Genomic DNA, 72,089 nt, shown 5'->3' with positions numbered 1-72,089 from the left:
ATACTGGTTCGCGTCCGGCTGCGGCGGTTCCTGTGGTTGCCCCCTGAATTCGCTACAATATATACAAAACAAAAAAATATATAATGAAAAAAATATAACAACCCAGATATCTACTGAGTGTCATATAAAGGAAAATGAAAAATGTAATTAGGAATGCTTAGAGATAAATAATACTTAGACAGTTAACACGACTCTATGCCGTCAGTCCTGTGTACTTCTTGAACTGTGTAATGTTTGTACTTAGTTTGAGTTCCATGCTCAGACTGTTCCACAGTTTTACCCCACAGACTGAAATGCCCATGCTCTTCAAAGTTGTTCAAACACAATTTCTTGAAGTTAATTTCCCTCTCAAATCATATTCCCCTTCTCTATCTGAGAGTTACTCGGTAGCAGAGTGCTTCTTGCTTTGGACATTATTTGTGCTGTGCTAAATTCTACTACATCCTTGAACTTCAAGGCACTTGACTTTAAAAATAGCTTGCTGGTGTGTTCACAATATCCTACATTGTTAACTAGCCTTATGACTTTTTTTTGTAGTATAAATAATGGTTGCATGTTGGTTTTATAGGCGTTACCCCATACCTCCACACAGTAGATCAGATATGGTAAAATAAATGAACAGTACAGAGTGAGCAATGATTTATGATCCAGAATGTGACTTGCCTTTCTCATGACTGCAGTGCTCCTGTCCAGCTTGGCTCACACATGTTATGTGAGGTTAAAATCAAACAGCACTCTCCGGGTCGTCTCATGCGGTGTATGGGACATGGGAGTTGCGAATAAGAGATCTCTGGCTCTCCATTCTTCCATGCCAGCTCGCCACATAGGTGTCAGAAATGGGATTTAGCAAGAGAATGGAGAGGGAGATCCAGAGACTGTAGTGGGACATCGAGCAGACCCTTTGGTGCTTGGAAAACCTGATGTGGCAAAAAACGGAGCCCGCCAGAGATGGAGGTTTTCCAGACCAACCTGATGGCTCCAGTGTGCTATGGCTCCACCGCCCCCTAGAGGCCGGGAGGACCAATGTGGGACAGCAGCATTCCACCACCGCTGATCGCCCCCTAAAGGCGCGGAGGATCAGTGCTGGAGAACGCACGCTGCCTGCCGCCACCGATCCCCCCCTACTGAGCAGCAGAGATACAGCTGCTGCCCAAGTACAATGTGATGACGCTGCTAGCGCCATACCTCTCGCAAGTGCAATTGGTGGCATGGCATAATGGGTGGACTAATGAGGAGACTGTCATCCACCTGGCTCTGACACTGGAGGTAAATGCCTTGCAGGCACTCTTCAATCTAGCCCCAGTGGAGCAGCAAGACCTGCAAGCACCGACCGTGGCACTGGAGAGGAGATTCAGGCGACGACCCTTCACTGACCAGAGCAGGGAGCAGCTAGCCAGCCGCTGCCACCAAGAGGGAGACAGCTTGTGTGCCTTTGCCATAGACGTTCAGCTATATGCCCGGCACAGTTACCCACAGTTTGAGGCAGCTGTCAAAGAGGAGCTGGCCCTGCGCGCTTTCCTGCGGGGGCTCACGCTGGAACATCTGCGCCAACATGTTAGCCTTGCCATGCCTCAATCCCTCAGTGGCGCTCTCTGTGAAGCTGAATGGGCCGAGGTAGTAGTGTCCACACAAGCTCCCCAGCAGATGAATCCTGCCTTCCAACCGCATGTCAGGGGGGGTGAGGACGAAGAAGACGAGGTCTACCAGGTCCGGCTTTCACCACAGCAGTCTTGGCAATGGCCTCCAACATGCAGGCGACATCCACCCCGGCTGACTGACCGCTGCTACCGGTGTGATGAGCCTGGTCACATAGTCCGCGACCGCCAAGCACCAGCACCAAAGGCCAGAGCCACCCAGCCAACAGGAAACGATGACAGAGTGGTCTAGTGATGGGATCACCTCTCCGGTATCCAGCCCCCCTTCAAGGCTGATGCACGCTGGTTGGCCACCTAGGCCACAACAAGGGATTATATTTGGACTGCCAACTCGACGGTCGATCCTGCAGGGCCCTGGTAGACATGGGGTCTACCATTTCCTTGGTGCGGCCTGGTGTCCTCCCGGGCATGACCGGCCCCCTCTCTTTAGTATGGTCCCTAACGAACACCCAGCTGATGACGGTGACTGGGGAAAAGGCTGGGATGAGAGGGAGGAAGTCACTGTGAGACCAGGAGCTGACATACAAGTTCTGGCTCGCCAACGTCTGTTACCCGTGTATCATCAGTCTGGACCTGCTGACCCACTGGGTAGCCAATGTAACATGTCGGAGGCAACTCTCAGCACGAAGACCATGGCGCTCTGGTCAGGCCAGGGGGGGGGGGGGGGTTCAGGGGCCGGCGAGCCAGTCGGCAAGCAGCCGCCGCTCAGCAGGCTCAGAGCCCCGGTGTGGCATTGGAGGAGCGGGGCCAGATGACGGCTGCCAGCAATGAGGAGGGGCTGTTCCCGTTGACCATGCAGCAGCAGGAGGCAGACTTGGCCCTTGCGCTGGTGAAGGGCTGGCTGGAGACAAGACAGCGCCCCTAGTGAGCGATGCTGTCAGCACTAGGGCCTGAGGCGGGGGCCTACCATTCGCAGTGGGGCAACTTTGAGCTCCTTGACGGGTTGGTGTACTGGAGGTGGTAGGCTTCCGGACGAGGGAGCTGCCTCTTGCAGCTATTGTGCCCTGTGTGCTCCATCCCCAGATTCTCCAGATGGTCCATGGCTCAGTGGAGGCGGGACACTATGGGAAAGCCAAGACCCTCCACCACCTCCGGGGCATTTCTACTGTTTTTGCTGTTTACGTTACATGGAGCTGCACACTGCTACGAGTCCTGCGCCCGCCAGGCTCCAGGGTGTCCCCCTGGATATTTGAGGGGCTATGTCCTGGGTGATGGGGTCGTCCAGGACAACTGACCCCTCAGGTGGGGGCTATGTAGCGATCAGGGAAGACGGTCGCTGGACTGACAGCTACACGCTGGGGAAGCGCAACGGATTGTGGGACTGTTGTGTTCATGTTCGAATCATTGTTTTATGAATGTTGTTTTCATGTTTTTGATAGTTGTTGTGTTGTTGTTTAGATGTTTGACTCGGACTGAGTAGATGACCATTTGATGGACTGACTGACTGTAGGACCATGACTCATACGTGTATGTTCTATAATGACCTAATTCCAGGAAACCATTGTTCGGCAACTATGGGGAGTGGCAGAATAAAGGAGCACTCCTGGGGTCGCGCGGTGTATGAGACCCAGGAGGATTCTGAAATGCATCCTTGTCTTTTGCGTCTCCTTTTCCGTTCGGTTCTGAAGGTGTGTTGAAATTAAACAGCACTCTTGGGATGGTGCAGTGTATGGGACGCAGTTTATGGGAGTTTGCGTGTCTGTGTGTGTTTCCTCTGGGTGCTCTGGTTTCCTCCCTCCATCAAAAAGACATGCATGTTAGGGTTAATACTCCTGCCTTTGCCCCTGAGCAAGGTAATGGAAAGAAGACCTGGAGTTGGCCCCTGGGCGCTGCAGCTGCCCACTGCTCCTATACAATAGGATGGGTTAAATACAGAGAAGAAATTCGTTGTAAAGATACAAAGTCAAATAAAGAAGCTTTCATGGTGCAGGAATAGACACTTATTGTGTAAATATGACACTTTGTAAATAACCCCTTCTGGTTAAGATCTCTCACCTACATAGCTACAATGTGCACTACCTGTTTAAACCAGATGTGCAATACAAATGTGTGTGCAAAGCAAATGCACATTGTAAATACACATACAATTGCTGTATACTGGTTACAAATTATTGCTGCTATTGTTGTGATTGTAACATAGGTATTTAATATAGTATTGTGGCGAATTCAGAGAGCCGCCGGGAACCGCTACAGCCGCGACGCGAACCCGTGTCTCCCGCACCACGGGCGACTACGCTAACCAGTTGATTAAAGGGTCCGACCCATTAGCCAAGGGCTAGCGAGTCTAGTCATCCGTGCACGTTACACCACACCCGCCCCCCCCCCCCCCTCTGGGAAGCGCGTCCCCGTGCTTCAGCATATCAACTCCCTCACGCGTCTGGGCGCACGCACTTCCGATGGCCTAACAGTCTCACCATCCCACTTGTTACACCAATGTAGCGGATTCGGAGGGCCACCAGGAACCGCCGCAGCTGGGACGCGAACACGTGTCTCCCGCACCACGACTGCGTTAATCAGTCGACTAAAGGGTCCGACTCGCTAGCCTAGCGAGTCTAGTCATCCGTGCATGTTACAGTATGTAGTTTTGAGGTGGCTGGTAGGTGAATATATAGTGCATACTTCTGGTACATAAGACAGTATAGTAGTGTAATAGAGGGGTAGTACAGAGCATTGTATATAAGGGCGTGATGGGTTGTGGAATTGTGGTATGGTATACGGTATAGTACATGGGCAATATAGTATATTAGCAATATGGTACAATATATAGACATAGGCTGTTGATTACTCAAAACTCTGTATAGTAGCGACATACCTGCTGTGCATACATGTTTGACTCCAGCTGATGTTGTTTCATTTATTTCTTCTGTTTTTTTATTTTTATTTTCTTTCTTTTTTCTTTGTGTGAGTGATGTCTGCAAGTACTAGAAGCTGCTGTTTACCGCCGTCAAATTTCTCCGCGTGCATAGGCACACTTGGCCAATAAAGTTGATTCTGATTCTGAAAAAAAGTAAAAAAGAAAAGGACATGCAGATACATGCATGAGGGAGGACATGCGGGTGGCTGGTGTGACAGGAAGATGCAGAGGACAGGAAGAGATGGAAACGGATGACCCGCTCTGGCGACCCCTGACGGGAGCAGCCAAGAGTAACAGTAGTAGTAATAGTAGTAGCAGTAGTAGTAGTAGTAATAGTAGTAGCAGTAGTAGTAGTAGCAGTAATAGTAGTAGCAGTAGTAGTAGTAGTAGCAGTAGTAGTAGTAGTAGTGATTCTGGAAAAAAAACAAAACCTGTTTACATGTTTACACGACATCCCCTATTTTACTAGTAACATATTGATCATGACCAAACCTTGAAAGTCATTTATATCGATCAGTTCCTAAACTTGCGTGTTTTTCAAGAAGTTATGTATGCCTTCCTGTTTGTACCTTGCCTTTATCTGTTGCCCTTTGTGAAAATGATTACTAAGAAGGTAGAGAGCTGCAAAAACAAACAGCAAATCTGTAATTACACAAAGATTTATTTACATGGCTCAACGTTGCTGTCTCCGACTTCTCTAAAACACACGTAATGGACACATTTATTGAGGCACGTAGCCACACACCAAACCCACAGAGCCATATGGATTGGGATTTCTAGCTGTTGTGCAGCAGATTACGAGACTTTCCAACCATGGCGCATGACCCTACTGCAGTTCCTGCCCTAACTTATTTAAACAAACAACCCAAAGATAGGCTATCCAAGGTCCGCCTCAATTTCTCGGCTATATGTGACGTCAGGCTGGAGGTAAGGGGCCCACAGAGAACCCCTCACTTTCTGGTAGGGAGTTAGAGGAGGAGGCCGCCTCCTCTCCACCCCCTTCCTTTCCCACAGTCAACAGGAAAACTGGAACCAACAGAGAGAAAAGCCAAATGTACGTACTGTCCTGTGGGGGAGGAAGGACGAACAAGTCCAGCTTTACGGGACAAAGAAAGTCGGGGTCAAGAAGAAGGAATGCACAAGAATCAGAGGGAAGTGAAGAAAATCCAGTCCGCTTATCTCCAGAATTTAGAGAAACTAAACGAGGGGATAAAGCCTGACAAAAAAAGCCGGAAACCGAAGGAGGGAGACTTTTCAAAGCAAACTGCGATGGAGAAGCAGCGCCCGATGACCATCACGGGACAAGTATCCAAATCCTCCGCGCAGAGGCTGAGCAGAGACCTGACGTGCTCAATATGCCTGGATCTTTTCAAACAGCCCGTCTCCCTGCCCTGTGACCACACCTTCTGCCACGCTTGCATCGCTGGTTACTGGGCCGGTCCCCGTGGCTCAGGGCAAGGAGGAACAGGCTCCTGCCCCCAGTGCAGGAAGGTTTACCCCGGGCAAAGCTACAGGCCAAATCGCATCGTCGCCAACATAGTGGAGAGCTACTGCCAGGGGCTGGAGGAGAGCGGGTCTGGAGGGAGACTAGGAGAAGTAGGGGTCACGGAAGGAGCTTCTGCCCCAGCCCCACGCTGCAGCAGGCATAGAGAGGAGCTGAAGCTTTACTGCGAGGAGGACCAGGAACTGGTGTGTCTGGTGTGTGGCCTCTCCCAGGACCACAGGAATCACAACATGGTGTGTGTTCAGGAGGCTGAGAAGAAATACAGAGTGAGTTCTGAATGTATGCAAAGAAAAATTATATATATACTCTTATATGATGAATGATAATGTATGTGATGATGCTAATGTACAATATTTTTGTCATGTATTAGGTTATTATTTTAAATATGTAAAGTTTCATCTCACTCTGAATGTTTTGTGGCATGAACACATCAAATTCAATTTCAAATTGAATTCAACAGAAAAAACACATCAGTGTCCCATATGTCCTTTTCTCTGTCTGGCAAGGTTTCTTTGAACAGTTCTATGGACTCTCTGAAGGCAGAGCTGAACACAGCCCTGCAATGTGACAGAGAGGCTGAGGAGGAGGTGAAGAAGCTCAAGGTGAGCGGACATCCTTCCAAATTATTTCTCTCAATAGCAAGTTAACACATTTAAAATATGCAAACCTCACTATGAGTCCATCAAGTCAAGCTGCAAGACTGATTTCTTTCATAATTTTTACGCATTATTATATTATTATAATTGTGATGACACTGAGTCCTCATTACTTGAACATTAAAACTATCTCAGTCATGAAATCATCGCTATCCATGTGCTACAAAAGGAAAATGCCACAAAAATACAATATGTATTATATGAATATATCATTTCATATATGTATAATACATGCATGCATACATACACACACATACACACACACACACACACATATATATATATATATGGTGGCACAGTGGTTAGCGTGGTCGCCTCACAGTGAGAAGGTCCTGGGTTCGAACCCCGAAGTTGTCCAACCTTGGGGGTCGTCCCGGGTCGTCCTCTATGTGGAGTTTGCATGTTCTCCCCGTGTCTGCCTGGGTTTCCTCCGGGGGCTCCGGTTTCCTCCCACAATCCAAAGCAGGGGCGCAAAAGGGGGGGGGGTGCAGAGGGTGCAATGCACACAGGCGCCACATCAGCGGGGGCGCCAAAAGTACAGTGTACAGTAAACAATTTCTGGTTATAGGCCTATTTGGTTGTTTTTTTTTAAGTTTAAGATTTATAAATATTATTACTTAGATGAGAATGTTGGATTAGAATATATAGTTAGATGTTATATTTTTAATTATAATATTCTTTTATTTTTTTTTTATGGTACGGTCTTTTGGCACCCCAGCTGATGCGGCGCCTGTGTGCATTGCGCCCTCTGCAACCCCGTCGTTGCGCCCCTGGTCCAAAGACATGTAGGTCAGGTGAATCGGCCTTACTAAATTGTCCCTAGGTGTGAATGTGTGTGTATGTCGGCCCTGTGATGGACTGGCGGCCTGTCCAAGGTATCTCCCCGTCTGCCGCCCAATGACTGCTGGGATAGGCTCCAGCATCCCCGCGACGCTGAGAGCAGGATAACCGGTTTGGATAATGGATGGCTATATAATATACAGTGAATATGACTTTGTGGCCCATCTCCACGAGCACGGTAAATATCGGCTATTGCTGCTACTGACAATGACCACCCATCCCACCAACTCAGGAACACACTGCTGACCTGAAGCAACGCATAGAGGCCCAGTTCAGCGATCTTCACCAGTTCCTGTACCAGGAAGAGAAGCTGCTGCAGGTGAAGCTGAAGACCGAAGAGCGGAGGGAGTTGATACGCCTGGATGAGCACAAGGCCTTGCTCTGTGTGGAAATCTCCCGTCTGCAGAGAGCTGTCAATGAGATAGAGGACAAGTTGAAGGAGGAAGACCCTTTCACTCTGCTACGGGTAAAAATCTTGTGCACTTCACACACCATGCATTTTACAGAACAATTTGTATACTGATTTGGAACAAGAAATTACATTTGGCCTTAATGAAAGCATGATAGATTGTAGGATTAAAAAATTGTATTATACATCAAGGGCAACATCTCGATAAACTCTTGAATGTGCTTTTCCAATGGAAGCATGTTGCTGAGATCTTTAAGAAAAATACTGGCCATCAGCCAGACCATCTAGGACACATGGTGAGTGTTAGTTTCATTGTGGAGGGAGTATATCTGCTGGTTTCCCAGCTAAGTCAGACTGAATAGTGCTTCCATCAGTACACATGTATATGGAACAACATACATATCCAAATTTAGTTCATATGTATTGCAGTCATGCGGCTTTGTAGATTAACATGATAACGTTGCCATTGTATCAATGAAAACAATGGGTTTAGGAGTTCAGGGAGCCATTAGGGTGGAGCACAGACAGGATGTGGGCCAATGACCTCATTCCTTCTTCATCTGAAGGATAAAGAGCTTAGTTGCACGGGCATTGGTCCATGCTTTGGCCAAGGCTGTGGGACTTTCCCCTGGCTATGGGGGGATCCCACAGGGCGGAGTAGCGTGAGCTTAGACACTGATGTAATATGGAAAACAGCTTTCCTTCCCTTTGGGACAAGCCATACTAATCAACAGTCTCTCTCTCTCTCTCTCTCTCTCTCTCTCTCTCTCTCTCTCTCTCTCTCTCTCTCTCTCTCTCTCTCTCTCTCTCTCTCTCTCTCTCTCTCTCTCTCTCTCTCTCTCTCTCTCTCTCTCTCTCTCTCTCTCTCTCTCTCTCTCTCTCTCTCTCTCTCTCTCTCTCTCTCCCCCCTTTGTTTGTTCCTGTCTCGTCTCAGAGTATCAAATCTCTACTCCAGAGGTGAGGCGTGTGGGAAATGGGCAAGTTTTGACCCCCCCCCCACATTTCATTTCTACTGCTTTTTCATTGTGTAATCGATTTTAATTTAACATGATCCATTTCTGGCAGGCCATCGCTGAAGTTTGAGAAACCGACGCTCACGCCGCCCAGCCTGTGCGAGGGTCGCTTTGCGGGGCCCTTGCAGTACAGGGTGTGGAAATCACTGAAGGGAAGCATCTATCCAGGTATTGTCAATTACATTTGGGATCCACTTCTCTATAAAAGAAAAAACATAAACAGTTGAAAGATTGACAGGTTAATAAGATTGACAGTTTAACGTTCAGTTCTAACTCCCATTTCAGTTTAACATATAGCGACTTTCTCCTGATTGTTTTTTGTAAACTACTGTAGTTTTAGAAACAATTTCTTTGAGGGTTTTTTTTTGTATGCACCTGTCAACACTTGAATCACTTCATTACCTTCTGCAGAGACTCCTTTTTTAATTTCTGGATCGTAGACACATCTTAGTAGGCGGCATGGTGGCACAGTGTTCAGCGCGGTCACCTCACAGCAAGAAGGTCCTGGGTTCGAACACCGGGGCTGTCCAACCTTGGGGTCGTCCCGGGTCGTCCTCTGTGTGGAGTTTGCATGTTCTCCCCGTGTCTGTGTGGGTTTCCTCCGGGTGCTCCGGTTTCCTCCCACAGTCCAAAGACACGTAGGTCAGGTGACTCGGCCGTACTAAATTGCCCCTAGGTGTGACTGTGTCAGCCCTGTGATGGACTGGCGGTCTGTCCAGGGTGTCTCCCTGCCTGTCGCCCAATGATTGCTGGGATAGGCTCCAGCATCCCACGACCCCAATTGGGATAAGCGGCTTGGATAATGGATGGATGGATTGTTCAGAGATGATATCAAATGCTTTCTGAAACTATTTTGAACGATGTCTTTATGTGTTATCTTTTCTAGTTCCAGCAGCCATTACCTTTAACTCCAGCACAGCTAACCCTTGGCTTAGCCTCACCTCCTCCCTCACGTGTGTCCGCTACCAGACCTTCAACCACACTGTTCAGGACAACCCCCACAGGTTCAACGCTGCCCTGTCACTGCTGGGCAGTCAGGGATTCACCCACGGACGCCACTATTGGGAGATTGAAGTCTACAGCAGCACAGTATGGACTGTGGGGGTTGCTCGTGAGTCAGTGTCCAGAAAGGGGGTAATCAAAGCCTTGCCGGCCAATGGCTTCTGGACCCTCTCCCTCTCCTATGGAGTTCAGTACATGGCGGGCACCTCTCCCCCCACCGTCCTATCCCTGGAGGAGTCTTTGGCCAGGATTGGCGTATACCTGGACTACAAGAGAGGACTGGTGTCTTTTTACAATGCAGAGAGTATGACACACCTCTACACCTTTCGGGAAACGTTCACAGAAACACTTTTTCCTTATTTTAATTTGGGCTTCCTGGATAAAGTACATGAGAATGAGCCTCTCAAAGTTTTCTTGCCAAAAATTTGACGAGTTTTGTAATGACAGTTGTTAAAAAAAAAGTTTGAAATTGTTTAAATTGGGCATCAAGCTCTATGCTAGCAGTCTATTCCATTCCCTACCAACATGGGGACCGCTGGTTCGAATCCTCGTGTTACCTCCAGCTTGGTCGGGCTTCCCTACAAACACAATTGGCCATGTCTATGAGTGGGAAGCCGGATCGCAAGCCGGATGTGGGTATGTGTCCTGGTCACTGGACTAGCACCTCCTCTGGTCGGTCAGGGCGCCTGTTCAGGGGGGAAGGAGAACTGGGGCGAATAGCGTGATCCTCCCACGTGCTACGCCCCCCTGGTGAAACTCCTCACTGTCAGGTGAAAAGAAGCGGCTGGAGACTCCACATGTATCGGAGGAGGCATGTGGTAGTCTGCAGCCTCCCCGGATCAGGAGAGGGGGGTGGAGCAGTGACTGGGGTGGCTCAGAAGAGTGGGGTAATTGGACGGATACAACTGGGGAGAAAAAGCAGGGAATTTTTTTTTGTTGTTTAAATTGCTTAAAAGTCATCAAACAAGCAGTAGATTTTCAATTCGCCTGGAAACTCAAAAAAAAAAAGAAACAAGATTTTCTGAATATCTAGGTTAAAGTAAAACGGGATTTGAAGTTGTGCAGCTAGTCAGAATACAACCTGACAAACGGGAAAACGTGTTTCTCTCTGAAAAGCTTTTTGAACCACATAAAGTTTGTCAACTGGATCTGTTGCCACACCTTAGCCATACATGAATGAAGTATACAAAGCTGTCTGGTTAGCTGTTTAACTTGTTAGCTGTTGGGAATAAAAACCGATATTAACGATAACAAATCTATTACTGGCACATTCCTATCTTCATAAATAACTCACCTTATACATACATCTTTTATGAAAAATAAAATCTAAAAAAAAAACAAAAAAAATGACGTCTTTCCAAATTATTTAACGTGTTGACACTGAAACTGTCTCTTGATATTATTCAAACTGCCAGCATCTTCTTCAAAACCAAGAATCAAAGAGGGTTGAATCAGTTCCTCTGGATACAATGTTTACTGACAGATCCATTTCATGATGAAACGTTTCATAATGAAACAGTGACTTCAGTCGAGTGATGAAATGGATCTGTCGATAAACGTATCCAGAGGAACTGATTCAACCCTCTTTGAAGAGGTTAGTGCTGCTCATTTGTTGGTATCGAGGACACAAAACTACAAAAAAATGGTGGCTCAGGAAAAGGTGATTGGATGCATGTGTGTTGTACCATACAGAAGTGAGAAAACCTGAGGTTTTAATATCTTTTTTAATGTAATAAGTTATATTTTAACCCTTTTCTGATTTCCTTTAAAGTACTTCTTTTATACACTGCCTACAAACTATTTATCAGTGTCTAGTAGCTTCTTGATGGTTAACAGGCTGATGCAGATATCACTAATACGCATAAGTACACAGAATTACAGGTAATATCTAGATAAACAAATTGAAAAATATTTTCCAAAGACCTCTCATTTCAGCATAGGAAACACAACGCCGAGCCCTGGTTACTTAGTAACGCTGATCTTAGAGACAAATGAATTGTGTCCACATGAACTGATTCAACTTTCTGTGATCTCAGAGACCAGGACTTGTCATTCGGTCCGGGTCCAGTTAGACCTCTGATAATTCAAAATTAACTGGATTACTATATAAGCTATTGAAGGAAAAGCAGCTTTGATTTGAAATATAAAACATTTTTTAAAAAAAGCATGTTTTACTGATGAAGGCAGTTGAGCTTCTACTATTGCCTTTTTCATTTTGATGATGCACACACACACACACACACACACACACACACACACACACACACACACACACACACACACATGACCTTTTATGTGAATAAGAGGGCCTGTTTTGGCCATTAAATGCATGTGGGTTGGGTCTGTTGAGCTCAAAGGACACTTCAGAGGGTTTTAGGCTGCCCCCTAAAAAAAGACAAAATAAGGGGCAAAAGACAGTAATATATTTTGTATCCTATACATAATATAGTTTATATATTGGACTTACTAAACATGACTTAGGTGTAATATGCATCAACAATAAGCCCACATGTAAAAAGTTAGAGAGTGGGTTTTGTTTTTTTCTATTTCTGTTCAACTGACGCTAATAAATCACAGACCATGGAATGGTTTCCATATGGGACTGTATGCTTTCAACGCATTTTCACATGCAGTCCTTTAGTGATGTAGCTTAAAGATCCATTTGATAAAGGAAATCAATCTTTAATCTTCAGATACAGCAAAAAAAGGGACACAGAATACATCAGGGCTCAATTATGAGATATGATTAAAGAACAGAGGTTTTTATTTTCACAAAATAAATACATTCTGTATTTTCGCCTTTAATACAGTGCTCTGATGAAATCAATTCAAAATAGATCCGAGTATCTAAATTTATTTGGAAAAAAAATAATTTAAATTATCTCTCACCTTTCATTGCTAACCTGTAATGATAGTTTAAAGACTACAGATAACTGCATGGCTTTACTCCTTACAGATATGATTGCAGGGTATGTGGGCTGGTGTTTTTGGGAATAAACCCATGTTTTCATCCCTCCTCACGAGATTGGGTGTGTCCAAGTTCGAAGTCTCCTTTTTTAATCTCGAGTGGAGAAGAGTCACTTGCTTATATGTAACGTGTCCTGGAACTTGGTGCTCGTATAGCGCACGTGGAAGCCCTTTTTATTGATGCTATCATCTGAATGAAATCTTATAACAATGGCGTCTCCGGCTGAGTATGTCTCCTCTGGGGGCTAATAGAGAAAGAGAGCGAGAGACAGGGACAGACAGAGAGGAGAGAGAGCGGGTGAGAGGGTTTTTGTGCATTATTATAGGCCTGGTATTATAATGAATGAGAATCAAATGAGTTTTGTTTTGTTAATTAGACAATCAGCTAAGAGTAATTCAGTTGAAAAACTTTAGCTACGAGAAAGGGGGGGGGGATTTGCAGCATTTCTACCCTACCCCAGAACCACAAAATCGTCCAAGCCTTGGAGCTTTGGTGTCGGCGCCATCGTATAGTTCCACGTAGTCATACCCACAGTCTGACTCTTCCTCGATCTCAAAGACTTGGAAAATGATTTCCACGCCGTAACCTTTCTCAGCAAAGACCACCCACTGACAGTCTGAACCTCCAGGGTAGTTGTTATCTCCAAACTGGGCATGGGAGTACAGATCTTTAGTCTTGACCTCAGCTTTAAGGTTTCCGCCACACTCTGAGAATGCACAACCACAAAATTAGAGGGTTGAAAAGAAGAGCTCATTAAAAAAAAATCTAGCAATTAAAAAGGCAAAAAAAAAAATTCCCACAGTGGATAATTAAAATTTACAATTTGGGTATTTTAAAACATTTTTGAACTAAATCCAATACTTGAGTATTGTCACGCCACGAGCGGGAACTGAGGACCCAAATGCACGCAGCGGAGAAAGGCTGGTATAGAGCAATGATTTAATAGTGCAGGGGTTCAAAAGGCCACACAACAGGCAAGGTACAAACGACAAGGAAGGCTCAAGGACAAGGCATGAAGCACCAGGCTAACAGGCTAACGTAACAATCCAACAAAGAGGCAGGGCAACCAGGTGGAATATAACTGCTGGGGAGCCATTCAAGGAAATGGGGAACAGGTGAGCAAAGCAGGGGCAGGAACAGAAGTGGCAAGACCGGTGAGCCTTCAAAGTAAAACAGGAAACCCAGAAAAAATAACCATCCATCCATCCATTATCCAAACCACTCATCCTCCTCAGGGTCGGGGGGGATGCTGGAGCCTATCCCAGCAGTCATTGGGCGGCAGGCGGGGAGACACTCTGGACAGGGCCGCCAGGCCATCACAGGGCCAACACACACACACACACACACACACACACACACACACACACACCTAGAGGCAATTTAGTGTGGCTGATCACCTGACCTACGTCTTTGGACTGGGAGGAAACCAGAGCACCTGGAGGACGACCTGGGACAACCCCCAAGGTTGGACTACCCCAGGGCTCGAACCCAGGACCTTCTTGCTGTGAGGTGACCATGCTAACCACTGCACCGTCGTGCCGCCCGAAAACATAACCATGACAACTGGTTAAAGTAGTCTATCAGTTTTATTTGCTAAAGGGAATAAGTTTGTGGGTACCTTTTATTGCACTGCCTACCTGCACTATGTGACGCCTCAAAGCCCCTCTTTTGTACCGAGTTATCAGAGAAAAAGTGTAAGAACATCATGTTGCCACTTGAGATGATTGGAGAAGGTTTCTTGGTGCCGCAGAAACGTCCCAGCCTCGGAGCACTGGTATCTTGTCCATCATAAATCTCTAGATGGTCGTAGGCACACTCAAGATGAGCCTCCATGTCAATCTCATTGAAAGCCTAAGAAACATACACCGTGAGGTTAAGAGAAATACGCATGGCCTTAATATCTATATAACTTTTTTGAAAACGGCTTTGGTTTTGGTAAAGATATAATGTTTCGAACAGAAATGTTTGTTAATAATGACAACATAGTGCTGACATACAATTTTGATCCGATGGCCAGGGGTGATGGAGAGAGACCAGGCACAGGCCTTCTTGCTGGGGTATTTATCAGGCCAGTTAGGGCTACTGATTATGCCTGTTACGCTGTTTACCACATGGTCACAGCCCGCTGGGGGGGAAACAAAGTGTCTAATCACCCAGTAGTAAACTTTTATGCTTCTTGACCAGGCTTAAAGGGATATTTCGGATTTTTTGAAGAGGAGTTTTAAGAAGTATTTATCCATAGTGTATTACCTACAGTAGATTGTGGTTGGCGCCCCCACAGTTTGAAGAAGCAGCCAGAAGTATAGGCAGGGCTAGCAAGCTATGTACTGCTGTGCTCGGGGCCAGAAACAAAACGTATTTCAGCCACCTAAAAAAAAGGTGCACCTTCTTCTTTTGGCTGCTCCATCTCTTCCTGTCCTCTGCATCTTCCTCTGTCATGCCAACCATCTGCATGTCCTCCCTCACCACATCCACAAAACTCCTCTTTGGCCTTCCTCTTGCCTGGCAGCTCCATCTTCAGCATCCTTCTCCCAATACACCCAGCATCTCTCCTTCGCACATGTCCAAACCATCTCAATCTTGTCTCTCTTGCTTTGTCTCCAAACCATCCAACCTGAGCTGTCCCTCTAATATACTCGTTCCTAATCCTGTCCTTCTTCATCACTCTCAATGAAAATCTTACCATCTTCAACTCTGCCACCTCCAGCTCCGCCTCCTGTCTTTTCGTCAGTGTCACTGTCTCCAAACCATATAACATAGCTGGTCTCACAACCATCTTGTAAACCTTCCCTTTAACTCTTGTTGGTAACCTTCTGTCGCAAATCACTCCTGACACTCTTCTCCACCCACTCCACCCTGCCTGCACTCTCATCTTCACCACTCTTCCGCACTCCCCGTTACTTTGGACAGTTGACACCTAGGACTTCAATTCATCCACCTCAACTACTTGCATCCTCACCATTCCGCCGTCCTCCCTCTTGTTCATGGATATGTATTCCATCTTGCTCCTACTGACTCTCATTCCTCTTCTCTCCAGTTAAAATCAGTTGTCAGTTAAAAAAGGTGCACAAAAAAAAATTGAAATCAAAATCAGTTTAAGTGTACTACGCTATATTTGGAGTATTTTCACTGCTTTACCTTGCCATCAGACAGCCATTTCTTGGCACTACATTTTCTCAACCACAGAACTTCTGTATTCCTATGCATAGGTGCAGCTGTGCCGCGCAGTGTATTACGCCAGCAGTTTGGGTCAGTCCGTTAGTCAGTCCGTTCAGTCTCCATCTGCTAAACTTCTGTACTACTTCTCTATATTCTAGTTCGTACAGGCATCCTCTTGTCTCCACAGTGAACAGCATTTCATTGTTGCTGTCATAACCACTCATTTTTATATTCTTGATTTTTATTTTTATTTTTGTCTATAAGCTGCTGAAACGCTGACCCAAACAGCTGATCTGCAGGTGGTGTAATACAACACTATGGATAAGTACCTCATACAACCCTACTTCAAAAAAATCCAAACTATCCCTCTAAGTATTCACCACTGTGCTAAAATTGAGAATATCAGTTAAAAGAAAACAAAGCAAATGGTCCAAACTATTTAATTTTTGGAAATTTTTTGATGGCAAATGAGGACAGACTATGTGTCAGTAATTGAGAATCACACATCTGCTTTTTGTGGGTAGAATAGTCTTGTAATGTGTGGCAGTAAGTGAATGATTAACTTTTTTTTGGGGGGGGTTTCTTCCCCCCTTTTCTCCCTAATTGTATCTGTGAAATTACCCCACTCTTTCGAGAACTTCCTGGTCGCTGCTCCACCCCCTCTGTCGAGCCGCGGGGGGCTGCAGACTACCCCATGCCTCCTCCGATACATGTGGAGTCACCAGCCGCTTATTTTCACCTGACAGTGAGGAGTTTCACCAGGGGGACGTAGCATGTGGGAGGATCATGCTATTCCCCCCAGTTCCCCCCCCCCCCAACAGGCACCCCGACCGACCAGAGGAGGCGCTAGTGCAGCGACCAGGACACATACCCACATCCGGCTTCTCACCCGCAGACACGGCCAATTGTGTCTGTAGGGACGCCCAAGCAAGCTGGAGGCAACACGGGGATTCGAACCGGGATCCCCGTGTTGGTAGGTAACAGAATCGACTGCTACGCCACCCGGACGCTCAGTGAATGATTAACTTAACCGGTCAATGGCAACATTTAAAGCACGTGATCATAAAAGCTCATTCAGCTATCTGGAACCATCCATCAACTTATCCATTCATTTGACTGACCGTCAGATCAACGTAAATACATGAATGTAGGATACACATAGTAGGTACAACACAAACTTTACCTTCCTTGCAGTCATGCTTATTGTCGTGCAACATGAAACCACTGCGGCACTGACAACGGTAGCTTCCATAGGTGTTCACACATTCATGTTGGCAACCACCATTTTCTTTGGAGCACTCATCTTTATCTAGGATGGAAATTTAGGAAATTATGTTACTCCACACAGTACTGTAGCTTGGTCCATACAGACATACCCTAATGTACTCCAGATTATCTACATATGTGCACATTAACATTTAGGCCAGAACTACAAAATGATCCCTGCTATACAAGTCCTAACTAGTCAGAACACCCTTTATGAGCAGCCTTTAAAACAACTAAAATAACAAAGTATTTCTTATCCTCTTATTGGGCTATTCAAAACGGATTTACTGAGGTGACCTGAATGCTCTACAACATGGCATAGCTTAGAGAGAAGTAGTATATGATTAAGAATGGGTTTAAGATGAGGAGAAGGATCTCCAGGTTGGAGATGGAAGGGACATAAGGTAACGTACATCAGGGTTGTTCGTCCCTGATTTTTTTCACAATATGCTTTCCATCCATCCATTATCCAAGCCGCTTATTCCAACTGGGTTTGCAGGATGGTGGAGCCTATTCTAGCAGTCACTGGGTGGCAGGCGGGGAGACACCCTGGACAAGCCGCCAGTCCATCACAGGGCCGACTCATTCACACCTAGGGACAATTTAGTAGGGCCGATTCACCTGACCTAAATGTCTTTGGACTGTGGGAGGAAACCGGAGCCCCCGGAGGAAACCCAAGCAGACACGAGGAGAACATGCAAACTCCACACAGAAGAAAGCCTGGGATGACCCCCAAGGTTGGACAACCCCAGGGTTCGAACCCAGGACCTTCTTGCTGTGAGGCGACTGCGCTAACCACTGTGCCACCATGCCACCCCACAATATGTTTTTTTTCTTCAAATTCAAAGCTGGAAGGAAAAAAAAGTGTATTTTCTTTAATAAAAATCGACACATTTTAATTTTTTGTTTTTTCCGTTTTTCTCCCCAATTGTACCCGACCATTACCCCACTCTTCCCAGCCATCCGGGTCATTGCTCCACCCCCTCTGCCAATCCGGGGAGGGCTGCAGACTACCACATGCTTCCTCTGATACATGTGGAGTCACCAGCCGCTTCTTTTCACCTGACAGTGAGGAGTTTTCGCCAGGGGGACATAGCATGTGGGAGGATCACGCTATTCCCCCCAGCCCCCCCCCCAAACAGGCGCCCCGACCAACCAGAGGAGGCGCTAGTGCAGCGACCAGGACACATACCCACATCCGGCTTCCCACCCACAGACACGGCCAATTGTGTTTGTAGGGATGCCCGACCAAGCCAGAGGTAACACAGGGATTTAAACAGGCGATCCCCATGTTAGTAGGCTATGGAATAGATCGACACGCCATCCAGATGCTCAAGTTGCATCGTTCCTTCTGTGCAAAGGGGTAGTTTGTCTTAATACATCTAGGCTTTGGTATGAATAAGATACAAACAAACGTTTTCACTTGTTCACTTTTTGTGGCTCACCGGCAAAGAACTGGGCCTTAAATCCCTTCTTGGAGACAGTGTTGTCAGATTTGAATTCAATCCGCATGTTGTTGTATTGAGAGGTGATGGTCTCGGGTTTCTCTGCTCCACAGAACTTGCCATGAAGCCTCGAGTCTGAGCTCAATCCACTGCGTACCTCCACGTAATCATATTTACATACCTGGAGGCAAATACTAGAAAGTTGAACTTGCAATCAAAAGCATAAAAAGTTGAGTTAGGGTCCCAAAATCACCTTGATTTTGTTCGGTTATGAGTGACAAACAATCCACAATCAGTCTCAGACAATGTATAAATGAAATGCACAGACACACAATACTAGCCAGTTGAGAAAGTTCTAAACCTACGTCATTGCCTTCGGTCTCAAATATGTCAAACAGCAAGGTGATGCGATATTGAATTGGTGCCACTAGCTGCCAGACACAATTTTTGTTGGGAGGATACTCTTTCGGCCATCCAGGGGTGTTGAGGGAGCCATTCAGCTTGGTGATAAACCCACCACAGGCAGCTGCTGGTGGGAGACAAGGCTGATTTTAGTGTTGATATGGTAAAAGAGGAATTTTACAAAGAGGCTGAAACTATTTGCTTGACCATTAAATCCTGGGGTATTTTTGACAGGCCAAAAATTCTACTCTATGAATTTAACTATGATTATCTATGTATTTATATAAAATACCTCCTGACAAGTTTAGATGAGATTTCAAAGGCTTAATGGGGTTTCCAAGTACTTTCGATATTAATTTAAACAGTTATATAACATAACTCATGTTATATGCTATTTAACTGTGTTGAATAAACAATGTATTTATCTTACTTCATGATATATTATTTATATTATGTCATATATTATATTTAAGATAAATATTTCTAATTCTATTATTTACTTTATTTCATTTTCCCTCCCGAGGTAAATTGCAAATTATCTAATTTGCAACTGACGGGGAAAAACTCAGGAGACAACAACAATAATAATAATAATAATAATAATAATGTTATTATTGATTACAATAGCACTATTTTTATCACAATCTCTTCTTTTATCATTCTTTTTAGTAACAGTATTTTTTCGTCTCGAGACATTAGGTGGCACGTGCACTTCCTCTAATTTGGAGCTGGGTGCTTCGCTATGGAAATGCTTGAGAAAAAAGATACTACAAACAGTGTCAGAGGCGGCAAACCAGACTGAAATAAAATAAAGGTTAAAGAAGACATCGCCTCATGCTCACCGTTTTTATTTTCAACTGGGCTAATGTGTTTTGGCGATCACAGCCTTCGTTAGAGCAAGTTGACTACACATCATCCCCAGGTCAAAGACAGCCAATGTGGAACAAATTACAACTAATTACCAAAGTCTGCACCACCATCTGGGTGGGGGAGGCACAAAAGTGCAGAGCGCAAAATTGAATACATCACATAGCACACAAATCACAGCTCAGCAGACATGCCATTATACTAGGGGATCCCCATCAAAACTGATCAGTGAAAACATATAATCACATAAAACAAGCAGATTATGGGCATGATTCCATATAAAAGACCACAAATACAGCAAATCTTAGGTTGAGGACAGACACAGCAAAACACGTTGGAGGGAATCATCAAAAAGTCAAGTCACCTTTCTAGTCAGTCAATCTTAGAGCGTGTTTTTCTGGCAAAAGTTATTTTAGGGTTTGAGGACACCCCCAAGGATTGGGTCCCCCGGCACAAACAGAGCAATATAGTATATGATGTTAAGTACCAGGAGGATTGCTGTGAATTGTACATCAGGGAGACCAAACAAACCCTGGATGGCACAACACAGAAGTGCTAGCACATCAGGCCAGGACTCCACAGTCTACACCCGTCTTCAGGCCAGTGGCCACTCTTTAAAGGATGAGGATGTGCACATCCTTGGTGGGGAGGAACACTGGTTTAAACGGGGGAGTCAAAAATACCATCTATGTGAAGAGGGAACGACCATCCCTGAACCGAGGAGGGGGGTTAACAGTACATCTATCACTGTCTTACAATGCTGTGATTGCAGCCATTCCCCAATCCTCTGCCAATAGTACACGTGGTCATTGTAACTCCAATTAATATTCATGGTAATTTGTATATGAAACCAAAATTAGAAATACTTTATTCATTCCCAAGGGGAAATTTAGCCCTATTACTGACACTCATGCTCTGGTAAAGAAAAACTAACAAGATACAAGATAACAAGAAAATGGAAATAAATAGAAATAAGAAAAACAGAAAAAAATAGAAATAGAAGATAAAATAAGAAATAGAAATAAGAATAAAATCTATAAACATATGTGCACCAGGCCCCAGCATATAACACCCTATCTAAACTGTATTACTGCAGCATGAAACAAACAGCACAGACAAACACCAGACAGGGTAAAACAAGTGGAAGGGCCAGTCTGATGACTATTGACTCAGAGTGTCTGACACTCTGAGGGAGGAGTTGTAAAGTTTGATGGCCTCAGACAGGAAGGACCTCCTGTGGTGCTCTGTAGTGCATTTCAGCAGAATAAGTCTATTACTAAAAGTACCCCTGTGCCCAACCAGCACGTCATGGAGTGGGTGTGAGACATTGTCCATGACGTGCTGGGTGGAGAAGAGTGTCAGGAGTGATTCGCAACAGAAGGGTACCAGCAAGAGTTAAAGGAAATGTTTACAAGATGGTTGTGAGACCAGCGATGTTATATGGTTTGGAGACAGGGACACTGATGAAAAGACAGGAGGTGGAGCTGGAGGAGGCAGAGTTGAAGATGCTTAGATTTTCATTGGGAGTGACAAAGATAGATAGGATTAGGAATTATAATTAGAGGGACAGCTCAGGTTGGAAAGTTTGGAGACAAAGCAAAAGATGTGAGATTGACATGGTCTAGACATGTGTGGAGGAGAGATGCTGGGTATATTGGGAGAAGGATGCTGAAGATCGAGGTCTCAGGCAAGAGGAAAAGAGGAAGGCCAAAGAGGAGGTTTATAGATGTGGTGTCAGAGGACATGCATGTAGTTGGCATGACAAAGGAGGATGCAGAGGACAGAAAGAGTTGCAAATGGATGATCCACTGTGGTGACCTCTAATATTAACTGTTTCTGGGACAATACTGAGTGAGTATTTGCCTTATGGTAATATACAATGTAAAATATACACCAAATATTTCACACACCATATACAAATATTACAAAGCTCAGGCCCACTTTAAGGATTGAAATGAGAGCCTTAGGCCAAGTTTCATTTTGTCCACAAGAAACCCAGAGCATACGAGCTTGCCACATCGGGCCCATGATATTTAACCCATGTGGATCGGGAGCTGTGGCCTTGAGAGAGGGTCAGACTTGAGTCACAAAAATCAGAACTTGTGACTCGACATGGTGAGACTTGAACTTACTTGCAACCTGACTGCTTATAAGACTTGACTTGAGACTTGAAAACAATGACCCCGGACTTAAGAACAATTCCTTGAGTGGCGATGAAATGATAGCGATATGTACTGACAATAGACACTTCATCATTAGCAATAAATAAATTGTTCAATAGAATGTTCGTTAGTTTCATTTAAATGCAAACAGCCATGAAAGCACTTATTGAATATGCGTGCTCCTTCCTTGGCTCATACACAACCTATCATATCCCTTGATAATGGAGCGTGCTACGAGTGACACACAAACAGCTAATCATTTAATAGGTGTGTTGTGTGGTTGCACCACCAGCATGTGACACAACAATAGAACAAAAGGAACAGTGTGGAGTGAGAAAATAATGACTGCGGACGGTGAGGAAATTGTTGATAAAAAAGGACTGGTCAGCTTGCTGGTATGGCAGGTGTCTGGTTTTTCTCAGAGATGGGCACAAAAACATCAAAAAGTACCTTGTTACAAATTACAAATACTTGCTCATCGACTGTATCAAAATAAAATACAAAATACCGGTTTGAGAAAATGTATTTAATTTAAATACAAGTAATTTGTAATATGAAAATACAAAAATACATTATATACAAAGTGATATCACATTTAAGGCAATTAGTAGCCTCAGTATAGGTCTGACCTTAACCCCACTACATTGAAAAGATGAGCTCTGCTAATTTCCCCACATCATAGATTTGAAGTGGCCAATCAGGATGCAACCCAAAGCCATGAACAATCCATCAATGTTGTTGCAGAAACAGAGGTTGTCAACCTGCGTAAAGAAGTTGGTCAAATGTTCTTCATGGTTCTGAATGATTGACATTTTTGTATCTGCTGACAGCAAACCCCATCCTTGCAATCTTGAACCAAGTGGTTATGTTTTAGCTTTTGACAAATCTAAGTCCCTGACCAGGTCACTTAATTCTGGCTGTGTTATCAGATGAGGATAACCAGGAATAAAAGAGTTCAAAATCTGGATCAGTGTCGTTTTCCACATCTGGTTCCTGCTTTGTGGCATCTTCATCTGCCTCATCTAGGCTCCATGTCTCTGGTGGCTTCGGTACTGGCAAACTGTCATCATGTGACACTTGTCTCACAGCTGAAGGCAGACTGGGGTATTCAATAGATTTCTTATTTTTATATTTTAGTAGAGAAACCAGATACATTGGTCAGACAGAAGTATGTCTATCACGTGATCCTTCTGTTCTCGCCATATCATTGGGACTGCAAATGGGATTGGTATTAGGCAACATGGTTGCCCAGTGGCTAGTGCTGTCACCTCACAGCAAGAAGGTCCTAGGTTTGAATCCCGGGGTTGTCCAACCTTGGGGGTCATCCCAGGTCATTCTCTTTGTGGAGTTTGCATGTTCTTCCCGTTTCTGCGGTGGGTTTTCTCCGGATGCTAGGTTTCCCCCCAACCATCAAAAAGACATGCATGTTAGGGTTAGTACCCCTGTCTGTGCCCCTGACTGAGGCATGTCAAGACGAACTGGAGTTGGTGCCCGGGCTCTGCACGGTGGCTGCCCACTGCTCCTAGTTACACAGCTAGGATGGGTTAAATGCAGAGCACAATTTCCCCATAGATATCAATAAAGTATATCAAGATAAAAAAAAATAAAAGTAAAAAAAAGACTTCTGAGTACCTCTGAGCCAAGCTCTCAGATTGACTACACATGTTGCCAACAAATGTGAAGAGCCAGGGTTTCTTTTTTGGTCACCAATTTTACATCAAAAGTAGAGCTCATAGGCTTTCTTAATAAGTGCAGTCATGGTGCCTCTTTGAGCCTTAAGCGTGTACTCGCTACAGATGTAACAATGTATCACAACTGTTGCAACATTGATGACACATTTCTGCTGTATTAAATCTTCCTGAAGACAATAAATCCTACTGTTAAGTATGCTCACTATGCTATTGCCTGGAGAACATGTGCATCAACATGCGTCCAAACAGCATCTGTAAATGTGAGCAGCTTTTACAGACTGTCTGCCAGCATCTAACCTGACTAAGCATGCCCAGCCATGCCCAAGACAACATTTGCATAGCACCTACACTGAGTGCATGCTCAGCCATGCTTGGACTGACCAAAACAGCTGTGTGGGCAATATACTAGTAGACTTAAAATATGACGGAAAATCACAAAAATAGGTGTATCTACAAGATGGTATGTGATAGGACAATTTTAAGGTGACATTTGTGATTAGCAGCCCAAAATACGCCCACAACTACAGCCCATAAAATACACCCAAAAGTGTTCAGGAGGCAAAATCTTCATTCTCCAGTGTTATTGCAATGTTCTGTTTTCAGGTCTTCCACATGCTAGTACTAAAAGTATTTAGATGGCTGAAAATGCTGCAGCTAGAATCCTAACTAAGACTAGAAAATTTCAGTGGTTGAAACCAAACTCAGTGTGTGAGTGGAACACCTGACATGAGGTGGTAGAATGAAACACACTCTGACACTTCTTCTCCCTCTGGATCTGGCATTACAAATGAAAGATCCTGTTCCTCTGAAACGACTGTAATATTGAACTCTCAAAATGCTTTTGAGAAGTTTGATGCCTTGTCAGTTACAGTACCCACAATAGTGTTAGTTGTGAGTCCATATTCGGAATGGATTTCCTCCGGTAGTTCTGCGATGCGATTGTAGGTATGTGGACTGGGAAAATGTCTGCAACCAAGAGCAGCCAGTTCCCGTTCTAGCATGTCTGTTTGGATCCAATGCTCAGTAACTCTCATATAACTTGTTTTTTGTTTTTGTTTTTGTTTTTGACCAGATATCTGCAGTGGTGCAAACATGTATGGAGTTAAGTATGTCCTTCAAATTTGCTGTTTTATTATTAAAGTTTTCATCGATTCTTCTCCCAAGTGTCCCCCTGGACATACCTTTAGTGCCTTGGCAAAGTCCCTATACCAAGTAAATAAGTTATTTATGCTCAACAACGGCCAAGTGGTACATGTCTTTAGTCACAAAGGATGAGATGAGAGAGTCAATTTTACTTTGTTTCACTGGACCACGTTCAAAGAGAGCAGTTTGTTTGTATGAGGTCCTGTTTTTTTTTTGCTTTTGCTACAGGCAAATTCTTTTTTTGAGGTCTTCAAATTCCTTTATTTTGTCAGAGTGCCTTCGTTTCAAGTGGGTTTTAAAACTTGATGTCACTGCAAGAGAGCCACATATTATGACCTTTTTGTTAGCGCACAGCTGACACCCAGCCTTTAGCTTTCCATTTTGGGATCTGCTTCACTATTTGTAAGTACTTCCCATCCAGCATTGCACATTTGAGCATTGGTGTGGCTTCTTCTGCAGATGTGGCAGATGATGGCCAACCTGGCCAGGATGTGATGATTCATTGTCACTCATCCCCTGAGATGACTGACTTCTACCTAAAGAAAAATGTATAAAGATACCATTAAATTGATTAGGACTACCAGTTGCAACTTAAAACCAACAGCATTCAAAAAACACTAACAACTCACATAATATACACTAAAATGCGGCCAATTATGTGTTACTTAAGCATTACCCAGGCATGGAGTCAATTCACTTTGAATTGTAATAACTCTTGATAATCCATATTGTAAAACGTTTTGTACAAAATAATGAAATACATTTAGCTTTAGAGTAAATATCAGAATGAACAATTTTTAATTGATACATGACTTGCTTTCTTAAAAGCTATGATGAGGTTGTTTTTTTTTTTTACCTGAATATTAACCTGACCATCCCGACATAGAAAACATTGTAAAATGTTATCCTTATCCTCAAGAGGACTGTGTAAACTATTTCCCTAACAACGATTAAGAGTGGCCACTATAAAATGTCTGAATGTAGCTATGCTAGAAATTATTTTTTTCCTGAAGTTGCTAACAATTTATCTCGCTAATGAAGCTTCGCAAATGATGAGTAACTACGAGATGCCACTGTTCCAGGCTGCCTGAGTGTGTCTGTGATGTTAGCTGTATGCTAACGTTACTAGCTAGTTAGTATATTTGCCAGTACTAGATAGAGCACATGTGTTTATTAATTACCCCTTTCTTCTGTTGTATTTTAGAGTCATAGCATGCAATATCTGATCATATTTTGAATACATACCTTTATCTTAGGGGAAATTTGCACCAAACACCAAAGCAGCTTCTTTCCTCAAGCTACTGGTCATAAGGAACACAAATGAGATACGGTAGTTCACAATGAGTGTGTTGCTGGACTCGACAGGACATGTAACGTAATTCACTTGCCTTTAGCCAAAGACTGTGATTAGGCTGATTGTTGTACAGTTTTTTCCCCCCTGCAGTTTAAACCTGGGGATGAAAATGTGTTTTATTTGAGAATAAAATGATATATTAAATAATGTAATTTAAGTACAGGAAGTCTCCAGATTATGAACGAGTTCCATTTTTGAGTCTGTTCGTAAGTCAAATTTGTATGTAAATCGAAACAGTTATGCACAGTTCACACCTAGTGTCAATTAGTCAAATGTTTGTCTTATTATATTTTACCTAAAACGTCATTAATATAATAATGCAGTAATAAAAATAAATGTAACTACAGTACAGTATTTAAAACCGAGAGAGAGAAAGTGTGTATGTTTATAAAAAACATTAAAGAGACATTTCCTAAACTTAAAAAAGAAAAGATTATTGAAGGTAAACACTTACTCTCATTCCAATTGATTTATTGAATACTGGAAGGAGCCTTAATTAACAATTAAAATGACTTTATTAATTGGATGAAGGGCCTGGTGTTGGACAGGATGGGCCTTGTGTTGTAGAGGATGGACTTGGTGCTGGAGAATCAGGGATTGATACTGCTACTGGTGAGTCAGAGCCTGATTCTGCTGCTGCAGAGTGAAGGTTAACTTCTGAAGTCAATTTCTTAAAGTAAACATCAAGGGTGGCTTGAACAGAGCTTTTCTTTTTCTCATTATAAATGGCCATGTAGCAGCTGAGACTGTCGGTAACTATCTGGTAAACTTTGGCAAACCTCTCTGCGCTAGGATCTTGCTCCTCTAACTTTGCCACCCCTGCTTCAATGAGATGAAAGACCTTAGCTAACTTCTTCAAAAACTTCTCGGATTCTAGGGTTTCCAGGTCCCAGCCTTCTTCCTCAAATGCTATCATCTGGCGTTTCACCTCTCTCTGAACACTTTATTATTACAACTTTCAATTCAGTCATGATCGTTTTCCTTTTCTTCGATGCATCACCATCACTTGCAACAGATTTAAGCTTTGAAGCCATGATTATGAGGATAAACACACGAAAAATTTAAGTCAAAAAACAACAATGATTACACGATGTCATCTGACGTAAAACAGCGATGGTGGCGTGGTGTTGTTTTCCCTCAGGCTGACGAGCTGCCCAAAATGCCCAGTGTTTTGAGCATCGTGTAAAGTAGTCCATCCACTCATTAGTGCGAACCATTGTGTGTAACTCGATTTTTCACAATAGCAGGCTTTACAGAGGTCGGTTCATAAGTGTGGGCATTCGTAACCCAGGGACTTACTGTATTTTAAATACAAAAATACAGGCCCTTAAAGTATTTTTTTTTACAAATCACATCGTATTTTTTTCCGGTCCAGCAAAAAAAATTTAAAAAAATTACAAAATACTCAAAAGTAATTAAATGTATATTTTAAATACATTTAATTGAAATACTGCCCATCTCTGGTTTTTCCCACAGCACACGCACAACTGCCGCCCTGGGCTATACGCTGCAAAATGTGGCCACTCACTCACTCACTCACTCACTCACTCACTCACTCACTCACTCACTCACTCACTCACTCACTCACTCACTCACTCACTCACTCACTCACTCACTCACTCACTCACTAAAAGTTTGCCAGATATAAGCATGTATGGCGAAAGACACCAGGTCAATATCATGAAATATTTTTATACCAGAAATGACTTGTATGTGGCATTCAAAATATGGTCTCCAATCAATATCTGAACTTAAAATACTAGCTAGTATGCTAGTAACCCATCCTAGCTGTGTAGCTAGGAGCAGTGGGCAGCCGCCATGCAGCACCCGGGTACAAACTCCGCTTCGTTTTGCCATGCCTTGGTCAGGGGCACAGACAGGAGTGTTAACCCTAACATGCATGTCTTTTTGATGGTGGAGGAAACCGGAGCACCTGGAGAAAACCCACTGCAGACATGGGAAGAATATGCAAACTCCACACAGAGGATCACCTGGGATGACCCCCCATGGTTGGACAACCCCAGGGACCGAACTCGGGTAGCCTGGACTACAGGCGACTGCGCTAACCAGTCAACTAAAGGGTCAGACACATTAGCCAAGGGCTAGCGAGTCTAGGAGTCCATGATCGTTACACTATCCCCCTCCTTCTGGAAGCGAGTCCCCGTGCTTCAGCATATCAGCTCCCTCACGCCTCTGGGCGCATACACTTCCGATGGCCTCACGGTCTCACCATCCCACTTCTGACATCAATTTTCGACCTGTTGCGCACACTGCTGGCATCCCGTTGGCCATGCTGACTTGAATTCCCACTGTTATGTTGAGTTGTATGGTTGTGAAATTTTAATCCAATAGCTTGGTGCATCTCACACCATAGATACAGATCTTGCTTCAGTATTGTCAAAAACCCCAAATGCAAGTCATAAAAACACACCTTAAACCATTCCACAGCCACCTCTAAGCCTACAATGAGTACATAAAGCAAAATGGATTTTATGGACCTGTGGCTATTGCCATACACCAGTACTCCCATAAACATGAAACATCAGGAACCAGGATTCATTGCACCAACCAACCCCATCTTTCCATACATTTTAGTTTCTTTAACCCAAAACAACTAGTGACTTTGCTGAAAGAAGATGAACTCAACAAGTCCCCTAGTCATACTCTTCATCACGGTGTGATGAGTTGTTTGTTATTATGGCCCCAGTGTTGTTTCAGCATATGTTATAAAATGTTGAAACGTCTTAAAGGTCATTTTAAAATGCTGACATGCCTTTATGTTACGAAATTTCAAAATGTCTAAAAGACAACTTCCAAATTTCGACATAGCCTAACTATATGTTGGTTATTCGAACGGCATGCTGCTCATACTGCTGCTCATACTGCTGTTAATGGATGTTTTACTTCATAAAAAGTAGAGAAAAAGAGTTCTTGAACTTTTTTTCTCAAAATGTTCTTAACTCTCAAAATCTTTCATTAACATTAATTTCAAATGCCAGCTTTATTCTTAAACACACACACACACACACACACACACACACACACACACACACACATTCACACACACACACACACACACACACACACACACACACACACACACATACACACAACTTGACTGAAATTTAAGAGCAAAGATCATTTAAAAGGTGATATCTGTAATGACTATACTAGTATTGTGCAATTTAAATCATTTCTGAATGTTCTGGCTGGGAATGTATTAATCAGAAGAAAGGCCTTGCAATTTACTGACAACAACGCCCTCTTTGTTCTTTGTTCCTTGGCTTCACCTTAGACCATTATAGAAGAGCACTGGTCACGTCCTTTGGATGACTTTTTTTGTGTGTGCGTGTGTCATAATGAATAGACTGCAGAAAAGAAAAGAAACTTTTTAGCTTTAAGAGACGATGCCTTATGTTTTTGATATTATGTAGCTTTTGAGATGACTTGTGTCTGAAAACATAACAATGAACTTAAAGCTGATAACCAGGTATTAATTTTATTATTTTTTTAAAATGAAATAGGAATACTAAGTTTGCTATATGCCAATCTATAAAAATAGAAATTATTTTGTTAAAAATGTAGAACTGGAATTCTTACGACAGTGGCGTTTCTGGCCATTCTGGCACCGGGATCTTCACAGACACACCCGAACCCAACCCCAACCCACCCCCCACCCCCCCAAGAAAAAGCCATCTTCAGGGGAAATAACACTTTTTGATTTTACTATTATAAATACGAAATAAATAAAAGTGCAACAGCAGGTGTGCAAAAAAAGTGAACAAAAAACCCAACATATTGTGTGCTGTTATACTAGTATTAATAATAATAATAATGGATAGGCTCCAGCATCCCGCAACCTGGAGATTTGAATAAGCGGCTTGGATGGATTACATTTATATACCGCTTTTCTAGACACCCAAAGCGTTTCACATTGGCGGTTATAAAATTATTATAAAATAATTAAGATTATCCAAATATTATATAAAATAAAATTTAAACTTAGAATGTTAGAAAATAAATTATAAAATCATAAAATAACTATTACATTATTAAATTATTAAATAAATTACACAATATATTATGAAATTAAAATATTATACAATTATTAAATTATAAAATAATTAAAAATATAAGAAATATGACATATAACATAAATAAAAAATAGCACAAAATATTCACTAATATGCAGCCAACTATACATTGCTCTCATCATCTCGTTCATAACAAATGAATAAGTCTCAATACCTGTGTTGTTTATTTTATTTTATAATCATTAAAAATAAATATTGATTGAATTTCCCCCAAAACTTTTTTTTTTAAGGGGCAAGGGGTGGACCACCTAGACCACCTAGGTTGCCTATGCCTAGAAACGCCCCTGTGTTAGGACATGGATATTTGTTCTATAATAGTTTTTTTTTTTTTTTTTAGACAGGTAGTGTTAATAAGTCTCATTTCAGTCTAAAAGTCTGAGCAAGATGTATGAGTATGGAAAGTGTGCTGAGGATGGCCGAGTCGGCTCTCACTATACTCACTCTCACAACTGTGTCTGTCAGGTGCCAGCTCATAGCCAGGATCACAAGCACATTTGTAGCTGCCCAAAGTATTCAAACAGCGCTGCTCACAGCGACCATTGTCAGGTTTGGCACACTCATCCATCTCTAGAAATTAAACAGCAAAGTCACTGAATTAGAGTGTTTACTGAAAAGTTACCAGTCAGAGTGCTTATATAGTTACAATAATAGGCACAATACATGCAAAAAACATACAACATTTAAAAAAAATCAAACCAAACTGATAATTCTAGAATTGAGTTAAAACAGCATTAAATTAAGACATTTCACAGAACATATTCCAGTTTAAGCTTAACATAAAAGTCAACAGATGAATGTAAAAGTTGTATGCTAAACTTGCATTACGTTCATAGTCCAGAGTTTTGCTTTTTTTCCCACTGAGATCTTTGCAAGTAAACTTGTATTGTTTCATTCATGTAATACCGGTGCTCACCATGGTTAATTGCTGGACTGTGCTAGTGTTGATGTCTATCCTCTTAATGTTTGATTGTTGAGAAGTAAAACTTGTGAAATGTCAAGATTTTTTAAGACCCTGGGTGTATCAACTTCAAACCCCAGTCTTTTTTTTTTTGTGGCTTTTCCCCCCTCTTTTTCTCCCCAGTTGTACTTGGCCAATTACCCTATTTTCCAAGCCGTCCTGGTCGCTGCTCTGCCGATCCAGGAAGGGCTGCAGACTACCACATGCTTCCACTGATACATGTGGAGTCGCCAGCCGCTTCTTTTCACCTGACAGTGAGGAGTTTCTCCAGGGGGACGTAGAGCGTGGGAAAATCACGCTGTTCCCCCCAGTCCCCCCCCCAACAGGCGCCCCGACCGACCAGAGGAGGTGCTAGTGCAGCGACCAGGACACATATCCACATCCGGCTTCCCACCTGCAGACATGGCCAATTGTGTCTGTTGGGACACCTGACCAAGCCCGAGGTAACACGGGGATTCGAACTGCTGATCCCCGTGTTGGTAGGCAACGGAATAGACCGCCACACCTCCCAGACGCTCGGAATTTCCATTTCTGCTTGTTATCTGTATTCTTTCATTACTTGTGTGGTGAATATTAGAGATTAGGTTATTTTGTCCATGCACTGGAGTAGCTGAAAAATTGAATATACTGTTCCAGTGGTCTGACAATGACACACTGCAGTGTATAATACCGAAGCTTCTCCTTTTAATCAGCTATTTTTCTAGCGTTTGTTACCTTGTGGCGAGAAAAGGGTTTTTTGTGTAAAAAAGCCTTTCATCACTATAAGCAGTCCATGTTAAAACTACCACTAACCTTTGAAAACGTTGGCAGCAAACCCAGCTTTGTTGATTGACCCATCAGACACAAACTTCAGCCACAGCTGATTGGAGCTGCTTTTGATGTCATCTGGTTTGTCACTGCCACAGAAGTGACCCAGCAGGGGGCTGACCTCAGAGCTGCCGTCTCTCACTTCAAGGTAGTCATAGGCACAACTGTCATGTCGCTCAATCTAAAGTGGAGGCAAGGAGGGTGTTTTGACAGAAAGTTGAATCAGTTCATCTGGATACAACGTTTATTGACAGAAATGTTTCATCACTCAACTAAGTGACCTCTTCAGTCTCAGCTGACTGCAGGTATCCCCACCCTTAGACAAACAACACAGTTGCATAACAGCCGTACCAATGACCAAATTCATATGCAAATTGCCGTGATTACTACATCAAGACAAGGTGAGGGTTTATTTCTCCATCAGAACACGGTAGACCCAGAGGTGGTTTGATATGTCCTTGTATCATTTTTTCAGCTGACCCATTTTAAAAATGTGAAGTTGAAATAAACTTCCTTTATGCTGTTTTGAGTTTTTAGAGGACAAAGTTATGACAGGGTTAGCTTCTAGCGCTAGAAACTACTCTACCATTCGTCAAGAAAACCAAATTTGGAAATGAAACCATCTTTTCAGCTCTTTACAGAGCCAGTCGGTAGGCACTGGCCAACTAACTATGTTAATGCACCACCAAGGCCACAGAAAAGCAAATTAACTGGGCCAAAATGACAGTGTCCATTTCTTCACATTGCCTGACTCTGACAAAGCAAGGGTGACTTCACCTCAAATGACTGGAAGGAGAGGCCAACATGGAAATCCTGCGCTACTGTGATTTTCCACACACATATTTTGTTGGGTTGGTAATCATCAGGGTAATTGGGAGACTGGATCTGGGCATTGTCCCGCTTCACCTCTCCACCACAGATGGCTTCATAGGAAAAGAGAGAAAGAGATGCACTGGAACATGGAAGACAGCTTAGGATCAGGAATATGTTATTTGTCATTTTATTTCATGTACTTATGTACATGACATTGTGTTAATGTATTTGTGTACATGAAAATAAATGGAATATCGTTTCCCCAGCCCACAGCAGTGCAACACAAAGACAAAAACACATATCCAAAAATTACAAGAACACATATCAAACTACAAAAAAATCACTGTCCAAGAGAACGAACGCCAGCCAGGATGACTGTTGGAACTGCTGGTCTGCATGGGCTAGCAGTTAGCTTAGCCTGCCCCGCGTCCACATCCTGTCAGACTGCCCTCGGTGTTTCCTCTTTGGGCACAGCTCCAGGCAGGGCTGTAGTCCCTGGGGCCACCAGACACAGCAGACCAGGCTCCCCCAGCTGATCCAACGCTAGCTCACCGAGCCAGACACATTCAACACACCTCCCCGCACTCCACACGAAGACATCAAAAACACAGTCAACACTAGGCGAGGCTGCCGCCAGACCGCCCTCAGTGTTATCGGAACTGCTGGTCTGCATGGGTTAGCACTTAGCTTAGCCTGCCCCATTTCTGCATCCTGTCAGACTGCCTTTGGTGTTGCCCCTTCGGATGCAGCTCCGAGCAGGGCCCAGAGTTGTGTCTTGTATGTGTGTTTTTTTTTTGTTTTCTTTTAATATTTCTTCCATTAATATATCCTTTCCAATTTTTGAGATGTTTATTTGTAAAATGAGCTCAATATATAGGCTACATAAAAGAAATGGGTGTCTATCAGTCTGTGCAATGCTTATCAGTTCAATATCCTTTTTTTCAAATCAATAATAGAAAATTAGAACATTGAAACCAATATTTCAAAATGTCAATAAACCTGCTCCCCAAATAAATACAGAATCGAGATTTTGGGCCCATTTTTTCAATTCTCTAGTTTAGATTACCCGAGATACAAATTAGGTATTTGTATTTTTTCCACAAGAGGCCATTGGCTAAAACACTTCCACAGGGGGAGCCAGAAAGCAAAGCTTCATCCTTATTGGTCTGTGAGTCGGTTGGTCCCACCTACATGCAGGGATCTAGGGTTTACTTCCAGCTTGAAGCCACTGTAAGTAGTGGAGATGTGCTGGTACTGCAGCTGCAAGTACTGGACTGGCTTGTTCTGACCATTTCTCCGTAGAAATCAACTCAGTTTTTCTAAGATTTTATTTCCAATTCAGTGTCCAGTCTTCAGTTCAGTTTTCCTAAAATTTAAATAATTTATTATTTTTTTCTTTTTCTTTTTCTTTCTCTCTTTTTCAAACTCAGCACAGCACTCTTCATTTTGTTATGCAAATACTTTTTTCTGGAGGTCAACTACACCTGAAGACTAACTGAGATTTTATTTGATAAATCTTGATCATGATTAAAACTGAGGTAGGCAACTTTCTTTCAATGTCATTTATGAAAAATTGCACACCTTTCTTACAACTATGAGTAGTTCAAGTGGTCTCAGAGAAAATCAAGCCTCTGTGTTTAACCCTGCATCTGTATTCAGGGTCTCAAAATCTCACCTGAGCTCCCCTGACTGGTTGAGACTTCACCACTGCCATAGTCGTCAACCAATCAGGGGCGCTCTCTGTGACAGGGCAGTCCTAATGCCTGTCAGCCAAACTCAGGCATGCGTGTGAACCCTGGTTGGGAGGAAGGGGTTACAGGAGGGACAGGAGGAAGCAGAGTGAGGGGAGAAGCAGATTTTTTTTCTGGGGGGGGGTGTTATGTCAAAATTGCTCACTTATCTAGTGTTGCCTAGCTTTAAGCACAATCCACAGTGGTCTTGTAAACGATCAAGCACTGTGAGTCCTTTTTTTTCCCTCCTTTTTCTCCCCAATTATATCCAGCCAATTACCCCACTCTTCTGAGCCACCCCGGTCTCTGCTCCACCCAACCCCCCCCTACCAATCCGGGGAGGCCTGCAGACTACCACATGCCTCCTCTGTTACATGTGGCATCGTCAGCCGCTTCCTTTCACCTGACAGTGAGGAGTTTCACCAGGGGGACATAGCGTGTGGGAGGATCATGCTATTCCCCCTAGTTCCCCCTCCCCCCAAACAGGCACTCCGACTGACCAGAGGAGGCGCTAGTGCAGCAACCAGGAAACATACCCACATCCAGCTTCCCACCCGCCGACAAGGCCAATTGTGTCTGTAGGGACGCCAGACCAAGCCGGAAGTAACACGGGGATTCAAACCGGTGATTCCTGTGTTGGTAGGCAACGGAATAGACCGCCAAGCCACCTGGAGGCCCACACTGTGAGTCATTTACATATCCTATGTAAGCCAACAATGCAAATATCAATGAAAGGGCCCTTTTTCGTGCATATCAAATGTGCGCATCCAAATTTTGCAAGGCAACACAAATATGTGGTAAAATTTATAGATAACATTTTAACCAATAGACATGGTATTTACAACACACATTTTTGCCTCTAAATATTAAAAGCAGGTTTGATCATTTTTGTCAGTTGATTAATAAACAGGATCTGATATTAAAAGTATTGTGCTGATAATGTGATGTAATGTGAATAACAATGATTGCTGACCAATTATCGACATTTACAATTATCAATTGTTTAACTTTTATAGTATGTCATATCATCAATCAACTAACGGGGTGGTAGTAGCTACCAAATGACTTGCTGACCCCCTGTACAGCAAGTCATTTGGTAACTGAAGGCCTGCCAGTTCAATCCTCGGATCATCCGGTTAAAAAAATGTTGAGGTGTGCCTTGAAAAATGCAGTCCATTACCATTTAGCTAAACAATAAAAATGAATACTACATCAAAAAATCATGAAGATGATAATGATTACTATAACAATAATAACAATAATTTTCTATACAACTTCATCAACCCTTTCTGTTATAAATTTGAAATAAAAATATTGAACTGATAAGTATTACACAGACCTGTGGCCCCCCAAGCATTAGTGTACCTTCATAGACTGCAGAAAAGCCTTTGCCCACCCAGTTACTACTGCTTCTGAATTCAATCCACAGTCGACTGTCAGATGAGACGATGGGCTCTGGAAGCTTGTCACCACAGAATCGCCCTGTTGAAATACATTTAAATACAACGACAATGCCTTTAAACTAGCAGCACAAATGTAACATAAACCTACAATATAAGGCAAATGGCCAGCCAGGAACTAATATTTCACATATTAATCTACTAACAAGAGCAATTATCCACTTGTGAAAATTAAACATTTGTTTACACTTGGTAACTATTTTTTTAATAGTCTGAGATAATTTTCTGTGTGTAGATATAAATGTTATTCATATGAAGACCTTTGAGTGGAGCTTTTCTCCAGAAACCATCTCGAACCTCCACATGGTCATACCAGCACAAATGACTCCTAAAGAGGTCCATGGACGTAAAATTCAGGACAATCTGCAAGAAACACGCAATTACACGCCATTTCAATGAAATGCTTGTTCAAAGGACTGGTGAGAATTACAATGCGCATGCACTGTGATGAGTTGGTCTTACACTGATGAAGGCAATACTTAAATAGTACTTGATTATTTAAGTCAGGTCAAGTCAAGTCAATTATAGTTGTATAGCCCAACATCACAAATTACAAATTACTTACTAGTTAAACCAAGATTTACATTTAGACTGTGGGTCGATCTTTTGATGTCTTTGTCCATGTGAACATCTTTAGCTTGATTTCATTCTTTTTTCTTTTTGACCCCCCCCCCTTTTTTTTCTCCTCAATTTCTCCCCAATTGTACTTGGCCAATTACCCTATTTTCCGAGCCGTCCCTGACGCTGCTTCACCCCTCTGCCAATCCAGGGAGGGCTGCAGACTCCCACATGCCTCCTCCAGTACATGTGGAGTCACCAGCTGCTTTTTTTTCACCTGACAGTGAGGAGTTTTAGCCTAATTTATTTCATTCAGTTCAGTTTGTAAGACATCTGTGCAACACGATTACAAAAGAGCCAACTTCCATATTGAATCAAATTGCCTGAGCTAAAAGTAGGTTAGATTTAGCCTGGCAATACTGGAGATATTAGAGGCTGTAACAAGCTAATCTGCAGCGTAGCCGCTGTACAGACTTCCCTCATCACCTAGATGGTGGCTAATATACACTGGGTAGGGTTGATTAGCCATTGCATTCATACAATAATATGGTGACCATGACCTGAACTTAAAAGAAACAAAAGCAACAGAACCAGATCTTTCATGCCATTGCCTATAGCTACTACCTGAACTACACAACACTAAGGTGTGTGAATATGGCCAGGACACAAACTCAAACAGTAGCCAAAGCATTACATGAACACACGAAATGTTTTGTTATATTTACATAAAAAAAACAAGTTACTTCATGATTGTTTTGAAATTCGAAGACATGATTATTGTTTTATTTATTTGTTTGGCTATTAAGTGTGAAAACTATTTCACCCCACTCAAAAGTAAGGAGGGGGGTGCAGCACCCCCAATTCCATTGTCTATGCATGCAGCTAAATGCAGAAAAATAGAGGAGGCAATGGTATGTTTAAGGAACCAAAGTTGTTTTGGATAACTAGCAGACCAATTTTATAGAATACTGTTATTAATATTTACTATAACATTAGTAGCTAAAACCTAGTTTCAAATTTTGTTCATATTAGGCTTTGGGTTTTTTTTTGTTTTTTTTTTGTGGGGACAGTAGCGAAGGTGCTGGCACAACAGCACAATCATCAAACATTTATTTCAAACCTGTTTGGAAATAGCAGCAGTCAAACACCAACATGATGATCACATATGACCATACGGTGCTGTGAAAAAGAATTTTACCCCCCTGATTTCCTATGGTTTTGCACATTTATCACACTGGTTTCAGATGTTCATACAAGTAAACACAAAATACAGCTTTTAAATTATCATTTCATTTACTGAAGGAAAAATGTTACCCAATACCCATATCACCTATGTAAAAAATAACTTAATAACTGGTCGTGCCACCTTTAGCAGCAACTATTGCAACCAAACGCTTTCTATAATTGGAGAACAGTCTTTCACATTGCTGTGGTGGAGTTTTGATTTTGATTTTTTATTTTATTTTGATATACTTTATTAATCCCTGTGGGGAAATTTTGCTCTGCATTTAACCATCCTAGTTGTGTAGCTAGGAGCAGTGAGCAGCCACTGTGCAGAGCCTGGGGACCAACTACAGTTCGTCTTGCCATGCCTCGGTCAGGGGCACAGACAGGAGTATTAACCCTAGCATGCATGTCTTTTTACTGGACTGGCAGGCGGGGAGTCCAGGAGGTCTCCCCGCCTGCCGCCCAATGACTGCTGGGATAGGCTCCAGCATCCCCACAATCCTGAGAGGAGGATAAGTGGTTTGGCTAATGGATGGATGGATGCATGTCTTTTTGATGGTGGGGGAAACTGGAGCACCCGGAGAAAACCCACAGCAGACATAGGGAGAAAATGCAAACTCCACACAGAGGACGACCTGGGATGGGATGACCCCCCCTAGGTTGGACAACCCCAGGGTTCGAACCCAGGACCTTCTTGCTGTGAGGCAACAATGCTAACCACTGGACCACTGTACCGCCCAAAATTGACCCACTCTTCATTGCAGAATTGCTGCAATTCAGCAACATTGGAGAGTTTTCGAACATGAACTGTTCATTTGAAGTCCTGCCACAGCATCTTGTTGGGGTTCACTTTGACTAGCCACTCCAAAACCTTAATTTTGTTTCTTTTGAGCCATTCTGAGGTGGACTTACTCTTGTGTTTTAGATCATTGTCCTGCTGCATAACCCAATTACACTTCAGCTTCAGCTCAGGGACAGATGACCAGACATTCTCCCTCCAAATTTTCTGGAATAGAGCAGAATTCATGGTTCCTTCAATGATGGCAGGTTTTCCAGGTCCTAACGCAACAAAGTATCCTCACACCATCACACTACTGCCACCATGTTTGACTGTTGGTATGATGTTCTTATTGTGAAATGCTGTGTTTGCTTTATGCCTGACATAATGGGACCCATGTCTTCAAAAAAGTTTCACTTCTGACTTGTTTGTCCACAGAACATTATTCCAAAAGGCTTGGGGGTCGTCAATGTGCTTTTTTGTTTTTTTTAAATGTGACATGAGCACTAATGTTTCTCTTTGTTAGTAGTTGTTTGTGCAACTCTCCCATGAATTCCATTTTTGCCCAGTCTCTTTCTTATTGTCGAATCATGAACGGCAAGCTTAGCTAAGGCTAAAAAGTCCTGCAGTTCTTTAGATGTGGTCCTGGGGGTTTTTGTGACTCCCTAGATGAGTTGTCACTGCGCCCTTAGAGGAATTTTTGTAGGCCGGCCACTCCTGGCAAGATTCACCACAGTACCAAGTTTTGTCCATTTGGAGAAAATGGCTCTCACTGTGGTTTGCTGGAGTCCCAGAGCCTTAGAAATGCCTTTGGAACCCTTTCCAGACTGATACATTGCAACAACCTTTTTTCTCATCTCTTCCAGAGTTTCTTTGGATCGCAACATAGTGTGCTGCTTGTTGAGACCTTATAGCCTACTTCACAATGATGGTAAAGTCTATACAAGTCTGTTTAGATTCAGCAGGGCTGGCAGTAATCACACCTGGGTGTGTCTGCTCTAATTGAATATAATAATCAATTAGAATTTGTTTAATTTGTTGATTGAGTAACTAAGGGGGTAATTACTTTTTCACACGGTCAGTAGGTGTTAGCAACCTTTTTCCTTAAATAAGTAAAATTATAATGTCAAAACTGATTTTTGTGTTTACTCGGATTCATCTTATTTTACATTTTGTATGAAGATCTGAAACAATTAACTGTGACAAATGTGCAAATATAGAGGAAATCAGGACAGGGGTAAATACTTTTTTTTCAAGGCAATGTAGGTGTTACAAAGGAAATATAATTGTCAGGACTATAGCTCTAACATAGCATTTGTGTTAATAACACTTCTTGCCTGATGCTTATTTGTTATTCACCCACCTTTTCTCCAGGTGTGACAGAAATTTTCCAGACACAGTGAGAATAGGCTGCATAGCCACTGGGAAAACCAGGAGAGCTGAAGTTTCCACTGCTGTCTTGTAAACTTTCCCCACATCCTGTTGTGCAACACATCATAACATGAGTAAGGTCCAGTCAGTTAACTATACTGGGACACCATCACTATACTGATATCCCAGGCCGCCCTTGATATTGGGGTGACAGTAGCAAAGAAGGTAGAGCAGGATGTCTGGCAACTGAAGGGTTGCTGGTTTGATCCTCAGCTCCTTCTGGCTAAATTGCCCAGGTGTCACTGAGCAAGACACATAACCCCTAATTGCTCCCAATGAGCTGGTTGTTGCCTCGCATGGCTGACATCCCATCGATGTATGAGTGTTTGTATGAATGGGTAAATGTGAGGCTTAATTGTAAAAGTGCTTTGATTGGCTGTAGCAGCTGGAAAAGTGCTATATAAATGCAGTCAATTTTCCATCCCGCAATGATGAAGAACAGGGCGAGCAGCTGTAGCTTCTCTTATTTGGCTGAATACGCATTGAGAAAAATCTTGCTTGACAAGGTGGTGGTATTAGCGCTAAATTTGTGACAGACTTAAAACAAGTGAACTCTTTACATTCACTTCATATCAGATTGCACAATGAAACACAAGTAAAAATTGTAGCTGTATTTGTTTGCTTTTAACATCCATACCGATATGCCAGCATGTTGTCCCTGCTTTGCTATTAGTCATACAGCAGAAGAGTTTTGTAACACCTTTAACACCTGTAACCCTGCACAAGTACGCCATAAAATGTTTGAAACTATTGGAGCATCATCCAGTGTCAGGTCTTGAACAGATTGGCACTTACGCAACTGACCATGACCATGTCTTGCTGTAACCTTAGGCTGTTGTCACTTGCAAGGAAAATCTTTGCTCCTATGATACAGATTTTCTCTGTAACAGCATTGAAGTCCACTATCCATTAAATGGTCATCTTTCAGTTGCTGACCGTCTTTGATATGTCTCTCTGGTTGGTCCACCAGAGAGGAAATTCTACCCTATTCTCTCTAGTGGGCACTGCTTGCTAAATAAGGAAATGTCCATTATCATCTTGTGTTGACAGACCATCTTTGTTGGACCAAACAGAGCTTCTCTCCAGTTGGTCCATGAGACAGGATGTTCCACTTATCTTCTCTGTTGGATTAACCACTCCTGACTGAATTAAAATGCATAGATAGATTGTTTTATTAGCCACATCAACAAGGCTGGTGGAATTTATTTTCGGTACACGGTAACCTCCACAGTACAATACATCCATGGACAACAGCAGACACCCTGTATATTATCATGAACAATACAGCTACACAATAGCAAAAAAAAACATACATTGCACAACAATTAGGTGAATGAGAGTGTGCATGCCGGAGGGTGTGTTCTAATTATTGGAGCATCACATTGCTCAGCCTCCCTGGGAAAGTCTACTCTAGGGTGCTGGAAAAGAGGCTCCGACCGATTGTCGAACCTCGGATCCAGGAGGAACAATGCAGATTCCGTGCTGGCCATGGAACAATGGCCCAAATCTTTACCCTTGTGGAAGTGCTGAGGGAGGCATGGGAGTTTGACCAGCCAGTCTACATGTGTTTTGTGGATTTGGAGAAGGCTTATGACCATGTACCCCGGAGCGCTCTGTGGGTGGTACTGCAGGAGTATGGGGTACCGGGGCAGTTGCTACAAGCCATCCGGTCCTTGTATAACCAAAATAAGAGCTGTGGCTGCATTCTCAGCACAAAGTCAAACATGTTTTCGGTGGGTGTCGGACTCTGCCAATGTTGTCCCTTGTTTCCGATTCTGTTTGTGATATTCATGGACAGGATCTCAAGGCGCAGCCAAGGTGAAGAGTGTGTTTGTTTTGGGAACCTCGGCATTGCTCTCTGCTCTTCGCAGATGATGTGGTTTTGTTGGCTTCATCAGAGCACGAATTCCGGCATGCACTGGGGCGGTTTGCAGCTGAGTGTGAAATGGCTGGGATGAGAATCAGCACCTCCAAGTCTGAAGCCATGGTTCTCTACCAGAAAATGGTGGATTGCTTCCTCCGAGTTGGGCATGAGTTGTTGCCTCAAGTGAAGGAGTTCAAGTATCTCGGGGTCTTGTTCACGAGTAAGGATGGAGTGGGAGACTGACACACGGATTGGTGCAGCATCAGCAGTGATGCGGACGTTGTACTGGATTGTTGTGGTGAAGAGAGAGCTGAGCCAGAAGCAAAGCTCTCAATTTACCAGTCAATCTTCATTCCAACCCTCACCTATGGTCATAAGCTTTGGGTAGTGACCGAAAGGGTCAGACTGCGGATACAAGTGGCTGAAATGAGTTTCCTCCATAGGGTGTCTGGGCTCAACCTTAGAGATAGGGTGAGGAGCTCGGACATCCAGAGGGAGCTCGGAGTACAGCTGATGCTCCTTCATGTCAAAAGGAGCCAGTTGAGGTGGTTCGGGCATCTGATTAGGATGCCGCCTGGGTGCCTTCCTTTGGAGGTTTTCTGGGCACATCGACCTCGGACAAGACCCCGGGGTAGACCCAGAACTCGCTGGAGGGTCTACATGTCCAATCTGTCCTGGGAATGCCTTGGGATACCTCAGGAGGAGATGGAGGGCATTGCTGGGGATAGGGACGGCCCTACTTAGCTTGCTGCCACCGTGACCTGACCCCGGAGAAGCAGCTGATGATGAGATGATGCCAGTGGTGTGTGAGGAGGGGACTATAGGAAGGAATTTGGAGTCCTGATAGCTAGGGGAAAAAACTGTTTGTGAAGCGTTTAGTCTTAGAGGACAGTGACCTGTAGCGCCTCCCTGAGAGAAGGAGCTGGAATAGGTGATGAGCAGGATGTGAGGGGTCGGAGATGATCTTCTTTGCTCACTTTACAGTTCGGTGAGTATGTAGAGATTCAACTGAGGGGAGTGGGTTGCCAAAAATTTTGGATGCCTTGTGGACAATCCGCTGCAGTTCCTTCCATGTATGACTGTCCGTGCCGCCATACCATACTGCAATAGATGTTATGATGGACTCAATAATGGCTGAGTAAAACAGAACAGGAAGTTGATGTTTGATCCAGTATTTTTTAAGCTGCATAAGAAAGTAAAGTCGTTGTTGAGCTTTTGCAATCATGTGTTCACTGTTAATTTTCCACTTCAGGTTATTGCTGGTGTGTGCTCCAAAAAAATTAAACAGTCAGTGTTGGTGATGGGGTCTCCGTTCATTTGTATGGGTAATTTGGGATTTGGCATTCATCAGAAGTCAATAATGAGTTCTTGGGTTTTGGCAGTATTAAGCAAAAGGTTGTTATTTGCACACTGATTGACAGCTTGGTCTTCTTCAGAGCGGTACTGGGTTTCAGCATTGTTGGAGATGAGGCCTATGATGGTTGTGTTGTCTGCGTATTTTATTATTTTCACAGACCTGTCCGTGGATGTAAAGTGGGTGGTATAAAGTGAGAAGAGCCAGGGGGAGAGAACACAGCCCTGAGGAGCACCTGTACTGAGGGTAAGAGGATGTGAGGTTAAGTTATTAATCTTCACCCTCTTTGGCCCATTCCACATGAAGCTTCAAATCCAGTGGCATGTGGCTGGGTCAATATTCATATCCAAGAGTATGGTAAAGAGTTTGAGTAGGTTGATGGAGTTGAAGGCAGAACTAAAGTCTATGAACAGGATGCATGTGTAGGTGTTTGATGAATCCAGGTGTTGGTGCATTAGTTCTTATCACAATTAATATGTGATGCTTTAATTTTTTTGCAGTAAGTGTTGTACCAACACTATTTTTTAACATTCAAATGGTTTCAGAAGCAAAGACTTTGATGAACTGTGAGTGAGAAAAATCATGACTGTGTGACCATAGTCAATGATACAAAGAAGAAAGAAAGAAAGAAAGAAAGAAAGAAAGAAAGCCACTTTATTTTGTCATTGCACCTGTGAAAGCAATTCATATGAAGTTTGTTTACTTTTACTCTGTGACCATGTATGACCTATACCGTGTTTAACTTTAGTCTATATTGCTTAGCTAGATGCTTAAAGTTCATATGTAACAGAACAAAGGTAGTCTTATAAGGTGTATTCTCCATGTGAACAAATAAAGGCCTATAGTTAACTGTTGGTCGATCGCAGGGGGGTGTTGGAAACTCACAGAGTGTAGCAAAGTCTGTACACAGTAATTGGAGGAATGGCCTTGGTGGGATGTGAGCTGGAAGACATGAGGTAAGGAGAAGAACAGACAACTGCCCTACAAGAGAGACTGTACTGATCGGTGCACATTCAAGCATCTAGGCTTGTGCGTCTGTTCATGAACATATTAAAGTGTGACAATACTGTAAGAGATTTTTTGTCTCACTCCTCATTTAATGTCAGAGTGGAATTAAATAATTGCCGCAACATACCTTACGACAAATTGTATTCTTACAATGAAATTAGTTCTCTGCATTTAACCCATCTTATTGTATAGGAGCAGTGGGCAGCTGCAGCACCCGGGGACCAACTCCAGTTCTTCTTTCCATTGCCTTGGTAAGGGGAACAGACAGGGGTATTAAACATAAAACTAACACTAACACTAATATTAACACTAACCGTCATGTCTTTTGATGGTGGGAGGAAACTGGAGTAACTAAACAGATATTTGTTTATTCAATAAATTTTCAGATCATCACTTTAAGATGGCAAAGATGACATACGTGTAAAATTATGACTCTGTTTACGGCATATTTAGCTGTGATTTTCAATACCTAAATTTCTTTAAAAAACAGAGGACTCACTCAGCAAAAATTTGTTTTGGAATTATTAAATAAAAGTATATTATTTAATCAAATGCTCTTACTTGCACATTTGTAGAGTCTGCGGGCTTGCACAATGTCCCCTTTGCTAAGCCTGGTCCTCTGTCCAATGGGTGGCCTGACTCCATTGACATCATACCGAGGTAAGATTGTATCCAGGAAAATGCCTCTGTTTAATACAAACCATAAATTTAGCTTAATGAACCCAGCCAGGTTTAATGCCATCTTAGAAATATTGTAATATAGAAATAATTGCTTATAAAAGGTGAAAGCATCACCTAATAGCACCTGATGTGGACAATATATTTACCTGAAAAATGTTTATCTAAATTTAACACATAAAAGACTGTCTAGACTATGATATCTCATTATGCACCAGTATTTATCACTGTACTGCTGTATAAAACACTCAATTGATTTAGCGATTTTTGATTTTCTCTCTGAGTTGGGGGCTCATTTTTGGACAGTTCCCATGGTGATGCACCCATGAATGATAAGCATGTGCAAACAGAGCGGTCTGAATGAGGGCTTTACACTATGCCAGCCGGCTCAGTGGAGCCCACTCTTGAATGCCAGAGAACAAGGCCACTCTAGCCCAAATTGTTTAACAAAGGCCAAACTGGCAGGCTTTTATTTAGCTTGGCTTCCGTCCATGACCCAGACCGGCAAAGTGGTGATGGAGGTAAAAAAGCAAAACACGGAAAAAGCAACAGCGTAACAACATGCACGAGACAGAAATGAAAAGAAGGCTACTGTGAAACCATTCATATTACAATCAAGACTGAATCCCCTGAGGATTCCCACGGGCCTCGTGTAGAGGATAGTACAGTGCTGTTCAAGACCAGCCCACCAGAGGTAATGGTATTAACGCAGCATGAAAATAACAATAACAAGGATAATATTATTTAACATCAGAGGCCTTCAAACAGCACATCCAGTCATTTCTTAAGCTTTTAAATTGAGATAAGATTGTAAACACTATTAAAGCACAGTGAGTAGCACACAAAACAATATGATGAATCAATGTTTCAAACTTTGGGGATATACTATGTAATCATCAGTAACCCTATAATTTACAGGGCATTAATTACACATTAATTGTGAAGAAACTGCTAAGATATGACATAGCAATATGAAGAAACAACCCACCTCTCTTACTCTGTATGTGGGCTATACCACTCACTATAACGATTAATTCCTATATAATTACCAACCAAACTTCTTTATTTTGCTTTGATTTTACTCTATAATTACACAATACTTCCTGGTAATTCTACCACTACAACTTATCATTATACTGATTTTACTTTGTTATTTCTTACCAATTTCTTCACATTACTACATAATTTCATAGCAACTTCTTCACAGTTACTACCTAATTAATGGCCTATAAACTATAGGGTTACCTAATCATCAAAACGGTCACAGTGAATTAATGGTTATAGGTGTCCAGGTAGCGTAGCGGTCTATTACGTTGCCTACCAATACGGGGACTGCCAGTGCGAATCCTCATGTTACCTCCGGCTTGGTCGGGCGTCCCTACAGCCACAATTGGCCATGTCTGCGGGTGGGAAGCCAGATGTGGGTATGTGTCCTGGCCACTGCACTAGCGCCTCCTCTGGTCGGTCGGGGCGCTTGTTCGGGGGGGAGGGGGAACTGACGGGAATAGTGTGATCCTCCCATGCGCTACATCCGACTCCACATGTACTGGAGGAGGTGTGTGGTAGTCTGCAGCACTCCCCGGATCGACAGAGGGGGTGGAGCAGTGACCGGGATGGCTCGGAAGAGTGGGGTAATTGTCCAAGTACAATTGGGGAGAAAAAGGGGGAAAAATCCAAACCAAAAAAAAAGAAGCGGGGCTATGAGCTGAATGTTGCCAGTGCAAATATACGGACTGACATTAATTAATTATTTAGGGGAAGTAAATGAGCAATGCTCTCCCCTACAGCACTAATGGGGCACCCTAGAGCAAAATATTTAACTACTAAAAGCCCAAGTGGTGCTGCTTAGAGATCAGTAGCAGAGCTCTTGCCACGTGTCCCACCATTTTGAATGTGTAACACTATGTGAACTATGGTGGAGCAGAAACCATGTTTGCCAAGTAAAACCCTTCCCTGGAAAATAAAAAAGCTAAAAAGCGTACTGCCCTAAAAAAGAAGCCGGAATTAGGAAGCCTACTGAAAGCAAAACAACTGTTAAGTACAAGCAAACATTTCACACTAACCTGGAAAATGTGTTCCTTGCATAATGCATGATGCTGTCAAAGTCGTACACCTCTCCAAGGGAATCAACTTCACCTGGCTCCATCTTCAAGAAGTTGTATTCTTGTCCTATTGATATACATAAAGTCAGGAAGCAAACTGGATGTTAAAAACATCAGAAAGTTCAGTGTGTATCTCATTCAATGGTAAGTTCAATTTAAATGAAGTTTGCTTATGCTAGTAAATGCTGATTTACGTGTTTTATGAAGTAAGGCTTATGACCTGCAGGTAAATATAAAGTTGTAAATGTAAAAGTAAAAGTGTAAATATGACTGTGATCAGCCACAGTTGCCTTTTTGGAAGTACACATATGTTTATCCTTGCACACTCATGTTTTGTATACCTAGTTGACGCCACAGTACAGAAATGCAGAAACGTTACCTGGTTGGATGTTGTCTCTGATGATGCTCACATGTTCATCACGGTCTGGACGGGTGTGTTCATGCCAGAAACCAATCACATGGCCAAGTTCATGTACGACTATACCAAACTTATCACAGTTTTTTCCTATGGAGATAGCCTGAGGTCCTCCACCTCTCCTCCCCACGTAAGAGCAACACCTGTGGAGTGTAATACTACGTCACAGAATCAGGTACAAACCTTGAGGTTGTGCAACCAAAAATGATGCTCCCTTGTTCCTTTTTTATGTATATGAAATTGAAAACTGTGGCTGTGATAAATAGTTTTATAGCAAGGTGGATCAAAACAATTAATTTTGAAAATAAATGACTGTATTGCACGTGGCAAATGTGGGTCAACAGTAAAAAAAGATGAGGCAATTTGATCTCACTGGGTCCTAAAGGAAGAGAGGGTGAATCTTGCTAATTTGCTAATCACACAAAGACTTTTTTAGGGATTTCCCCCCCCTTTTCTTCCCCAATTACACTTGGTCAATTACCCCACTCTTCCAAGCCATCCCAGTCACTGCTCCACCCCCTCTGCCAATGCAGGGAGGGCTGCAGACTACCACATGCCCCCTCCGATACATGTGGAGTCTCCAGCCACTTCTTTTCACCTGACAGTGAAGAGTTTCACCAGGGGGACATAGCAAGTGGGAGGCTCACGCTATTCCCCCCAGTTCCCCCTCCCCCCCGAATAGGCGCCCTGACTGACCAAAGGAGCCGCTAGTGCAGCAACCAGGACACATACCCACATCCAGCTTCCTATCCGCAGACACAGCCAATTGCGTCTGTAGGGACGCCCGACCAAGCCGGGGGTAACATGGGGATTCGAAGTGGCGATCCCCGTGTTGGTAGGCAATGGAATAGACCGCTACACTACCCGGATGCCCCCATAGAGACTTTCAAAAGACCACAAAGACTTTTAAAACATACAAAATTGAGGTTAATAAATGACTACATTTTTCAGTTGTTTCTTCCTCTGCTGTCCTGTTACTATTGATGTAATTACATGTAAAAAAAAAAAAAGCTTTCAAGAATAATTATTTTAGGGGATTATTAAATTATTTTCTAAATTCTATCAAAAGCAATGACACTCTTGTCAACTCCCACCACAAAAAGAAAATTTGCTGAGAAGAACCGAAGGCCTTGAAATGTTGGCATACTGGCTCCTTACATGTCTGCGTGCATTTTTGTTGATCTGCTACACTTTTTCTAAATGAACTAATGGACATCTGCCCTTAAATTAACATATATCTAACTGAAACTTCAAAATGACTCATTTTCTTGCATGAAATCATTGAGAGCACTGAACTTACCCACAAGGTCGGTAGGTGAAAATTATGTAGCTTTCTTCAGTAGTCCTCTCAATGAATGTTACACAAGTGTGCTTTTCCCAGTGACGCATTGCCTGGCGGAAGATGGCTCGCTGACTGCCTGAAAGAGAAAAAAATTATCTTTGATGAAAAAATAAGAACAACTACACCTGTTTCTCTGAATACAACGAAGAACTGTGCACAGAGCATGACATTGCTTTTTTTCCCCCCGTTTTTCTCCCCATCCAATTACCCCACTCTTCCGAGCCATCCCGGTTGCTGTTCTACCCCCTCTGCCAATCCAGGGAGGGCTGCAGACTAGCATATGACTCCTCTGATACTACATGTGGAGTCGCCAACCGCTTCTTTTCACCTGACAGTGAGGAGTTGCACCAACGGGAAGTAGTGCATGGGAGGCTCACGCAATTCTCCCCAGTTCCACCCCCCCAACAGGCGCCCTGACTGGCCAGAGGAGGCGCTAGTGCAGCAACCAGGACACATACCCACATCTGGCTTCTCATCCCCAGACACGGCCAATTGTGTCTGTAGGGAGGCACGACCAAGCCGGAGGTAACATGGGGATTCGAACTGGCGATCCTCATGTTGGTAGGCAACGGAATAGACCGCTACACTACCCGGATGCCCTGCATTTTCTTTTTGATTAATAAAAGCACATTAGCTATGATGTAACATACATCTCTCTTAAAGGATCACATGACAACATGTAGTACCTGCTGCTGCTGGTGAAGGAATTTCCTCCTCCTTGCTCAAAACTCACCACTGAAATTGCCGCTGATCATATATGGAATGACACCATCCGGCCATACACGCTCAGGTCTGGAGGTGGCGGCCCTCCTCCTACGAAGCAGACCCTGTCTACCTGCAGTCCCCTTAATCCTGCTGTTGTCTTTAGAGGTGGAACTGTTCACTGTAGCAAATACAGTGAACAGTTAGCAGAAACCACTCTTAAGACACTTACCATTCAGCAGCATTTTTGTATTTATGATGTGAATCAAACTTAATTCAGGAACTTTTTAAATCCAACTTTTTTAAATCCAACCTGCGTCCATTCGGTTGAGAGTCGGTGTGGCGTGCTGTGTAGTTTCTCCGCTGCGGGCAGCTTCAAACACAAGGACGTCTTCTTCATCCAAGGCAATATCTCCCAAAAAGGCAACTATTAGATAGATAGTTTTAATGAATTTAAATGATAACAGGTTTTAAAGAATTTAAATATCAATGACATGAAAATAAGACCCAAAAAAAGCAAGTTGAAAACAAACAAGGGACGGAGTTCTTAACATTAACATGTAAGAACGTTCAGACAAACATATACTAACAATGCATTTATGAATATTATATATCATTATTCAAGTATCTAAAAATCCATTCTAGTAGCATTAGAGAAAGGGCATTTCTGAAAAAAAAAACGTACTCAGAGAACTAGAAAAATAATCTGAAAGTTGAGAAACAAAATGAAAATTCTTAAAAATAAAAAAGTAATGCATTTAAACTAATTATATTCATACTGAGGAAGAGACAAAAAAGTTATATATATATATGACCAGCCAAAACATTAAAACCACTGATATAATAACATTGATTATCTCATTACAGTGGCACCTGAACAAATCATGGGGAATATAACCGTCGTTTATCTCCTTCCCTTGTTTGGTTATATGCATTGGCATGACAGGTTTGTTCAGTATTTTCAGTATGTATCGAACCTGAAATAACTGCCCAGAAAAACCTAAGTGAGCAAGCATGTCACACTACACCGATCAGCCAAAACATGAAAACCACTGGTTTTAATGTTAGGTAAGTGGATAACATTGATTATCTTGTCACAAAGTATGTGTCAAGGGGTGGGATATATTAGACAGCAAGTGAACAGTCAGTTCTTGAAGTTGATGTGTTAGACGCAGGAAAACTGGGCAAGCGACCTGAGCAACTTTAACAAAGGCCAAATTGTGATGGCTAGACGACTGGGTCAGAACCTCTCCAAAATGGCAGGTCTTGTGGGGTATTCCTGGTATGGAGTGGTCAGTACCTACCAAAAATAATCCAAGGAAGGACAACCGTTGAACCGGAGAAAGGGTCATGGGCACCAAAGGCTCATTGATGCACATGGAGAGTGAAGGCTAGCCCCTCTGGTCTGATCGACAGAAGAGCTAGTGTAGCTCAAATTGCAAAAATTAATGCTGGCTATGATCGACAGGTATCACAACACACAGTGCATCTCAGCTTGCTGCATATGGGGCTGCATAGCCACAGACCAGTCAGAGTGCCCTTGCTGACCCTTTCATGGTAACGATATTCCCTGATGTCTTGATGCATGCTCAATAATCCAGGTAAGAAAACCATAGCAGGTTGAATCAGTTCATCTGGATATAACGTTTACTGACCAATACATGTCATCACTCAACTAAGTGACATCTTCAGTCTAAACTGACTGCAGGTATCCCCACCCCTTATAAGCAATACAGTACATTACAGTGGCATAATGACCGAAACCAACGACCAGTTTCATGTACAAATATGGGTGTGACCATTAACTAGAGTTTCAGAGGCCATGTGCACTATTCACAGAGGATTTGGGAATGGTCACACCCATATTTGCATATGAAACTGGTCGTTGGTTTCAGTCGTTATACATCTGTCGCCATTTTACAATGCTGTGATTGCAACATTCCCTAGTCCTCTGTGAATAGTACACATAGCATTTGAAGCTCTAATTAATTATCAAACCCATATTTGTATTTGAAACTGGTCGTTGGTTTTGGTCGTTATGCAACTATATTTTTTATAAGGGGTGGGGATACCTGCAGTCAGTTTAGACTGAAGATGTCACCTAGTCAAGGCTGGATTAGTACCTAGGGGCCCCTGGACACTGAAGCTCACACCCCCCCCCCCAACACACAAACACCACGCCTCAGCCATTAAACCCCACCTTAATTATTTTGAGCTTCCAGTCAACCTGGCATGTCAAATCCACCAGACCATAATCACACACTTATTGGTCAAAGGCTGAATAACCAGTCCAGCTGAGCAAGCATGCCTATACAGTTCAATAGACCAAGTACTGTGCCATTTCACTCACAAATCACAAGACAAAGAAACAATGGATTAAACCATCCCAAGGCAGTGCATGACTCTAGACTATGGCAATGTTTGTGTTCATGGAAAACCACCCGAGCAGACAGCACACCAGCTATTACTTCCATCCATCCATTATCCAGTGTGACTGGATAATGAGCAAAGCTGAAAGCAGGTTTCAAAATAAGGCTCACTAAGTGGGCTTGGCAACGTCACACAGAACTCCAAAAACAGCATATCAAATAAACTCATCCACAAAATGTACAGCAACACACAATCACAACAGATAATGCTACTCAGTGCACAGGCAACATAATGGAATGACTGTTACCTTTAGAAGTTCTTCTTTCTTGACTTTTTCTTTGCAAGCTCTGTGATCAAGTCCTCAAATCCAGCTCTCTCGCTCACAAGCTCAGACTCGATGGCCATCAGAGAAAGCGCTGAGAGCCTTTTCTGACCCATGGTTGTTCTGAGTTCCTTTTTTTAATTATCAGTTTCAGACTGCAGATGAGCTTGAAGTAAGGTTACTCTCCATTGTTTGATCAACCCCATCGTTGTCCCGTTTCTTCTCCCGTTTTTTCGCCGTTTTCCATATCTTGTTGTACCCCTACCCTGACAGAGGCAGTGTGTCGCTGCTGCAGCTAAAGACTTCCGGGCTAACGTATTCGTTGCTAGCTAGTGTAATCGGTTATTTTCTTGCCCGGTGCGGGATTCGATACGAGGTGTACTGCACCACAAGGCGACATCACTAACCGCTCGGCTAAAGGGTCAGACCCGCTAGCTAGGGGGCTAACGTGTCTTATTAGTAGTTTACACTAGCTAGCTGAGGCTGCTGCTGCAATCCAACATCCTCCATCGGAACGCCCTCTCCTTCACTTTGTTTAGGTTTTTTGAAGAAGAAAAAAACCCCAACTTATTAGCGGAACATTTTTTATTGTGGTCGCTTCTTTCACTTCCTTTTCTATTCTTTACTTTCTTTTGGCAGCCCCGCTGGGCTTTTGGTTAACGCCGTCCATTTTCTGCTGCTTGACAATTTTTCCCACACATTCATAAAACCTAACTGATAGTGGGTCAGGTTAAAAATAATAATAATAATAATTCAACTGTTTTAACCTTGACTTAGTTTAAGAAAAACTGATCTTGAATCTGTGCAATGTAAACCACCTGCTCGCTATGCCCACCCACCTTGATCGTTAGCCTATCGATTGCCGCTTGCTCACCTGTCACCACCTGCCCAGCCATCTCACCATAATAGTCAATCATGAGACTTAATTTTCTTGGAAACAACTTTTATTTCATTCTGATTGGATAATTATCAAGAGAATGGGTCAAACCCGATCAAACAACCCAGAGCCCGCAGGCATCACCAATCGATCCCAGCACAATAGAACAGCACCAAATCAAATGCAGCACTGTCGATGTGTGCATACATAACACCTTGTGTCATATATGTGTGGACCCCGACATAAAAAAAACCTGCATACTTTTTTTTTTTTTTTTATCCCATTGCGGACGGCCCCTGGGCACATGATGGATACAACGTATCTGTCATTAAACGTTGTATCCAGATGAACTGAATAAACCTTCTTTGATTTTCTTACCTAGATTATGGAGCATGTATCAAGACATTGCCACTCGTTTCGGCGAGGATTGCCTTAAACTTGTACGTGAGTACGAGCAAACAGCACGTAAAATGGCAGACTACAGGAACCACCTGAGACACAGCGGAGTTACGCCCAAGAGCCTGCAAATGACATCTTCGGTCAAGGGCCACCGAGCTAAGCAGATCCTCCAGCAGGCACAGAGCCAGCTGTTGAACGAAACGGGTGAGACAAACCAATTTTACTATCGACGCTTTGAATGCCAAAGAGGAGCAGATCAAACGGAGACTCGTGTCGCGTCCAGATGAGACCACTTTCCAATGTGCGGTTGAGTTCACGGAGAAGGCTCGTCTAGCTCAACACGAAAAGTTGAAAACCAGGCAGCAAAAGAAGTTCGACCTACTTGCTGCACGCCAGAGACATCGGCAGGCAGAGAGACGGACGCCGGACACACGCCGGCGATGCGGACACGTGGGTGAAGAAACTGTCCGACAGGCAACTCACCCAGGGGCAGAAAGACATCCTTGCTAAGGGGCTGAATTTTGCTGTTATGCCGAGGGAAATCCCACTAGTGGAACTGATCACAGCCACGGAATCAGCGATCCGAGGAAACAACATTGCGGACCCGGAAGCGGAGCAACTGCAGACGAAAGATTCAGCCTGTCTGAGCAATGCGAGACGAGAGGAAAGCTCTCACAACTCTCAGTAAGGACAATAACAGCATCATCATTTCAGCGGACAAAGGCAGATGCACTTTTGTATTAAACCAGACAGTCTATCATGAGAAAGGTATGACAATTGTGTTAGTGACACAAATACTTATGAGCCCCTGAAACAAGATCCAGGCAGTGGTTACAAGAAAAAGGTGATAGGTTGTTTGAAGCTGTTAGAACAGGACAATGCTATTGACATAATTTTGTACCACAGATTATACCTGGGGGACGCTACACCTAGTCTGAATGGTTTACCTAAGCTACATCGACAGGATGTGCCATTACATCCTATTGTTTGTATGATTAACTCTGACCTATAACATCTCTAAGTTTCTTGCGTCTATTATTAACCTGTTGGTAGGCAGTAATGAACATCACATTCAGAACACTATGGATTTTGTGGATAAGGTGAGGGATGCTAGTATGGAGATGGGTGAAACAATGGTCTCTTAGTATGATGTTAAGTTTCTCTTCACATCCTGCTGATGAAGCAGTGGAGGTAAGCCATATGAAATTACAAAACGACCCCACCCTTAACAATATGACCACCCTAACACTGACCAAGTGTGTCTGCTCCTGTAATATATCTTCAGTCCTCATACTTCACACACAGGGGACAGTACTATAGGCAGACATGAGTATGCTATGTATTCCCCAGTCTCCCCTGTAGTGGCCAACTTGTATATGGAAGAAGTGGAAAAGGGCTCTGATGTCCTATCCAGGAACACCACCTAGCCAATGGTTCAGATTTGTGGACGACACCTGGGTTAAAATTAAATCTCCGGATGTACCACATTTCACTGACCACATTAACTCTGTGGACAACCACATCAAGTTCACCAGGGAGGATATGTAAAATGACAGGTTAGCCTTCTTAGACTGTGGAATTGCAATTGCTGATGGGGGACATTGGTTTGTTGATGTTTACTGTAAACCAACACATACTGATCAGTACTTAAAGTTTGACTCTCATCATCCACTGGAGCACAAACTAGGAGTCATTAGGACATTGTACCACTGAGCTGACAATGTCCCCACTGACACAGTGGCTGGGGAAGGGGAGAAACCCTGCATTAAACAGGCCCTGGTTAAGCGTGGTTATCCTAACTGTGTGTTTGTCAAAGCCAGGAAGACATCCAAACAGTGCACCAGCTAATCGAAGAGAGGAGGACAGCAGCTGCCTAAGCGTAAACCAGTGGTGATTCTGTATGTGGCGGGAGTGTTGGAAAAGCTGAGACGCATATTTTAAAAAATCCGTGTCTCAGTTGCTTTCAAACCCCAAAAACATGCTGCAGAGCAGTATAGTGTGTGCGGTTAAGTGCAAGGAGGATTGCTGTGACTTCTACATTGGGGAAACTAAACAGACGCCGGCCAAAAGAATGGCACAAGACAGGACAGCTGACACGTCAGGCCAGGACTCCGCAGTCTACACCCATCTAAAGGCCAGTGGCCACTCTTTCAGGGATGAGGATGTGCACATCCTTGATAGGGAGGAACGATGGTTTGAATGGGGAGTCAAAGAGGCCATCTATGTTAAGAGGGAACAACCTTCCCTGAACCAGAGAGTGGGGGGGGGGGTGGACTAAGAGTACATCTGTTGCCATCTTATAATGCTTTGATTGCAAACATTCCCAAATCCTCTGCGAATTGTACACGTGGCCTTTGAAATTCTAGTTAATGGTCACACTCATATTTGGTCGTTATGCAACTGTGTTGTGTATAAGGGGTGGGGATACCTGCAGTCAGTTTAGACTGAAGATGTCACTTAGTTGAGTGGTGAAACATATCTGTCAAAAAACGTATCTGTGATGTTCAGACTTTAATAGAGAATACCTCTTTAAGAGAAGCAAGGGGTTATGGGGTGAGTACAGAAGTAGGAAGGAGGAACAAGCATGTATGCAGGACACACAGCATGGATGTATGAATGACAGAACGAGAGTGATAAAAAAAAGCCCCAGTTATTCGCTCACACAGTCGTCCCATGTATTTGTGGACATTACAGCATCTAGATGAACTGATTCAACCTTCTTTGATAATCCCTGATGATAGTGGCCTTTTTTCAGCAGGATGATCTGCCCTGCCACACTGCAAAAATTGTTCAGAAATGGTTTGAGGAAGATGACAAAGAGTTCAAAATGTTGCCTTGGCCTCCAAATCCCCAGATCTCAATCCGATCGAGCATCTGTGGGATGAGCTGGAAAAACAAGTCCGATCCATGGAGGCCCCACGTCGCAACTTACAGGACTTTAAGGATCTGCTGCTCTATACATATGAACATGAACTGCTATGAACTAAGGGTAAATGAACTGCAGGTCAGACTGGGCTTCATGGATTGAACCAACATTGGAGTATGCTACTGATTTCCTGTTTGGACAGTTGATACATTCATGCTGAGAAAACTAATTTCATGATAGACAAAGACCAACACTCCACCAGCTTTCCTATATGCATATTGTCTCCTTGTTCATGCATGTCTGTACCCCAAATGGAGTTCAACATACGTCCCTGTTGGTCTCATGCAGAGTTTGATCAGCACACAAACCTCCTGAGCACAATCTACACTACATATTTCCCCATAAACATTAACGTGTTGGTGCTTCAGACTGCCTATGTAATTTCAAAGGTTAGCCATGACTACTGAATATTTTAGAGGATTGTGGGTGCACAGTGCTGATCAACGTAATTCTGCTAACTAGCTAACAGTAGCACATGTAGTGCTAAACAGTGGCTGTATTACATTTCTGAAACCTGCATAGATTTCTTTATTAATTCCCCAACCAAATATCACTATCAATGACATTTTGACTGTTTCTCTATAAGTTAAATAGTGATTAATAGTTACCAATATACAAGGTCACAATTAGTTTGTCCCATTAGGATTAGTACAAATCAGACTAAGACTGTTGGAAGTAAATGTATAGCCTGACTAGATCTATGACAGAAGTTTTAAAGTTCTCAAATCTCTAAATTTCTCGAAGTACTGGCATTAAAAAACAATTATGTGCAAGTCTAATTAAGAGACAGCACCGAATCTTGTTTTAAATAGCGGTTTTCTTTTCTATTAGGACATGCTGGTATAATATATACTCTATTATGCTGGCAGAGACGTAAATGTCTGACAACATGCTGTTGAAGAATTCATCATAATGAAGCTGTATGGACTTCAGATAATTCTGTTGCATGCCTAAATGCTTAATGAGCCAGTCAAATGCTGGCTCCTACTAAGATGCCATAGCAGACACTATATCTCAATATTTCTATCTTTGGTAGTGATAATCACTAGCATTGCCATCAGTGGCTTAAAAAGAAATAATATCATCAATCCCATGCAGGTAAAGTGTTTGTCACTGAGGGGAGTTTTCAAGCCTTGATTTCCACTATTTTGATTTCACATAAGGCATGGTTCAGCATCTTGCATTGAACAGGTAAAGCAAACTGCCACACATCAGTATTCCCCCATTAAATCCTATTTCCTCGTGTGATGTAAGACTCTCTGAAGGCCAAAAAAATCCAACTAAAACGACCCTGCAGGCCCTGTACTGGCCTTTGAAGTGGACTCACTCATGCAAAGGGTGACTGTAAATGACTGTCACCCCTGCAGTGCATACCGCATGCCCTGCAGCCAGAGGGATTTCACCAGCGTCCAGCCGAGGACTGCTCTGGCATGGCCTCAATGACCTCTAGTCTCCAGGCAACGGCCTCAAGGAGGAGTGGTGTGTTTTGGAAGTTTTAACAGTCTCAAATGAAATGGGGCCTAATCAGCCGGAGACCCCCATAGTTACTAAAAGAATTATCTGAACTTTTTAGAAAATGGTGAATTTTCAACAGCTATACAGAGGAACGTGCATAACATGAAACATGATAAAGATATAACTGCTTTGCACAACTTGAATTCATGTCTCTAAGAATCGAGACTGGAATCATACTTCTATTTACTTTTAAAAAAATCACTTTTTTAAATTTTTTAGAAATGTTCTTTTAAATGAACTTCTGTTTGTCATTCAAAATATATCTAATATATTAAGTATTCCAGTGTGAACAGTCAGGACAATTAGTCTTTCCTTGCTTTCAGCTTGGTGTGCCATTTTAGAAACTTAACAAATGAATTAAAACCTGACGCTTGAGTTATGACTGAACTTGAAAGCCGGACATCATAAATTGAGGTCAACTTGTGAATTAAGGATGGCTGAATCTAACCGAATAACAACGTTGCAGTAATCCAGGCATGCCAAGTGAAACAGCTAAGATGCAGTTATCTGATGGTTATCTGATGGTCGCACTGACAACAACAAAATACCAACAACTGGACTGTGTAGTGGCACCCACACGCAAAACACATTTCACTTGCACGCCACTCTTGTTTATAGGTGCTCAGGATAGATCTGACCATGTAATTTGATGAGGTCTGAGCAAATTGAAATTTGAATTGCAAAGTTCTCATATTTGATGGTTGTCTCAGAAAATGTGAGCTACTCCGTGTGATCACGGTTTAACACGCGAGAACAAGCTTTTAAAATGTACTAATTTTTAATCAGCAGGTGACAGGGACATGAATCCACATGAACTACTATCAAAAACTTTCAAAATTCGCTATACCAACTTCTTGGACAGCGTTTACAACAGGGTTTTATTCCTTGGGCCCGTCTAGAATAGGACTGAGTAGATAAAATGATTTGCATCACTTGGAAATGATGCAACATATAATCTCCAATTAAGCATCACCTTTATTTGTTTTTTACCGCAATCAAAATCTCACAAAACATAATAACAAATTAAAATTACCCTGTAAATTACCCTTGCCCACCACAGACCAGGCCTCGGAGGGTTGTGGATGACCGTTTAAGCAGTGAAAATTATACATTTGCTTGAAACACACAATGAGTATAAAGACAATTAAAAACACCGAGATGGGTTAAAAAAAAGAAAAAGTGAAAACAAAAACACTGTACCAGCTTTACAAGGATCCTTGTAGTCGATTACATCTGGGGCACCTAGGTGGTATATGGGATTGCTTGTGTCCACCAACTCCAGATCAACCGAGAGTAAAACGCGCAGACCACAGAGTAAGAACAGGTAGTTGTGAACGACTGCCATGACTTACGATCACATATTTAGGAAAGGTAGGCTGGTGTGAGTCTACGGCATGAAATGTGGACGCGCACGGTTTCGGGAGAGCGACGGTGAAAACGGCTTTATAAACACGGCGCTACTTCTCCGCATGTCTTCATTCTGGTTCAGTGATTCGCTGACATACTGTAGGACCGGGCGCACAGCCAAAAGCCCAGCTCGCCTCGCGCAGGCAACCTGCCGCAAAACCGAGATCGATCATTTCACTGGCAGAGGCGGAGATACTGCGGGAGTAAACCCACGTCTAGATAGACTGACAGGTGGGTTATCGTTGTGTGTGTGTGTGTGTGTGTGTGTGTGTGTGTGTGTGTGTGTGTGTGTGTGTGTGTGTGTGTGTGTGTGTGTGTGTGTGTGTGTGTGTGTGTGTGTGTGTGTGTGCCTTGCTCAGGACTACACGAAAAAAAGAAAAAGTGTCAACGAACTTTTAAAGTCACTATAGCAAGAGAGGAAGGAAGATGAGCGTGTGTGTGTGTGTGTGTGTGTGTGCCTTGCTCAGGACTACACGAAAAAAAGAAAAAGTGTCAACGAACTTTAAGAGAGGAAGGAAGATGAGCGTGTGTGTGCGCGCGCGCGCGTTTGTGTGTGCGCGGGCAGGCAGGCGAATGCGCGCGCGCGTGCGTACTTATAATTTCAAAAAACCATGATTCCATTTCATCCCAATATTTGTAATCTGGGAGCTCGTTGCGTGGAGAGCAATGCAACGTGGAATAAACAGCCATATTCTTGTTAGTCCTAAAAACCAGCTGAAAGAACTGTGGTTGGCAAAAACAGCAAAACAAAGCAAAACAAAACAAAACAAACTCCTTAGAATTTATCTAAAAACTAAGACACTCACACAAAGACACGTTTGACAGACATCTGCAGGGTTGGACTGGGGACAAAAAATCAGCCCTGGCAAATTTCTTCTTGACCAGCCTCTCTTTTCCCCAATACACGCACTTATGAGTTGGATAAAACAATATCAGGTAATTCATAACATATAGGGTAAGCGATAGCTATCAAGTTAGTACCCTAACAACAAGGGCACTTACAGGGTTTCATAAAATAATATAATAAATAAATAGCCAAGAAACAGCTTTAAGGAAAAGTTGGCACCACAAGAGGCGCACTTAGGATTTTATTCATTTGACAGTGGGCAACCCAATTCTCGGCGCACTTATACTCCAATCTGCAATTGAAATAAAACAAATACGACAGAATCATATGTCGTGAATGTAGTCTATGACAAAATGAAATGCTGTCATCATGACACAAAATAGCCAAACTCAATTTTCACACTAGACAAAAGCTTTCCTTAATGTAGGCCTGGCCTAGTGATCTGGAAATGTGTCTGACATTGGACATTAATTAACCGCGCTCTGTTTATAGTCAATCATCATCGTTGTTTGCAGCTGATCTGATGCAATTCACTCATCAGGTTTAAAAGTCAAGATTTCGTGCTACCGACACTATTTAAATGGCTCCATTCACTGCTATTGTCAGGCTGTGAGAAGCAGCATGCCTGCACCCTATAGCAGCAGACCCAGAGTGACTATCAGCTGAGCCATGATACAACCCTCGCCTTGACATCGTTTAGAAAACAGCCTTAAGCAGCGACTAGAATAGAATAGAATAGAATAGAACAGAATAGAATAGAACAGAATAGCATGTCCTGCCTTAGGTGGCGAGAAGACGTCTCACCAGTGTGCTCATCACTGGCCTTGGCATTTTTAAATAAGTTAACTTTGCAGCATCTGCCTCATTTTTTTTCTTTTTTCTCTGACCTTTCCCACTTTTTTGCCAGGGGGCTGTAGCGCATGGGAGCATCATGCTATTCCCCCCAGTTCCCCCTCCCCCCCGAACAGACGCCCGAGCCAGAGGTAACAAGGGGGTTCGAATGCATTGGTAGGCAACGGAATAGACCGTCATGCAACCTGGACACCCCAGACACGTTTTAAAGTTTAGAAATACTCTGAGATGATTAATACATTGTTTAACATGGTTTTCCCACTTAAAAAGGAAAACAAAAAATGAATAAAACGCCTGAAAAGGGATTGGAAACACATCTACTCTTTCTCCCTCATTGAGTAATTCAGGATCAATGAATATGCAAATATCACAGGCCTCGCACTCCACCCACCACCGCTGCTTGCTCTAGGTTGACCAGTGAAAGAGTGGCGCGCTAGCATTAGAGCAAACATCGCAAAGATTCAGCCATACATGTTTGAGCCACGTACCGTTGCAATGTACCGTTGTGTCATCTACCTCGACGACCTGCTGGTACATGCCCTGTCCAACCTGTGTGAGGTCCTCACTGCCATCCGTCAGTCTGGGCTGCGGCTTAACACTGTAAAGTGTCACCTGCTGACGAGGGAGATGAAGTTCTTGGGCCACATAATGCGCGTGGTATAGCACCGGCCAACCCAGCTAAGGTGGCTGCCATTTGAGACTTGCCAACTCCTGCTAACGTCAATGAGCTGCAAAGCTTCCTGGGCCTGGCGTCATACTACCACCGTTTCATCCGGGACTTCACCACCATCGCCAGTCCACTCCACTGCTTGACCGACAAGGGCCGACCATTCAGTGGGGACGACGCCTGTGCTGCAGCCTTCACCCAACTCATCAAGGCAGCTCTCACTGAAGCCCCAGTCTTGGCCTACCTCGATGTCCAAAAGTCCTTCATCGTGGACACTGATGCCAGTCTTCACAATGTGGGAATTGGGGCTGTCCTCTCCCAGTGGGGAGGAGATGGGGAGCATGCCGTGGCCTACTTCATTCATGCCCTGAGTTAGGCAGTAAAGAACTACTGCATCACCCAATGCAAATTTCGGCACTTCCGGCTGTATTTGCACAGCACACACTTCCTCATCCACACCGACCATGCCTCACTTACTTGGTTCCTGAAATGTAACTATCCTGAAAGCCAGTGGCCTGATGGCTGGATGCCCGTCAAGGGTATGACTTTGAAATCCAGCATCAGATGGCACGACATCATGGCAACATGCTCTTCCAGCACCCCTGTGTGGCATTGGAGTGCTGCTACTGCCAGCGGCAAGAGGAATGAGGCCAGATGAAGCTGTCCAGACCACCAGCAATGAGGAGAAGTGGTTCCCGTTGACCATGCAGCAACCGGGGCAGCAGCAGGAGGCAGATGTGACCCTGGTGCTGATGAGGGGCTGGCTGGAGATGGGGCAGCACCCAAAGTGGACAGAAGTAACACTGCTGGGGCCCGAGGTAAAGGCTTACCACTCTGAATGGGGCATCTTTGAGCTATACACAACAGGTTAGCGTATCGGAGGTGGCAAGCTCCCAGATAAGAAAATGACCTCCTGTAGCTATTGGTGCCCCATGTGCTCTGTCCCCAGGTTCTCTAGATGGTCCATGGCTTGGTGGGGATGGGACACTATGGGAATGGTAAGACCCTCCACCACCTCAGGGGGCAGTTCTACTGGCATTTATGACAATGAGACGTGGAGCTACACATGCACTGCTGCGACTCCTGCACCACCCAGAAGGGACCAACCCAGCGCTCCCACACCCCACTTCAGCAGTACTTGGTGGGAGCCCAAATACAGTGGGTAGGTGTGGACATGCTTGCACCTTTCTCCATCACCAATTCTGGCAAAGTGGCCAGAGGCATATGTGGTGCCAGATCAGAGCATTACCACAACAGCGGAGAGGCTGGTGGAAGAGATGTTCGCCCGCTTCAGAGTTCCCGCCGAGTTCCACAGTGACCAGGGTTGGATCTTCAAGTCCCAGGTCTTCAGTGACGTCTCCCAGTGGCTGGGGGTGAAGAAGATGAGGACGACACCACTCCATCCTCAAAGTGATGGGCTGGTGGATCAGTTCAGTCATACCCTGGCCACATTCTCACCAGCCATCATCAGCGGGACTGGGACTGTCACCTGCCCTTGGCCCTGTGGTCATACCGGACTGCTGTTCAGGAATCCAGCCAGTGCATGCTTGCTGCCCTAATGTTTTGACAGGAACTCCAGACACCGGTTGACTTGATGTTTGGGACCCCGCCTGAACCTGAGATTACTGGGGGAAAAGAGATGGACTACCTCCGGGGACTGATGGATTGCCTGCAAGTGGTCCATGACTACACCTGCCAGATCCAGGCCAACTCCGGGGTACAGCAAATGAGGGCCTATGACACCTGGTGCCTTGGGTAGGCCTTCATGTGAGGGGACAAGGTATGGGTGTATTGTCCTCTTCGCACAAAGGGATCCCCCCCCACACTGGCAGGGGCCCAGAGAGGTCATGGACTGACTGTCTGAGGTGGTGTACCGGGTGCACATGCCCAGCCAGGGGCACATGGTGGTGCTGCACCAGGACAGACTCTCTCCATACCACCCCCTTGCTCCGCCTGTTGTTGGGGCCATGGGTGACAGTAGCGTGCCGACTTCCGCCATCACAGACTGGTCCAGGAGGACCAACTGGGCGGAGACCCCGGGGTAGACCCAGAACTTGCTGGAGGGACTACATGTTCATTCTGGCCAGGGAACGCCTTGGGATCCCCCATGAGGAGCTGGAGGGCATTGCTGGGGAGAGGGACGTCTGGAGTGCCCTACTTAGTTTGCTGCCGCCGTGACCTGACCCCGGAGAAGCGGCTGATGATGAGAGATATGAGATTTCTATTATATTGTTATAAAGCCGCCTGGTTACTTGGACAACTATGGGTGTCACCGACATGCAAGGTGAAAATGCACGAAATATCGAAGATGCATATGGACAGTTGCCTGAAACTTTAGCTTTCAGGAGGGTCATAATTGCCACCCAGTCGGACGAGAGCTACAGGATAGCTGTGCATCGTGTTAACAATGAGCTGAGCAAGAACCGTCACATTCTAGCCTGTCTTATCGACTGTGTGAAGTTTTGTAGAGTGGTTGAGCGCTAGCTGGTGAAAGCAAGCCTATCTGATGAAGACTGAATGCGATTATTGTGAGAGTGGAGACTTTACATTACATTACAGTCATTTAACTGGCGCGTTTATCCACAGCGACTTACAATAAGTGTATTTAACGTAGGAAATCAGGAGAACTATTAGTCATCAGAGGTCATAAGTGCATCTAAACAAGCATCTAAGAGCAAAACCAGTGCTAAAATAAAAGTGCAAGAAAGAGGCTTTTTTTTAAATGAGTGAATACAATAAGTGCTAAGAACAAGTAACAGGGTGGTAGTTCTTAGAGAGGTTAGTTTTCAACCTGTGCCGAAAGATGGGCAGCGACTCTGCTGTCCTGACATGAGTGGGGAGTTCATCCCACCACTGTGGGGCCAGGACAGAAAAGAGCCGTGACCAGGTCGATCGGCAGTAGGGGCCTCTGAGCGACGGGGCAACCAGGCGTCCCGAGGCAGCAGAGCGAAGTGGTCGGGCGGGGGTGTAGGGCTTGACCATGGCCTGGAGATAGGAAGGAGCTGTTCCTTTCACTGCCCTGTAGGCTAGCACCAGAGTCTTAAACTGGATGCGAGCAGCTACTGGGAGCCAGTGTAGGGACATGAGAAGGGGAGTTGTGTGGGAGAATTTAGGGCGGTTGAACACCAGATGAGCTGCAGCTTTCAGAACAAGCTCCAGAGGTCTGATGGCCGATGCCGGCAAGGAGGGAGTTGCCGTAGTCCAGCCGGGAGATGACCAGAGCCTTTACTCAATTGTATTTGATTAATGGCAATTTCTCTCTCTTTTCACATTCAAAGGTATTTGTGAGGGCAAACTGATAGATGACAGTCTATATGTTGATGACCACAGTGGATTGTTGTCATTATAGAGCCAAAATAATTTTCAGGACATTTACAATGAGCTCCTGAATGTAACTGTCCACATTGTAGGCTAAAGAACAATCCTTGTCTTATGTCTCTGTCTAGTGGTTACTAGTGGTATTGCTACGTGAGATGACCATAACAAAACAAATTGTACAATGCAATGTGACAATGCCAACTTAACTAGCTGACTTTGCTTAATTTACCCATTGAACGGGTCACCTTAGCCATCACATTAACAACCCCCCCCTCCCCGAGAGATTTGGCAGGAGCTGCCACTGTCTCCCACGCCCATTCTCTCTGCTTTGCTGCTGCAGCTGTATTGCTTTTTCTTTTCTTTTTTAATTATGCTCATGCTTGCCATAAGCACGCATTAGAACGTCTAACTCCGTTGGGGTGAAGTAGGATGACCTTTTATTCCTCACCAGTTGCCATGGTAAATCTTAGTATTGGCGCTCCGTTGATGATGGCTTTTTATAGTCCTCATGCACGCGCTTAACTCAGAGTGAACGTACTCAGAGTTGACTGAAGTTACTCGTTCTGGAACCGAAAACTGGGAGTTTCCCAGCTCAGGGTTCATCAATTCACAGCTCAGAGTTAGGTTCAGAGTTGGCTAAACTGGCTTTCTGGAATAGGGCCCTGCTCATTAGGTTGCTGCTTTTGCTGGTGTTTATTTTGGCACCTAAAACACAAACAAACTGTACAAATTGAGGGAAGACAGGCGGCCAGTGGTCCATGGAATTATATCCTTTTCAGGCCAGCTCAGCCCCTTCCAGGCCACCCTTAGTCCTGTGGATGATGTGTCTACTGAAATAAACATGAAAGGGAAACAATCCCCATTTTTAAAAATGATCTCCAATAATGTAGTAGTGAATAAAAAAGTGAGTAAACTACAGTTTGATTTTCAGTCATTGGGAATTCAACAGTCAATATGGGCAATATTTTTAGAAAAGCATTTATCAATATATTTTCCCACTGAAATACGTTGTTCTCTAGAATTGATATCATTTGGATGCTATTAACTTTGATGTGTAATATAAATTTATGTAATGAAATTTGGCCAACTATAACCTGCAAATGAAAAGGTGGGTTGGCCATGTTTAGCTTTGTTTACTCTCCACTACACCAGTTATTATCTCTATAAATGTGTAGTAGGGATAAGAGTCCATTAGCAGTCCTAATACTGAGCAGTTTTCTGTGTCTATAAAACACTGCCAAAATTAACTTCTAAAAGCTGACATAAATTTCAAGACCAAATTAAGGATTAAGGCTTGCTCATCCTGTTTAAGTCAATTGTAAAAATGCAAAGGGGTTTGAAACAATCTCTTTACGTTATGTCCTCTACTAATACTCACTCAAGAGCCTCAAGATCAACCAATCTAATGCATAGGAGAGCAATCCTCAAGAAGAACTCTTTCCTGAGGATTTCTCTCCCATTCTTCTTGAGGATTGCTCTCATATGTTTTAGATTGGTTGCATGGATTCTGGTCAGTTTTGAAACTGCATTAAGACATCACTAGCATTTGTATTTGTCCCAGACATCTAAAGGCGGCATGTGCATGACACTAGTCATTCCTCTCATAGCCCAGTGATGCAACAATTGCATCATTAATGTTGGCAAAATAATTCTTGAAAAATCACTACCATGTTAAGATATGTAATCACCTCATAGTATGTATGCCATTTGTATTTATCAATCAATCAATCAATCAATCAATCAATCAATCAATCAATCAATCAATCGATCGATCGATCGATCATTTATCAATGACTATGCGATCGAGGTCGGTGGAATTTGCTTAGCATGGCAAGAAGCTCAGTTCAACAGTATCAGTAACATGAAACATAGGCAAATACCAGCATCACATTAGATACAATGACTAACATAACAGACAGTATTCACAGATTGCCACGAGACAAAATTCACTGACAATATTTACAACATTGATACAGGAGTTGATACGGGACTTTTAAGTGCAGGTACATCTGTCAGGGTTGTAATCTGTGATATTGGGCCATACAAATAAAATTGGCTTGACTTGACTTGACTTAGTGAGAAGTCTTCAGGGTCCTTATTGCAGTGCGGAAAAACAGTTTTTAAAACGGGATGATTTGGTGGGCAGAGACCAGCACCTCCTAGAGGGAATCAGCTGGAAGAGGTGGTGAACAGGGTGAGAGAGGTCAGAGTTTTTGTTTTTTTTTTGCTCTTTTGATCACGCGTTTGTGATACAGTAGATTCAACTGATGGGAGAGGGGTGCTGATGATGGTTTATTGACTATACGCTGCAGTTTTTTGCATGTGTGACTGTCCGTGCTACCTTACCAAACTGTTATGGATGAGGTGAGTATGCTCTCAATGATGACTGTGTAAAACTGAAGGAGGGGGCTTTGTTTAACTTTTTTTTTAAATTTGAGTCGTCATATAAAAAAGTCTTTACTGGGTTGGGTTTTTTTTTTGGTAAAAATAAATAAATCCGAAATAGAATAAATAAGATAAACAAACGAATAAATAATACATAATAAAATATATAATATTATTCAATCTTTATACAATAAAATAATAACAATAATAAATGTCTATAATGAAATAATGATAAATGATAATAAGTAAATAAATGAGAATAAATAAGAAAGAAAAAAGAAAAATAAATAAATTAAAAAAGCAGCAAAGACTGCTTTTTCTAAGGCAACTAAAAAAATTCAAAAAATAAAAAACTCCTCCTCATTCAGTTTTACACAGCCATCATAATGATATTATTCAATATATGTTTAAAGCAAAATGACTGGCGAATAAGATCCTAAAGCCCAAATCATTTTTTTCCATGGGCATGAAATAAATGGATCTGGATGTAGTCTGAGAGCCCCAAACTGAGAACGACACTTTATTCTTTGAAAGAATATTAATTGCAAAGCTTAACTATCCCAATTTGCCAGGTGTTCCAATTTTACAATACTCACCCTGTATATTCAATAAACTTAATTCTGACCCTGATTTCGTTGTGTATAGACAACAAAATCAAGGTAAGTTATTTCAATTTAAATGGTGTGAATATAACATTAATAATAAAATTGCTTGTCTGTTAATATGTAATTGACGTCACTTCTGTGCATCAGTTAAGATTTCTTGGAAAATCAAAATATGTGCTCAGCAATGGACAAATAGGCAGTGGCACTGCAAGCCCGCAGTCTATAGAGTACTTGGTTCATGCCGGAACTGACGTACATTCCGATGTTTCTCCTGTCTAATTGCATTTTCTGCGCGATCTATTACGTTGCCTACCAACACGGAGATCTCGGGTCGAATCCCCGTGTTGCCTCCGTCTTGGTCGGGCGTCCCTACAGACACAATTGGCCGTGTCTGCGGATGGGAAGCCGGATGTGGGTATGTGTCATGATCATTGCACTAGCGCCTCCTCTGGTCGGTCGGGGCACCTGTTCGGGAGGGAGGGGGAACTGGGGGAATAGCGTGATCCTCCCACGTGCTACGTCCCCCTGGCGAAAGTCCTCACTCTCAGGTGAAAAGAAATGACTGGCAACTCAACATGTATCGGGGGATGCAGCCTGCGATACATGTAGTCCTTCCCGGATCAGCAGAGGGGATGGAGCACCGACCGGGAAGGCCCAGAAGAGTGGAGTAATTGGCCAGATACAATTGGGGAGAAAAAAGGGGGGGAAGTACCCCCCCAAATAATAATATTAATTGAATTTTCTGTCATTTTGAATTTTCTGAAAAAACAAAAAACAAAAAAACAAACCAAAAAACAACTTGTTCGAACTCCTCGTAGACCATTGATCTGATTTTCACAGAATTTGGCAAGTATCATCCTCAGAGGCTCATCACAAAAAAGTTATCCAAAGAAAGTTGATAGGCCAAACCATTTGCCCGTACAGGCAAATCAGTTTTGGGCGTGGTATATCTTGACAGAATGAGCCCTATCTTGTGAGATAGGGCAAAGTGCGATCTTCACAAACTTAGCACACTGTATAACTAGAGGCTAACAAACATGCCCCCCCCCTCCAAATTTCCGGAGATTTTTCCAAAATGTTAATAACTCTTGAACCCTTTTCCCGATTTTTAAATGTGGTATGCTGCGTGTTTGTCAATCATGCTAATTACAGATTGACCATGGAAACAACATGGTTGCCGTCAGCCAATCAAATTTCAGCTGCCAACACAGACAATTTTGTATGACTGATGTGAGCCTACAACATTGGGTCAGAATCGGCCTGATGGTGGTGATTGCAACCCACTTTATGGTTTGGCATCTAATTAAAAGAAAGAAAAGAAATGCTTGGTCTTGCATCAAAATGTTGTGCTCCTTCTGAACCCTTGGGTCATGCCAAATCATGTCCATGTACACTCCAGATACAAGCCTACAACATTTGGTCAGAATCTGCCTATAAGTGTCACTTGTCTGAAACTGCTATGACCCCATTAATTGTCATTTGTGGCTAAAATAATAATAATAATAATAATAATGATAATAACAATAATACAAATTATAACAATAACGAACAGAAATCAACCAGCTCATATATGCGGCCGCTTCAGCCATAGCAGACACAGTAGGAAAAAGACCAAGACAACAAAAGAAACGGAAAACAAAACAACCAGTTTGGAAGGAGAAAATTTAGAAGGAGATTAGGAAACTGCGGAGACAACTATCACTCCTGAGTGAAGTCGAGAAAAACTCCAACATCAAAGAAAGAAAAAGGAAACAACTGGAATGAAAGCGCAACATCAAACAGAAGAATGATGTACCAATAGTCAAAGAGATACTGAAACAACAGATTCAAGCAAAGGCGCACAGACTCGGGAGATTCGACAAGAGGAGCAAGTTCTTTTGGCAAAACAAGATCTTCAACGAAGATGCCAAAAATAATTATGTCGTGAGCTGGGCAAGGAAGAAGATAGATGTCAACGAACCGCCTACAATCGAAGAAGTCGAGTAGTTCTGGAGTAAGATCTGGGAGAACAACAAAAGACATAATGAGGGAGCTACATGGATCCTGCAACAACAGGATCAATACAAATGCATACAGAACCAAGAATGGTCAGACATCAACACCACTGAGACCACTGCTGCCATCAACAAGACCAACAACTGGAAGGCACCAGGGATAGACAGAATTGCCAACTTTTGGATCAAGAACCTGCCCAGCATCCACAAAGACCTCGCATGGGCCTACAATGATATCATCAAGAATCCAAAAATGTCCCAAATGGCTCACATGGGGAACCACGTATCTGCTCCTGAAGACAGAGGAGACACAGAACCCAAAGAATTACAGACCGATCACCTGCCTACCAACAATGTACAAGATCAGCACCTCCATCATCACAGAAAGGACCTATAGCTTGTTGCCAGCAGAACAGAAGGGATGTAAGAAAGGTAGCTATGGATTCAAGGATCAGCTACTCATCAATAAAGCCACATTGCAAGAGGTCAAATCAAAGAAAAAGAACTTTTCAACAGCATGGATTGACTACAGGAAGGCCCTTGACAGCATACCACACTCCTGGATAGAGAAGAGCCTCAGGATCTACAGCGTATGCCCAACAACTATCAAATTCATCACGGAGAGCATGAAGACCTGGAAGACCACCCTGAATCTCCAAAATGCAGAGGGGTCGTTAACATTGAGACCGATCAACATCAGAAGCGGAATCTTCCAAGGGGACTCACTATCACCACTGCTCTTTTGCCCTGCACTAGCGCCACTCAGTAATCTACTGAACAACAGCAGCTATGGGTACAAATCACAGAATGGCAAACTGACCCACCTGTTGTACATTGATGACCTCAAGACGTTTACCAAGGATGACAATCAGCAGAAGGGTCTACTCACCATCGTCAAGACCTTCAGCAACAACATCAAGATGGAATTCGGAATCGACAAGTGTGCCAAAGCCACTTTCAAGAAAGGAAGACTTACCAAGACTGCAGACTTAGACCTTGACACTGACACCGTAATCAAAGAGCTAGACCAAGATAGCACATACAAGTACCTAGGACTGAACGAAGGAGACAGCATACAACACTCAACCATGAAGGAGAAGATCCAGGAGGAGTACCACAGGAGAGTGCGTATCGTACTGAAAAGCGAACTCAGTGCGGCTAACAGAACTGAAGCTATCAACACCCTAATGATACCTGTAGTGATGTACAGCTTCAACATCATCAATCGCAAACTGAACGACATCAAGAGACTAGACACCAAGACAAGAAAGATGCTGACCATGAAGAAGATGCACCACGCGAAAGCAGATGTCGACAGGCTGTACCTACTAAGAGCTTCAGGAGAACGAGGCCTAGTCCAACTCGAACTGACCTTCAAGACTACCACAATAGGGCTGGATGCATACCTGACAAAAACAGATGAACCACTCCTCCGAATAGTAAAACACCAGATCTACTCCATCAATAAAGAAGCTGCACAATTCAAGAAAGAGCTTGATGTCCCAGAAACCCCACCAACAGAAAATGGGGCAACTACCATCTACGCCAAATGAGTGAAGGAGAAGGCAAAACACCATTGCCAGCGGCAACAACAAAAAACCTGGGAGGACAAAGCAATGCATGGGACGTACCCAAAAAGAATGAAAGACGCAGACGTGGACCATCAAAAGACACACCAGCGGCTGAGTAGCACCAAGCTGAAAGCTGAGACGGAGGGCCTGATAATTGCTGCACAAGACCAGAGCCTGGCAACCAGATCCTATCACCACCACATCATCAAAGATGGAACAGACCGAAAATGCAGTATCTGTGGAATGTACGAAGAAACCAACCACAGAGAGATAAAAGCCAACATGCCCGACATCATTATCAAGGACAGGAAGCAAAAGAGGTG

General features: G+C 43.3%; 2 protein-coding genes across 2 annotated transcripts; one reads left to right on the top strand and one right to left on the bottom strand.

Annotated features, from left to right (window-relative positions):
- Positions 1-5,279: 5,279 nt before the first annotated feature.
- Positions 5,280-11,277, top strand: trim69 (tripartite motif containing 69). Its single transcript, XM_056290283.1, has 6 exons — positions 5,280-6,279; positions 6,520-6,615; positions 7,742-7,975; positions 8,853-8,875; positions 8,984-9,099; positions 9,818-11,277. The coding sequence occupies exons 1-6, from the start codon at positions 5,644-5,646 to the stop codon at positions 10,360-10,362; spliced, it is 1,650 nt and encodes a 549-aa protein (XP_056146258.1). The 5' UTR covers positions 5,280-5,643; the 3' UTR covers positions 10,363-11,277.
- A 1,332-nt stretch (positions 11,278-12,609) lies between these two features.
- LOC130121479 (bone morphogenetic protein 1-like) lies at positions 12,610-59,465 on the bottom strand. Its single transcript, XM_056290281.1, has 20 exons — positions 59,321-59,465; positions 50,025-50,138; positions 49,743-49,892; positions 48,968-49,085; positions 47,632-47,810; positions 47,214-47,319; positions 45,034-45,158; positions 40,179-40,294; positions 36,513-36,615; positions 36,158-36,274; positions 33,027-33,172; positions 32,235-32,430; positions 30,926-31,051; positions 19,137-19,300; positions 18,772-18,952; positions 17,244-17,369; positions 14,899-15,026; positions 14,539-14,752; positions 13,357-13,607; positions 12,610-13,145 (listed from the first exon to the last, which is right to left on the bottom strand). Exons 1-20 carry the CDS (start codon positions 59,463-59,465, stop codon positions 13,011-13,013), a joined length of 2,940 nt encoding a protein of 979 aa, XP_056146256.1. The 3' UTR covers positions 12,610-13,010.
- Between the last annotated feature and the right edge of the window lie 12,624 nt (positions 59,466-72,089).

This window comes from Lampris incognitus, chromosome 12, assembly GCF_029633865.1.
Source record: "Lampris incognitus isolate fLamInc1 chromosome 12, fLamInc1.hap2, whole genome shotgun sequence".
Lineage (NCBI taxonomy): Eukaryota > Metazoa > Chordata > Actinopteri > Lampriformes > Lampridae > Lampris > Lampris incognitus.
This window is presented reverse-complemented; position numbering and strand designations above follow the sequence as displayed.

What these genes read in the sequence shown, in the direction of transcription:
- trim69 (XM_056290283.1), top strand. Translation starts at nt 5,644, where the DNA reads ATGCACAAGAATCAGAGGGAAGTGAAGAAAATCCAGTCCGCTTATCTC. An exon ending in AGGAGGTGAAGAAGCTCAAG is followed by an intron (nt 6,616 to 7,741) that starts GTGAGCGGACAT and finishes CCACCAACTCAG; the next exon opens with GAACACACTGCTGACCTGAA. An exon ending in ACCCTTTCACTCTGCTACGG is followed by an intron (nt 7,976 to 8,852) that starts GTAAAAATCTTG and finishes GTCTCGTCTCAG; the next exon opens with AGTATCAAATCTCTACTCCA.
- LOC130121479 (XM_056290281.1), bottom strand. Translation starts at nt 59,465, where the DNA reads ATGGCAGTCGTTCACAACTACCTGTTCTTACTCTGTGGTCTGCGCGTT. An exon ending in CTGTCACACCTGGAGAAAAG is followed by an intron (nt 36,616 to 40,178) that starts GTGGGTGAATAA and finishes TGTTTCTTGCAG; the next exon opens with ATTGTCCTGAATTTTACGTC. An exon ending in TCTCCTTCCAGTCATTTGAG is followed by an intron (nt 32,431 to 33,026) that starts GTGAAGTCACCC and finishes CCTCCACTTTAG; the next exon opens with ATTGAGCGACATGACAGTTG.